Here is a 72,089-nt window from a genome sequence, read left to right on the forward strand (position 1 = left end):
TTCGTTGACGCTAGTCAGGGGGTCGAGGAGCAGGCCCATACATCAAAGGATTGCATGGAAGATGATTTACAACACACGAAAACATAGGAACAGGCAGGCAATAAAATGCATCACACGACCCTCGACGATTCACGCTTTAGATGACCCACAAGGAGAGAGAAGGCAGGCAATATATGCATCACACAAAATAGTAACAAAACTTAAGTTCATAGATAGACCAAAAATGTAACAACATGTAGATTTTCCATCACACCTGCTACAAGTGGCTCTCTTCCTGCAGGAGCAGTTGAACCAGTACGGGATGCTTGTTCCATCATTTGATGTGCCAAAGCCCCTCGAATATTGACGCGTTAATTGTTCAGTGGAACCCAGAAGTGGAAATGTTGTTGTCGTTGTGGTTTAAAGGGCATGTGGCTGGCCCCTCACATTGCAGCTCTTAAAAGTTGAATACAGCAGTGCATTATGTGTTTAACTTTATACTATGCATTATTGTTCAGAAAACGTCTTACCTCAAGCTCTTTTCCAATTAATGAGCTAAATTGTTTTTATACAAATCAATAAAATATTGTTTTTGTGGGGAAATAGAATTTTTGCCCCACTGCCCACATTAGATTTTGTTTTAATATTGGCTGTGACAGTGTCACATAATTAATGTATTCAAATTTAAAATACTATGTTCATAGTAAAGGCAAACCCTGTCAGTTGTTAAATTATTTAAAAAAAAACCTTCACAGTGGTATAATGAGCACATACCACTGACTGAAGTGATCTATTGCTTTTATACAACGGTTACTATTATGGCAAAACGAAAGTCATAGACACACTACATTTAAAAAAAAAAAAAAGAAAGTCAAAGTAGCTGTTTTATTAAAGAATACAAAAAAAGTAGTCACTCCTGGCTGCCTTCAAAATGCACGAAGGTCGCTATGCAACACACTTTAGCGTACCTCCGAGAGAAGGCTCAGCTAGAGCGGTTCGCCAGCAATTTATGGAGCAGTTCACTCGCCGTGTGCCTAAGCTTTCGTTAGTCTCTCCCAGAGTGGTAGATATAAGGTCTCTCCATCGCCTTGCTCACTCCCGGAGTAACATCATTTACAACCTCTACATCAGGGGTTTTCAAAGTGTGAGAGAGTGAGCCCCCCCCCCCCCCAAAAAAAGTTCTAAATACCTGTGTTTTGAAAGCTATCTTAATTATTATACACATTTCTGATCATAATTAAACATCACACATTAAACATCTCTGATCATAATTGTAAAAAATTTGAAACATAATTTTGAAACATTTGAAACATATTTTTTAAACATATTTTTTTAAACATTTTATACATATTTCTGAAACATTACAACACATTTCTTAACACAATTTAACAACTTTATCTAAGCATGTTTTAGCTTAACCTTTTTTAAATAAATTTGAACATCTTAATCTATTCGGCGGGGTTTGTTTACCGGCGTTGCTATGGTGACCTCAATTATTATAAGCAACTGAAAACGATGCCGGTTTGAAACTAAAACTGTGATTCTGAAGAAAATATAAATGCTATAAAAATTCAGTTTCGATAGTATTGAAGATACAAGTGTGTAGATTTGTTTAATGGTTTGAACGATGGTAAACGGTTGAAAAATGAATGAGTTACGATGTCTAGAAGTAGGTGTATCAGAATGGGCTGACGTCTTCAATGAAAACAGCTGAAAACGAAGCGGTATGAAACTAAAACTGTGATTCTGAAGAAATTTTAGATGATATCGAAATTCTGTTTAGATATTATTGAAGATACAAGTGTGTAGATTTGTTAAATGGTTTGCACGAAGATAAACGGTTGAAAATTTATTTAGTTATGTTACTTCTACAGTTGAAGTACGATTGATGATTTGAATCATCGACTTCCAAGGGTTTTTTCGGGTTTATTTTTCACGTCGCGCCCCCCCCTGAAGAACTCTGGCGCCCCCCAGGGGGGGCGCGCCCCACAGTTTGAAAACCACTGCTCTACATCATTCAACATATGTTTTACTTTGTAACTGTTTCTACTTCCAGGCACGGAGTGATATGCAAACTTTCACAAAATGGTTGGGCTTCATAGCAGTTATGTATACGCTCATTATACAACAGTTATGAACCAATCAGATCGCTGGATTTAAGCCACCCATTGTATAATATCATATAAAGAGCTCCGGGAGTCGCAAACGGCGACAATCACTTTCTCCTCCATGCTGCAGTTCACCCCGGACTGCACTGCACTAAGTTGGCCGGTTGAACGCTGATTGGCTGTCACGTTACACATGTCACTCAGTGGCCAGGCTGTTGAACGCCGATTGGCTGTCATCACTCGAATGTCGCGTCAAAGTTTAAATATCTTTAAAGATTGATAGATTGCGGGGAACATAGGACCCTTTTCCCAGAAAAGGGTCCTATGTTCCCCGTTTTTCCCAAAAAGGGTCCTATGCTCCCCGGTATGTATGGCTACAGGGGATCATAGGACCCTTTTTGGGAAAAACGGGGAACATAGATCCCGGGGAACATAGAACCCGGGGAACATAGGACCTGGGGAACATAAGGATGACCCCCGGTAATGTAGCATCTCTCAGAAAACTGGTTCCACTTCATCAAGGAAGTAGCCAGAAATAACACGGGGATTGCTACTTGTGGTGTAAGCATGTAGCCATATGACCATGCGGGAAAATCCATCGACAGCACCATTAATACATATGCCATAGGGTTTAAATTTGTCGTATGAATCGACGTGCCACAAAAAGTTTGGACCTGGGTTTATGTAAAGAAGACGTCTTAGACGATTACGTTTCCTCAGTTGTACTCCTCGAGGGTCTAGGAGTAAGAGCAGGTGCCGCATAGTTGTTTGAGTCACTACCAAGCCTGCTTGGATGCATTTCAGATTCATCAATTTGTATCCGTGAAGCATCCCGTACTGGTTCAACTGCTCCTGCAGGAAGAGAGCCACTTGTAGCAGGTCCGACTGGGCTTTTCTCCTGAACAGTCCCAATGACTTCAGATGTCTGCGCAATGTTGACATACTTATATTAATGCCCTCCTCACTTTTAAGGAACATCCATATTTCCCAATGCCTCAACCCGAGCAGGAAATAAAATACGATAGAGTCGGATAGCGTCATCTTTGCCGGCCAATGACTTCAGATGTCTGCGCAATGTTGACATACTTATATTAATGCCCTCCTCACTTTTAAGGAACATCAATATTTCCCAATGCCTCAACCATAAGGAGTATGAAAATATCTTCCCGGAGGCGTAACGGGGCAAACAAGGTGTCCTTTGACATCTACGTTTCGAGACGATTGCAACAGTGCCACACATGTTGTTTCGGGGTAGTAATTAGCTGTCGATTTTGGAGGCCTTTATCAATAATGACCAGCTATAGATTTGCTTCCCGATGGAGATTTTTGACAAATTACATGTTATTTAGCATCTACACGTTAAGCTGAGTCCAATGAGATCAAGCTCGCCCTAGAGATCATGTCCTAGACCATATGTACCATGTAAAATACATGTTACCATTTGCTAGAGTGTCATGCTTGGTGTCATTGGACTCAGCTCAACGTGTAGATGCTAAATAACATGTCATTTGTCACAAATTTCTATCGGGAAGTAAATCAATAGCTGCTCATTATTGATTAAGGCCTCCAATTTCGACAGCTAATTACTACCATTAAACATGTTTGAATAGGCTCATGTGTGTCACCGTTGCAATCGCCTGGAAGCGTAGATGTTGAAGGACACCTTTTTCGCCCTCTTAGGCCACCGGGAAGATATTTACATACTTCTGATTGACTAATAAATTGATTCAGCTATTCCCTCAGAAGTCTGGGGTCAAAAGGTCAAAAGGAGCCGGCACCACGCCGCTCATGAGACAACAAAAGTTATGTGTATTTCTCTCATAACTTTTTGTCATTATTAAAGAGAGGCCTGATTCTCAGATATGCAGGTTGGATGGCTACGGTGTCGGTCTGGGAAGAACTTCAGGCCAAAATCTTGCAAGCGAGCCGCTGGGTGAGGTGCAACGAGATGGAGCACTTGCTGAGTCATTTCCTGTAAGCCACAGGTTGAAGCGTATATGCGTCCTTTGAGACCCCCTTTGATATATAAGAGACCTCAAGGCTTACTTAAATGTTGTCGACTCAGTCACCTATTGCATCACTTCCTTTAGGGCTTCGGCCTCCTAATTGATCATTGTAGTATAATTGAATGCCCTCTTTCATGTATATGATACCTCCACCACTGGGACGTGGCAGCAATTCTCCAAATCCATATGGGGAGGGGGGGGGGGGGGGTGATGCTTGTGGACAGTAGGGTTGTACACTAGACATAAATAGGAAGCAAACTCAGGAGAAGGAATGACCTCTCATAAATATTTATTGAATAAATTGTTTCAAATAACCCTGCCTCGTTAAATCAATGAGCTTGGTGTTTTGCTTTCAAAAATAGGTTATAGCAGAAGTCTAAACTGCACAAAATAAAAACATCCAAGCTGCCTTTTAAGGATACCTTGGAATATCTGTCTATTTTTTAACCATCGGACCCTAGTTTACGACAAAAACAACACAATGGACGGCAGCTCCTTTGCCGCGTGGTTTTTACCATGTAAGGATTAGAGGGGGCGGTCGATAGCAACCACCATAGCAACCATGACGGTCAAGTGACTGGATGCAGCCCCGTTGAAAAAAATAGAACATTTCGTTCCTTGGAGCACAGATATTTTTATTTATTTTCATTTTTTGAGGAGGTGCTTCAAAGATGCACATTTTTCTGCAAAAATCCAATGGAAAAACCCGTTGGCTTTTTGTCAAGGGAAACCAGGGCGACGCTCACTTCCGGGTTGGCCAACATACGTCACCCCTCCACCACGCTATACTGTAAAAACACATGTTCAAGTTGAATGATAATGCATGAATTTATTCTTTATTCTGCCATAGAATTTATTTAAGGGGGGGGGGGGCATACAAGTCTTTTGGCCATAGTGGATCCAGATCGGTTCCGGAGCATTTCAGCAGCTCGGGCAACAGCGCAGGGTTGCCAGGTCCTGCAAAAAACGTCCTACCCACATACCGTTCAAAATCCACCCAAAATGTCCTAGAAGCAGCCCAAATAAAAAGGATATTCCACCTTGGCCAACGTTTTGAAAGTAATAATAATTTAGGGAATATCTGTTGTTGTTGTTTTAGCAGCGAAATGCATTGTGTGTGTGTGTGTGTGTGTGTGTGTGTGTGTGTGTGTGTGTGTGTGTGTGTGTGTGTGTGTATAACACGCTATTTTATGTTGAAATGCGACGTAATCCAGTGTTCATGAAAACTTACACTGTCAACACTGCTAGTTTAGCGAAAGCAGCGTCCCTAGCAACCTGACGTCGTTGAAACATGCGAGCGAGCCGATAAAATCTTCCTAATAACTATAAAACTAAAGATCAGACGTAATCACTGACTAAAGATTATGCAAGTAAAAAGTATATTTCTCGCTAGAAATGTTATTAGAAACAAGTTTAACTGATTCGGTCCTAAAATAGGCCTATTGCATTTCCCATTCGATTAATAAAGAAAACCAAGCCCGAGCCCGTGCACGTTCTGTCCGAGCCCGGCCCGCCCCGACAGATTAACTGTAATTATGAGCCCGAGCCCGATTTCAACCCAACATTTTTTTTAATACATAGCCTATGTAACTTTGTTCACATTTAGTCTACTCTGCTAAATATATATGTAAGGGATAATGCATAGAACGCTGGTCATTATCGGGAAAATAAGCCCCACCAGGGCGAACAGTACACCGACGCGCAGCGAAGGTGTCTTGCTTCGCCCTGAAGGGTCTTATTTTCGATATTGACCGGCGACGTTCTATACATTAGCCCGCTTATTACACGGCTACTGCCAAAACGAAAAAATAACTTCACATGCTGTGTCTTTTTTTTACAATTTATTCGTTACCAGCATTCGTATTGTTGATCAGCAGAGGGGTTGACAAGTCACCGGACCCATGCAAGTGAACGGAGCGTTCCACGGCATTGAGAAGACCCGTGTAATAAAGACCTAGGCTATAATATTTCTGTTTATGGCATAGATTTCTCCTCAGATTAGGCTAATAAACCAATGATAAAATAAAAATAAAAACGCTCGATCAAAGGCCCGGCCCGAGGATAGTGGTGGGAAATACCGGCCCGCGGGTCGGGTCGGGCTCGGGCTCGGGCAGAGAATCTAAACACTGACTGGAACTACTTAGCAGGTGTCTGTAGGCCTATATCAGGAGATAATACACACCCTGCAGCCAATCAGAATACGAGTATTCCCCCAGACTGTGGTATAAACAATATTATTCACGAGTTATAATCAACCCCTACACATCAATATTAATGATAACCCATTATTATACATTATGATTTCTAGATGTCACGTCCGCTCGCGACACTGGACTTGCGAGGCATCGACGCAGACTTCCATTCACATAGCCAAAAACAAGACAATAGATCTATGGCTAGATCAAAACATCAAGACATACAATTCTAAAAACAACAGATGAAGCAGCTACCCTTTTTTCCTTCGCGGTTTGCCTGAGCAGCGCACCTGTATTTAATATATCCGTGAATTGTCACAATTTCTCAGAATCAAAGGTGAAAGTAGAAACGGGTGGCCTAAAGCTGTCATATTGTTCACAGGCAAGTTTAAGTAGAAACGGGTGGCCAAAAGCTGTCATATTGTTAGTTATCACAGACAATTTTTTAACAATAAATGTTCTGTACGGAGCTCCTTAAGGGACATTAGGGAGAACGCTCCCGGACAGAACCTTAGTTTGGAGGTCGTGTTTAGTGACATGACAAATACTCCCAATTGAAATACATGGGTTTGAAATTTGTGCTTTTTGACACGAAAATTTTGAAAATACGTGTCCCTGATCACGTTTCAATAGATTAAATAACGTGACAGTGTCACGTATTTTCGTGAGACCGGGTTGTAGGGAACCAGGATTACTCCATAATCAGACCTATAATGGGCTTTGAAGATCTAGCTAGAGATGATGAGCATCTCTCCGACATGGGTGAACACATAAGCTGTAAAACCTACACCATTGATCAAATAGTAGATAAGAATAAGAAACTCAATTCTTATTTCACACAAATATTAGAAGCCTGATTAAACACCACACGGAACTTGACTCCCTTCTATCTACTACTAACCATAGTTTTGACATTGTGGGTTGCAGTGAGACCTGGCTTAACGAAAACTCTCACCTTGATAGCTTAAATATCGGTGGATATAACCTAATGGTCAAAAATATAACTTATTCTGTCGGAGGCGGAGTATGCTTGTATGTAAAATCCAAATACTGCGTAAATGTTTGTGAAAACTTAACTGTGAATGATGGTTATTCTGACTCGCTCTTTATTGAGATGAACACTATATACGCTAAAAAACGTATCGTTGGTATCATTTACAGACTGCCCGGTTTCAACCCGGACATATTTAGGCTAAAACTAGAAGGAACACTATATCACATAAATAGTAAAAATCGAGATTGTATCATACTATGTGACTTTAATATTGATATCTCCAAAGATGTTTTTATAAATACACTTCATTCTTTCTCCTTTTTTCCCACTATTAATATTTTCACAAGAGTAACGAATCGAAGCAGAACCATCATTGACAACTTCATCACAAACATTGAAAACGCGAGCATTGACTCTGGTGTAATACTTTCGGAGATTTCTGACCATCTACCTATTGTTCTATTCATGCATCTCTCGAATAAATTTAACCTTTTTCTACATAAAGAAAAAGCCAAGGTTCTAAATTTAAAAACACCGACAAACTTACGTGAAAACATGCTAAACAAAACATGGGATCATATTTACAGCTGCCGTGACCCTGACACCGCTTATAACTTATCGGTAAATGAAATAACGGACTCTATGCAGAGCACCATCCCCGAGAAAGTTGTTGTGAATGGCACCACAAATAAAAACGCAATATCTGCAGTACTATCCTAAAAGCCATTGTTAATGAAATTGCAGATCCTTTGGCCCACTGTATTAATCTGTCATTATCACTGGGGTCTGTCCCAAAAATGGCCAAGATAGCAAAAATTGCTATCTTAAGTCTGGCGATAAAAATTATTTAAATAATTACAGACCCATTTCAATCTTATCTTCCCTTTCTAAAATATTTGAAAAAATTGTATACACCAGACTAATTAAGTTCCTAGACAAATTTAATATTCTTGACTCTTCTCAATGTGGCTTCAGGAAAAAAAGAACTACATGTATGGCGGTTCTTGATTTAACTGAAAATATATATGATGCTATTGAAAAAGGTGATCTCTCTGTTGGCATCTTCTTGGACTTGTCAAAAGCCTTTGACACTATTGATTATGAGATTCTGTTTCATAAACTTTATTTTTATGGTATCAGAGGTGTTGCATTCGATTGGTTTAGAAACTATCTTTATGAGAGAAAACAATATGTACGTATAAATGGCAAAGAATCTAGTAAAGAAATCATAAACCATCCCCCAGGGGTCAATTTTGGGGCCACTACTCTATATTATCTATATGAATGATTTTGTCAACTCATCTAATATCTTCAAAAAAGTACTTTACGAATTATATTGTATTCCGACATAATAAAAATAGACAACATATAGAGAACATGTGCCTTAACGTTGACGGACATGAAATAAAAAGAGTAAAAAATACAAAATTCCTGGGGGTCCACATTGATGAATACTTAAATTTTAAATATAATATTGAGCAACTCACCAAGAAATTATCCATGTATTCCGGTCTATTTTTTAAGTTAAAGGCCCACTATGCAACTTTTTTAGCCAAAATTACTTTAAGTATGCAGGTTGAGAGTTATGTTGATGGTTCTGCATCCATTTCTGGGTCGATTGGTGGGTGTGTCATTTACCCATGTCGCCTCTCCAGTGAAAAAGCGCACATGCAACTTGCTCTGTTCGGACCGACACAATCAGGATGTGACGCAGCGGAAGTATCCTCGAAAATGTAGTCAGATTGTAGTTTCAAAAATGCTTTACGGCACAGACACCGGCTGTATATAAACAGCCAGTTGCGTGGTACTTGTTGCATTCATTATGGATCCATCGACCGATACGAGACCCAAGAGGCGATTGTCGGTGGAACAGAAGGAGAATAAGAAGAAGTTGGATCGGAGAAGAGATCATACACGAGTAAACATAGGGCAAGCTTTTGCGGAATGGCGTCAAATAAGGGAATCCGAAGACTGCAAAACGGACGCCGACTTGGCTTTGTTGCTGTTGAAATTGTAAGTAGCCTACCCTTGGGTGAACTTCGTCTTTGTAATGTGGTTTGATAGTCTGTTGAACAATGTGTTTGCGCGACTGTTTTATTGTGAGCCCTGTATGTGTTTAGCTTAGTTTCATGATGGCTAGCTCGCTAGCTAGTGGGGGTTTAGCGTAGCAATCACTTGCTACCAAACAACATGTTTTGTTTGCGTTCTGAATCCAGGTTATCGTTGTGTTTTCAGATATCGCGATCGGCCTTCGAATGTCGCCTGTATCATGCGATATGTCCGGCTGCACATAATAGCACATATTCGTCGGGAACAGAACTGTAACCGGAAACTTCCAGCCTTCTATCTTTACCCATGTTATGTCTTTTGTTTGTAAAAAATACTTATTTTCTTTTGTCTCAGTTTTAAGTGATGGCAAACTGGATCTACCCCTAGCAAGAAGCGCCCAAGACCACAACAACCACCGGTGTCAAGTGTCACGGAGGACTCTGACCTGTAAGTTCCTGTTATTTCTATACGTTTTTGTACATCTGGCCTTCCTTCGAATGGATTGTAATGAATAAATTCACATTCATGGACGACCGTGTTTTACACACAGCAAAACACAGTTAGCCAAGCGAGATCTTGGTGTGCAGCCACTGGAGGAAGAGGGAACAATTGGGGTTTTGGATACAAGGTAAGTGCATGCCAGGGTAGCCTGCCTGTCTTTATATATAATATATTTGTATCCCCATTTAGATATTCATTCTTTGCAAGGATGTAAATTCGAAATGGTAGATTTCAATCAATGGATTATAAATGGTTTACTATTGGATGGCTGGTAGATTAAATCCAAGTGGCTAGTAAATGTTCATGTATTAACAATTTAATTTCCAAACATGATTCATTGTAGCATGAAGTCCCTGGGCAGTGGTGGGGACGAGTGCGACTCTCCAGATGAGGGGCAGGCCAATAACTTGCAGGACTCCATGGAAGTAGCTCTCTGCAGTCCATCACTATTTATTTAATTTACTCACACTGAACCTTTCCTTGTATATGACATGTGTGTTTTTCTCACACCCAGCATTGAGATAGATGATTTCATGCAAGACCCTGTTAATTTGGACCTGGATGATGGGGACAGCTCCGATGATGGATTTGTCCCTTCTCTTTATCTAAGGTATGTCCCTTCTCTTTATCTAAGGTGTATGTTCCCTTTCACCACTAGGACTGCCTCGAATTCAATTATGCAAGTACCCTGATGCTAAAACAACACTTTTTTGTTTTAGCAAGAAACAATGTTGTATTTATTATGAAGTACTTTATCAAAATGTGTTCCTATTTATACAGGAACGTCTGTGACAACACACTACCTGAACTTTGTTTGGATGAAGCAGTGCTGGACTTTGAAATGCCAGAACCTGTTGATGAGGAACCAGATAATATTCCTGGGCAGCGTAGAGTTGTGTCTGAGGAGGACCTGGTTGGTAAAAGAGCCAATATCGCCTTCAATGACAACCTCCTTACACTTGCCAACCACTTGAGTTTGCCCATGAAAAAGTGCAGCCACAGGGACAAACAGTCTGGAGCATGCCCTGGTGCTCGGCCATTTCGGATCAATCTCAAACCAAGAGGGACTGGCGTCATTTTGGAATGGGTAAGATTGTTGTGTTTGTCAACGTGATTTTCTATGTCGGTAACTCAACCCCCAAAACAATTTCACAACTGCACATTGGAGTTGGGGGCTCTTGCCTGTAGAGGTGGTACAATTTGTATTTAAATAGCCTAACTTTTTTTACAAACAGGTGTGGCCATTTGCTTACTGATTGTCTAGCTGTTGATTTTAAATGCAACTGTGACGATATGCATAGATGTGTCAAAGCTGTGAACATTTGTTTGTGATTGCATAAATATCTTGTGTGAATAACTTTAATTTCTTTAGCTGTGTCCCTTTGGACACGTAGTGTGGCAGTGGAATTCACAGCCGACACTAAAGTTCGGCATGCAGGGTGGTGATTTTCTGCTGTCCATGAACATTCTGCTGTCAGGCAACAACTACAGAAAAGTGGCCCTCCTGTTCAAATTCATGAACATGGGTATGGTTGCAGAGGGCACACACTTCAGGCTGCAGGATGCCTACTGCATAGAGCCTGTGCAGGAATACTGGGAGAAAACCAGGGCGGAAGTCCTAGAGCGCTTGCATGAAAAGGACCATGTTGTTGTCTTGGGTCAGTTTTCTCTTGATTGCATTTATATATTCGTGAAAAACCAACTGTCAAATTCAAGTGGGAACTTCGGCTCTAATATTCTTTATTTCTGTTTGCTCTATTCACTAGGTGATGGCAGAATGGATTCTCCTGGTAAGTTCTGTAATGTAAAGTGTGTTGCTTTTGGTTATGAGTATTTCCACTGTTTGAAGGGTGACAAGCTGTACTTACTTTGCAGGTCATTGTGCCCAGTTTTGCACCTACACCACTCTAGAGCAAGACTCCAGCGATATAGTTTACATTGTTTCGGTTGACAAACGTGAGACTAGCCGAAATTCTGTGATCATGGAGAGGGAGTGCTTTACAAGGACCATGGATGTGCTGCTCCAGGAACTTCCCATTAAAGAAGTGGTCACTGATGCCCACCCCCAGATCTCTGCCTTGCTAAGTAAGGACTTCCTCATCCTCATTTTGCTAATGTCCATGTGATGTCTTGGCTTCAAAAGTCCTTAGAAAATGTGTAGGATTCTGCCTGTCGTTAGCAACCGCCTGATTTAGGACGGAAACGGATATCAGAGATTTATCAATAGGACCGGTCAGTGTAAACATATCATTTCTATGTCTGTGCAGAGAGACCGTCTTGTCTGAACCGGTTGTCTTTTAGTAAAAGACACCAGCTTGAACACAATTCGAGATGGATACCCCCAGTTGGTTCACCAGGTCAATTGTAGCATTGGTGTTAATCTTTTATTTTTATTTTTATTTTTACAGATCCAGAGCGTGGCAAGTACAAAGATTGGGGTATCCAGCATTGTTGGGAAAAACGGTCTGTCTAGCTACTGGACCAGATAAAATGAGACGGAGAGGTAACAAAGTCTATCGGCACGAGGACCTTGGATTTATTAAGTAAAGTGGCAACGGTTATACAGAGTCATAAAGCGTGAGAAATCGAATATGTCTAAGTCCCTAATCAGCGCTGATGGTTCGTCTGGAGCTTCGCCTCCGTGGAAGGTCTGCTTCAGAAGAAGGTGAAGAGTCCCTGTGTGATACAGTCTTATGCTGTATCCTCCTCTCGATGAGGTGTGTGCGTTTGAGGTGTGTGCGGTTCGGTGTGTTTTGGCTCCCAGGCCCTGAGAGAGCTTCGTAACGGGGAGAGTTCCTCGTGTCTCTGGTGTGATAAATTAAAACGGGGGAGTGCCCCCCTGAAATGTCTTGTGTGTGATAATTTAATGTGGCTCTGAGGCCCTGGTATGGGCAGGTGTATCTCTTGGTTCCTCCTAACGGGGCAGAGCTCTCAAAATGTCTCCTGTGTGATAAATTAAATGTGGCTCTCAGGCCCCTAGTATCTGCATGTGTTCCTTCTAGTGAGGGAGAGCTTCGAGGTGTCTCCTGTGTGATAAATTAAATGTGGCTCTCAGGCCCCTAGTATCTGCATGTGTTCCTTCTAGTGAGGGAGAGCTTCGAGGTGTCTCCTGTGGGATAAATTAATGTGGCTCTCCCGTTCTGGAGATGATACTGGTGCATTGTCTGAGTGTCCACCATCTGCCTGCCTGGGAGATGGGGCCTTCAGCTCCGGCCTTGACCTGACTATATATTATCATGTTTGTGTTATGTGTTCGTTGGGTTTAGAGCAAGAGTCGACTATATATTAATGTGCCTGTCATATGATGTGCTCATCAGGTTATTTTTCCCAACAGCATTCACTTGATATCTGGCATGCTGCAAAAAGTCTGAGCAAGAGACTTTTCCGGGTAAGCTTTTACCACATTGTTCCATACTGTACTCTCAGCCATGAGTCATCTAAAGCCATTCAAAAGTTAGGTCAAGTTGGAGGTGCTCTTTGGATGGGGAAACTTCATGCCCATAGTACAAGTGTCTTGGAATTATTGAGGGTTTATTTACATGAAGCATGTTGGTTTGTTCTAATATCCTGGCATAACTGTGATGTGACAAGACATGGTTGAAAAGTAAATAAACATTTCTAGTGTTTCAATTATGTTCTGTCCTTCAGGCTGGGTCCAAAAAGGAGCACAGTGGCATTCTGGTGTGGACAAGGGACATAGTCAACCATTTTTGGTTTTGCAGCAAGGAGGCAGAAAGTGAGGAGCAGTTCAAGGTTTGTTGACTAAAGCCCTATTCACATTTAACATTCTGCTATTTACAGCAACTTTGCAGAATATTTATATCTTCTATTTGCATAGAAGGGGGCTGAAACACAACCTAAAGCTAGTATATTTTCAATATGTAAATGTCAGGATATGTCTTTCACATCTACAGTCCTTTGGAACAACGCCGGCTAAGAGCAGGCAGTTTCCATAGATGTGAAAATGGAATAAACTTGCTTAGTGTTTATTTCCAATAACTTGTCATGCTGTCCAATATAATTTGAACCTCTGGTTCATGTTCTTTTATTTTTGTGTAGCTGACGTGGGTTGGTGTGCTACACCACGTTCGTAATGAACATGTTTGGGCCACCGGCTGTTGTGAACATGAGCCCCTGGACGGAGACAGTAGAGATAAGCCCTGGATCGTACAAGGTAATTAAAGAACAATAATACAAGAGCAGAATTGATTCCCCTGTATGGATGCAGCCATTTCATTCTCCATGTGTGATGTGTTGTGATAACAGATTCTGCTCCTGTATGGATGCAGCCATTTGACTTACTATGTGTTGTGTGTTGTGATTACAGGTTCTGCATGTCACAAGGCACTGACTGCAATCGTGCTGGAAAATAGGTTTTTGAACCTGGTGAAGAAGTTTCTTAACTTCAGGAGAGCATTTTCGTTAGTATTACTTTTAGATGCACCACATGATTTTGATGTCACCACCTGATTTCACTAAGCAAAGAATTAGGAGTTTGATGCAGTTGGTCAGGTCTTGGTTCATCAACATGTACTCCAAGAATTAGGTGAGAACCTGAATGTACTGATTGAGGTTGTTCCAGCTATTGAAATTTTATTCAATAATGAACATGCATATTCCGAGATACCTGTTTTGGGCATAAAACAAAATTTCCAGACCTGGCCAACTGCAAACCCCACCCCCCACTATTTTACTTTACTATGTGACTGTTGGTGTATGTATTGGAAAGCATAGCTGTTTTTTCTGCTAACGCTGTTATTCTTATCTATTTCCCACCAAACCCCATAGGACCACATCAGACCTGGAGAGTTTCCAGAACCACGTCCTGATGTACGCAGCAAAGCGCATGGGATACACACCCTTTGTGTACAAGACACGAACCCTTCTAGCGGCTATTGATTATAACAAACATAACCAACGTCAGGCAGCACGCAATAGGGAAGGGCACAAGATGTAAGTTGTTAGAATTGTACTTACTAATGTCAAGAGAACTTTATTATGGTTCATAAGCGTTGGGCTAAATAATGAATCTATCTCATCCTTTGACACCAGGTACAAACGGTCGTACAACAAGAAGACAAAGAACTGGACAGTCAGCACAATTAAGGAAATAAAAGAGTACAGCTATATATGGGAGATACAGACAGCCATCCTGTCCTGTAGGATAGCAAGTGGAACTGGCCTGCCCCGAACCGTGACGATGAGGGCTGGTGACCCAAGACGGCTCGGCCTGCTTGCCCCTGTTCAGCCACCGCCCACATCCGAGCTAGTGAGGGTGCAACTAGCACGAGGAAACTTGTTTCCTGAAAACCCACAAGAGGATGCCATATAGTCTTGCTCTTTTTTTCCAAAAACAAAATAAATATTTTTCTAAACAAGTGTCTTTCATTGAACAAATATAACAAACTAAAGATACATATAACAAATGTAATGAAATTTAGATAAAAACTAGGTGTTGCGTACATCCGAAGGTAATCTCCAGGTGGTAGACAATTGTATTGGGTTCTTTTTTTTGGCTACAAATGTAAATTGATTTACTTTATAAAGTAACATTCAGGTGTATAAACTGCAGTCGTATAAAAAAAGGGAGAAACATTTTAAAGCTATGTACAAAGATTTTTATTTAAATATTTACAATAGCTAAACATCAATTCGTCTCACTCTGAAGCCCGTGTACTGGCCCCTGGAGTCAGGAAAAGTGTCCCTCACTTTCCACACGCAGCAGCTGGGTATGACCACCCTTCTGCCCACTCCGAGGCGGCCATGCTGCCACAGGACAAACTGTCTGTATGCCGCATGGCGAAACTGTCTCTGCTCCACTCCTGGCTCTTGGCTGTCCTCAAGAGCAAAAACGTCATTCCACGCAGCCCTCGCCAGCCGCAACACCCCCTCATCCAAGACATAAAATGCCATGTATGCCATGTTGCTAATGCAATTGAGTGGCAATTGGCGACAGCATACTTTTTCCAGGTCAGTGTCCATCTTCCAGGTCAGTGTCCATCTCCCTGCCTACCCCATCACTGGGGTAGGCCTAAAATCAAATGTATGTGATATCTTGTTGGGTTGTGAACATTGTAATTGTAAACATTGCGGTTGTATACAAGAAGTGGGAGAAGTGGGTGGGGGCGTGCGTTGTCAATGAGTTTTTACGACAGTGTTGTATTCCGAAGCTGCAGGGGGAGCTGTGTACTGAATAATGCGCAGACAAATACGGCGAAAACCCAGAAACAGCGAAGAAAAAACCAAAGTTGCATAATGGGCCTTTAAGAGATTACCTTCCACTTTCAGCACTCCTCACCCTGTACAGATCTTTATTCGAACCTAATTTATTTTACTGTAATATCATTTGGTGTAACACCTTTCCAAGCTATCTTCATAAATTACAATCACTTCAAAATAAAGTCATTCGCACCATCTTCTGGGCACATTTCAGAGAAAACACTGGTCCTCTCTTTGAAGGCCTGCCGACCCTCTTTTAAGCTTGGCGACCTGAATGTTTTCTTAAACTTATGTATTGTGTATCAGGTTGTAAACCAGTCCAATGCCTGTCTGTGTAAACTTGTTCCTATCTGCAATCCCCTGCATAGACACAACACTAGAAATAAACTCCTGATCGCGGGGAAAAAACGAAAGTTCAAAATCACAAGCTTTAGTGTCGGTTGCCGGGGATTCCAGTTATGGAATAAGCTGGAAAAAGATGTAAAGATGTCTAAATCATTCAAGCTCTTTAAGACAAAGCTTAAAAAACAATTCCTGTCTAAATATGTCTAAAGACCACGTATCACACCTTCTAATATATCTAAATAACTATCATATGCCCATCTGATCTGTTTGCTGTCGATCGCAATTTCTAGTATTTTCCCTACTGTGGTTTGGGGGGTGGGGGGTGGGGGGGAGGTGACGTGGCACTATCCATTTGGATACTGCGGCGATACCTTGGGTTTGTGTACTGTATTTTTTATTTACTTTTTTTCGTCCATGTTTCCCATCTACCCTATGTCTTGTTCTGTTTCAAGTATTCCCGCCGACAAGCAGCTCCTTGCAGCTTTTTTGGGTTTTCTCCTGTTTCATATCCTAATTTCAAATGAAATGTTAAATTGTACAAGTAGATTGTAAGATATGAATAAAAACACATCGTATCGTATCGTACTCCTCACGCTTTGGTCAGGCAAAGCGTGACCCTGAACATGCCTTGCGATGTGGACCAATGTATCTATTTCAGGCCTTGGCGTGATACCGGGTTGGTGTGTTTGTGTGTCCACTGCCCAACCCCGCCCATCCTCTGGTTTTTAATAGTTCTGACTGAGTTTTCAAGAAGATTATACAATACATATTACACCCCAACTGTTCCTGCGCTGGGTTTTGAAATACCCAAGAAAACCGCGAGGTTTACACCCGCGACTCCGTTTTTGAAACAACCCGTGAAGATTGCAACCCTGCATCACCGTCACCTTCGCGGCACTGGCAGTGATGGGAAGTTTCCAAATAATTATAATTCATGTATTGTATATAACCAGGAATTTATGTATTTTGTAACTTTGTTGGTTGTTCAATAAAACGTATTCACGGCCAAGATACGTGTTTCAGACAAAATACGTTAAATGAAACGTTCCCCGAAAGGGAAATATGCCTTAATGACAATAATGTGCTATACGTTGACATTTAACATATCTGGGATATGTTTCAACCAAACATAATCCTAGAAGTAAATACAGTAAATGGCAAAAAAATAGGCTGAGAACGAACGTATTTGCGATACGTTGAATAAAACGTAATCACGGACAAAATACGTTTTTTGACAAACGTAATTGAGAATGCCGAATAGTTCTCTGGGAACGTAATTTTGATGAGACAGGGTTGCTCTCTGCCTCTCTTGCCACTGCCTCTCTCTCTCTCTGCTCGTCTCTTTCTCCCTGCTCCCTCAAAAGGTCTCTGGGTCTCTTTCTGCTGGTGCTGCTGCCCCTGACCTCCTCAGCAGAAATTGCTAGAAGCTTACTACCCCACCTGTAGTGGCAGACATGTTTGCTGCAACAACCAGGGGCGGACTGATGGAGTGCTGCCCCTGGAGTGCAGCATCCATGGCACCATACCACTGCCAGGTGGCGGCAGTAGCTGTACCGGCCTCTAGCCCTCTGCCTGTGGGTGGGTCCCCAATCTCCTGAAAACAGGATATTAATTACTGCACTTTCAAACTAATTATTCTCATGTAATACACTTAATTACACTAACTCTATTTAAAGGGCCACTGAAATAGTATTGTGTGTAGGTTCATTTCATATGAAGGTATCCCTGGAAAGCTCTATCAGTATATAATACAAAGCAGATAAACAGGCAACGTATACTTACTTTGTACTTTGTACTTGTACTTGTCCTTTAAATTGTTCCACTTCTTTTTGGCCTGTTTGGTGTTAATAACCAGGCCAGAAGTGGATATAAAGTCCCTGGGTGAAGCACATTCACACTGCCACTTTCATAACATATAACATATTAATCATAATTAATGAAGACTACTGAAACAAGACTTGACTATCCCCAGATGCGGAGGCCAGTGAATAGCGCCTCATTTGCTGCCCGCCACTCGATTAGGGCCCTCGTTTCTTCATTTGCCCCCTTGATAAAATATAACGTGTATATAGGCCTATATTAATTTTATGCATAATAAAGGCCATATCAAGTTTAACAATTGAAAAATTGACAAATGTCATGTCGAGTTATGGCTATCTGCCTGAGGTTTTTATAATAGGTCCATGAACTGAGGACTGATTGCTGAAGCTGGTGGGGCAAGCTAGCTGTCCCGCTCCGAAAAAATGAAAACGTCAGGGAAAATGTCAAGTAGGATTTGACAGGTTGTTGAAATCAATGACAGCCTAATAACAATTTTGAAAATACATACCGGTATTCGTGAAACAAAAGTAGTAATAGTAATATTAAAATAGTGATTATGCTTACAGTTGTGGGTCTTCTCGATATTGTGTACAATCCTAATGCTGCGAAATCTATCCTGGGAAATTGCAAGCTTCCAAGTCCACACAAGACATCTCCGATGCATTCTCGATGAATTGGCCAGTTTAAGAGTGCATCAAGACCACTTCCGGGTTTTTCGTCTGCACTTGACTTGATGCGTACTTTGAATTGGAACAGTACTTGGGGCTACGACTGATGACGTTTCACAAGAACACAAGCACAGAAAAGAACGCAAATTGAGAAACGTGTGTGTGTGTGTGTCTCTCTCAGTGTGTGTGTGTGTGTGTGTGTTTCTGCCTTTCTCACTCACTGTGTATTAGTGTTTGTGTGTACATTTGTGTGACTCTCTATGTGTGTGTGTGTGTGTGTGTGTATGTGTGTCTCTCTGTCAGTTTGTCTGTGTTTGTGTGTCTGTCTCTGTCTGTGTGTGTGTCTTCGTCTGTGTGTGTTTGTGTAAGTCTCCATCTGTATTTGTCTCTCTCTCATCTCACTGTGTGTTTGTGTGTCTCTGCCTGTGTGTGTGTGTGTGTGTGTGTGTGTGTGTGTGTGTGTGTGTGTGTGTGTGTGTGTGTGTGTGTGTGTGCCTCTCCGTCTCTGTGTGTGTGTGTCTCTCTCTCTCACTGTGTGTGTGTGTCTCTCTCTCACTGTGTGTGTGTCTCTCTCTTACTCACTCACTGTGTGTGTGTGTGTGTTTCTCTCTCTCACTCACTCTTTGTGTGTCTGTGTGTGTGTCTTTATGTGTGTGTGTGTCTCTCTCGCTCTCACTCTGTGTCTCTCTCACACATTCTCTGTGTGTCTATGTATACATATATATATGTGTGTGTGTGTGTGTGTGTGTGTGTGTGTGTGTGTCTCTCTCACTCACTCTCTGTGTGTATATGTGTGTGTGTGTGTGTGTGTGTGTGTGTGTCTCTCACTCACTCTCTTTGTATATGTGTGTGTTTGTGTGTCTCTCCCTCTCTCCCAACGCACAATTTGACCCATTACAGACACCACAACACCACGACGAAAACATGCACAAAAACCGATAAAACTGCGACATCATCACTCATTTGATTTGTAAATCCGAAGCCCAACGCTTTGAACCAATCACAGGGTTCTGCTCCCCCCCCCCCCACCCCCCGCCTGCTCGTCTGTGGGTGAGCGATGGCCGCCACCGCCGCCGCAGAGGCTAATGGACCCGTCTGTTAGCCCTGCAGCGCAACGTAGCGCCGGAAAGAGAAACAACATGGCCGGGCTAATCGTCGGCTGTCCGTCACGGGGGGGGGAAGAGAGAGAGAGAGGGAGAGAGAGGGAGAGAAACAGCCTGATGAGCCCCCCCCCCCCCCCCACACACACACACACACACACACACTCACTAAAACACACATGCAAACATACACACACACATATTGTATTTGCAGTGCATTAGCCCACCTGTTGTTGGTCGTCCTGACAGCCCGGTGAGTGTAATTGGTTCTCATGAATATCCGGTCAGGTAGAGGGGGGGGGGGGGGGGGGAGCGCTGTCATCAACCCCACACTGGCCTGGGGGGGGGTGGGGATTGTGTGTGTGTCTGTGTGTGGAGGCGGAGCATGTTAACAGGAAAAACTACTGTCAGAGACAAACACACACACACACACACACACACACACACACACACACACACACACACACACACAAAGACACACATACACACACCAAAGTGTGCATTGCCACCCTAACACCCTAAAAAAAAAAAATATTGGCCGGGGAACGAAAGAAAATTAATAATATGATAGATCGGATCAGGCTCTCTGGGAAGAAATTTGCATATGACCTCCCCGAACTCCCCCCTCTCTTGAACCAGCGATTATGTACTCCCTAATACACACACACACACACACACACACAGTATATATGGACATACACATACATATGTATACACACACATATAAAGACACATACACACTTCAAACCTCTCCATGACGCAAACCAAGCCAAATATCGACTCAAACCATAGATTTGAATTATGATTACAATTTAATTAATCTCCCAACTCTACTGGTGCTGAACTTTAGGACCAGTGTGAATCAGAGCTAGTGAGCAGAGCCGAGCGGTAAGAATATCCCGCTCCTCGCTTAGTCGGCTGTTCACTCGGCAGCTCCTCCACTCAAATTCGTGTCAGGTCGCTCCGCTCGATTTCGCTCCGCACTCCACTTACAGATCCTCCAGCTCCAGTGAAATCGCTCAAAGCTGTTTCTAATCTACTACGAATTGTCACCTTAAGCGCTTTCAGTGCGAGAAAAGTCCTTTACAAATACCATTTATTATTAGGGGTCCGAGCAGCGAAGCTGCTTGGTCCCCTATTGTTTCTGTAATTTTTTTTTTTTTTTCTCAAATTCTGTAAAAGTCATAGCCTATAAATCGAAAACTCTTCAAATTTTCAGTTATGGTTACCAATAACCCCCACTACCCATAAACCCAAATTTGTGGTACTGCATTTAAAGGGGGCGCTATTGTAAAAAATCATGAAATAGGCTTATTTTTTCCTCACCGGATTGTCCTGGACTCAAAATGATTTCATAATATTAAACTCGAGAATCAGATGCATCTATAAAACCCTGGTCATCTGCTCTAAAAGTGTTTACTTTTCCCACAATTTCCTAGAAAAGCCAAACGTCCACAGTCTCAACCCATTTTGACTACATGACCATTTTGTTATTGTTTAACTACACTGTAAAAGTTCAGAATACTCAAAACTTTTGTTGTAACCGATTACCTAAGAAAATTTAAGTACGTGTAAAATATTTTTTCATTTCACTTTAAAACTATCTCAACTGTACTCAAAATGTATGAAAGAATGACATAATAAATAAGTTGTCTTTACTTTAAGACAACTTAAAACTACTCAAAAGATTTAAGATGAATGATTTGATATAATTAATAGATTTAAACTCAATCCTCAATATATACAACCTCAAATGATACAAAATAGGTTATTTATTAAGTTTTAAACAATGACATGAAGACAAAGGGTCGTGTTTTTTAACAACATTAAACTGAACAGGTTGGTAAAAAAATTTAAGGGTTAGGGGTTTAAGGGGTCCGCGCCAATTGTGAGGAGGACAACAGAAGTATCGCTGAGATCAGGATCCTCTTCTTGCTGCAAAACATAATAAATACAATTATCAGGTAATCTAGAAGCAAGTTATTAACTATATACTCATTGTTGCTCCCATACATTTTTCTGCATCACTCACATGGCACATGTGACCGTATATAGAAGGTTAACTGTGGTAGTAATCTATTTTCCTATCATTACTTGTTGTGGCCTTAATCTTTTGTAATGTGACAATCACGCACAGTACCATAAGGCTGCAACAGCCTATGGATGACTTCCATGTCAGAAATATTGAAAGTGCTGTGATCTTTACTTATAAAGGGACACTGTGTAGCGTTTAAAGTAATTTATTACCTAAAATCAACATCTTCATTCATAAATAAGTCCTCATTGGTGTAAAATTACCTCTGCCTACAATCTGACTCATCCTCCTGAGCGAAGAATCACTTATCTGTATTTACATAGCACGGGTTAGCTCTACGGAGGCTTCCATGTCCTTCCGGTCTATAAGAAACTATGAACGGCCGAGAGGGAGATAAAGCACTATGTGGTACCGGTAAGGCTAAATGCGTTGTCATAGCTTCTTGGCATATCCCTCCTACCGTAGTTTCAAACGGGTTGCAACAAACCTTTGACAACGCGAGCGAGGCGCTAGAGAGCAATCGTTTGAATGTAATATGAAATTGAATCACAAGATGGGAGAAAAAAATTACACAGTGCCCGTTTAAGGTTATTTCCTTTCATCAAATGGAACAAATGATAACATCCACTAATGACCCTTTAATTTGCACATATTCAAGCTGGTTTCTATGTTAGTATTATTTGATATTAATAGTGCTTCCATTGTAGGTCTTGAAGAACTCTGAATCTTCCTCACGTAGGTAGACAGGAAGTGCACGAAGCGCCAAAGTGCGTTTCACGTTGACACCATGTTCCTCCTTGATAAACAAATCAAAGGTAATAATAATTTTAGAAATATTTCCCCACATGTTCACTGCAGTCTAGGCCCTACCGACAACATTCCATAGAATTACAGGAAACTAATCAAACTGTTCATAAACATATCACTTGACTAATAATAATTATAGATTTTATTGGTTAATATAAAACATGTTTTTTACTGTAATTTTGAGTCGCCTCTCTGATTTAGTTTAGTGCAACTCTGAAATGAAATGAATGAAATGTTTGCACAAAAAGTGATTACTGTTTTGATAATGGCTATGCTAGACATACCTGGAGATCATAAGTTCCAAGGATCTTCCATATCGCCACTGCTGTCTTGTGTTACGCCCCAGTCTAGGGGTGCCTAGGGCCTAACATGAATGAGCCCCCGTCTTCCCCAACTCCCATATAGCCACAACCCAAATCACAATTTGGGTATAAGGAAAGATTTATTTATACAAATTATTAAATAAACCTATAGATATATAATATAAACTTCAGGGCAGACCAATGCCAAAATAACATAAAACAATCCTATCTAGAAAGTAAGAAAATAGCCCTAAGAAAACAAACTACAAATCTTACCTCCCTATCTAAGTAATACAAGAGAAAACACCGTAAACAGAACTGGTGTGGTAGAAATTAATGAGTATATTCTATGGTAAACCATGATTAGTATAAAGTCTTTTATCTTTAATGGTGGAACACAGGAATGTGCAAGAAGCTGCGGGGTCAAGCCATGTTGACCTTGGGTCATCTTGGGTCATCTTGGCTACGGGGTTAATCCATGCAGACCTCAGACTGGGGCTTTGTTGATAACATGCTGAGACGAAGATTGATGTGGGCGGAAACATCCATTGGGACAGAGGAATTCTTGTATGTATGTGTGTATAAAGAGGACCTGGAATTGATGTTCGAGCAGTGACTCTATAGACCTACTCAGGCTGTTATCGTTTTTTTTTCAATTCTTGCTCCGGACCCCTCGATTTCTTTTACACTCTCTCTCTTAAATTAGTCTTAAGTGTTTTAAATCTCGATTAATCTTCGACACTGGCAGTCCACCCCTACTATCACACAAATTAAACTATCAACTATTATGTAACATCCAACAAGACAGAATGACAGTGTGGCCGGTTGGGAGAGGAAGAGGACGGGGAAAATGCCTGCTGCCCCCAGACGGCCGCCATCTTGGCTCCTTTTGTAGTGGTTGGTTCCCTGATGCAGCCCACCACAGGCCAGGGCTCGAACCTCGTCCACCAATCATGTCCACGTCCTGGTACACTCATCTATGCATGTCAAAATCAAAAAGAAAAAGGCACAGGGCACACAAGCACACAGCAGACCGAACAAAAGAATGACCACAGTCATAACCCCCCCCACACCCAAGAATCAAACATACCCCTAAATGTTTGCTTCCTGATCTGAGGAACACCTAGACATAGCGTCTGCTATTACATTTTCTGTACCCTTCTTGGGAAAAATTTGCAGATTAAAATCCTGCAGGAGAAGAGACCAGCGCATAAGCCGCTGGTTAGAATTGCGCATATGTGCTAGGAATACTAATGGGTTGTGATCTGTGTACACTTGGACAGGCTGCGAAGTAGATCCGAGATAAACCTAAAAATACTGCAAGGCAGCAGGAGGGCGAGAGCTTCCTTCTCGATAGTGCTATAATTAAGCTGATGTTTATTAAACTTTCTTGAGAAGTAACAGACCGAGTGGTCAATAGCCTGATCGTCCTCCTGCAAGAGCACAGCACCTGCGCCACACGCACTGACGTCAACCTCTAATTTGAACGATTGCGTAAAGCAGGGGGCGGCGAGGACAGGTGCGCTACTCAGTAACGCCTTGGCAGACTCGAAGGCAGCCTGGCAAGCGGGGGACCAAACAAAGGTTTTCAAAGGACTTAAGAGACCTGTGAGAGGAGCCACCACATCAGAAAAGTTTCAACAGAAACCACGATAATACCCACACATTCCAAGAAAACGGCGCAGCGCTTTCTTGGACTGTGGGACTGGAAAATCAATAATCGCCTGCACTTTTTCAGCCAACGGACGCACTTCCCCCTGACCTACCTGTTTACCCAAATAGGTAACAGTGGCCTTGCCAAATTCACATTTTGCGAGGTTTAATGTGAGGGAAGCCTCACGGAGACGGCTGAAAATGAGGAACAGTGTGTGGAGATGGTCGGACCAGGTGGAGGAGTAGGCAACTATATCATCTAAATAAGCTTTGCAATTCTTGACGCCAGATAACACGATATGCATTAAACGTTGGAAAGTAGCGGGAGCATTTCGCAGCCCGAATGGCATAACGGTATACTGTAGGAAAGTGTCGGGTGTGACGAAAGCTGATATTTCTGAGGCCCGTGGTGTTAAAGGAACTTGCCAGTAACCTTTTAACAGGTCCAGCTTTGTCACATATTTGGCGGAGCCTACGCAATCTATGCAATCCTCCATCCTGGGGAGCGGAAAAGAGTCGGGTTTAGTAACTGAATTTACTTTTCTATAATCGTTACAGAAACGAGGGGTGTTGTCGGGTTTCGGAACCAAAACACAGGGTGAGCTCCACGCACTAGTACTGGGAACAGCTAATCCATGCTCAACCAGATAACTCACCTCCTGCTGCATCATAGCCCTTTTAGTCGGGTTTACTCTATATGCGTGTTGCTTAATTGGTTTGTGGCCCTCCACGTCAATGTCATGATATAGGACAGACGTTTGACTGGGATGATCAGAGAAAAGCAACAGGTTATCCTCAATAAAATGAATAATATCCGCACGGGCTGAGGCAGACAGATGGGACGAAAACCCCTCCAAGCAACTCAGTATTTCTGAATTTCTCAAACGAGCGGCCGGCATCAAACCACTTTTCTCTGCCATCCCATCATCAGCAAGATTGTACTGAGGAGGAGCAGCGGACACGGACATCACGGGCGCAGCAGGAGATGGCGGGGAATCACTCACTCTGGAAAAGCAAAGTTTAAGCATATTAATATGGCAGACTCTGGATTTTCTTTTCCGATCTGGAGTTTGAACAACAGTCTGTCTCACTAATTTTTCTCTCCACCGTGTATGGACCTGAAAACCGAGACTACAAGCTGGATCCAGGTAACGGAAGCAGCACCAAAACTTTTTCACCTGGTTGGAAAACACGGAGAACAGACTTTTCGTCATAACGATGTTTCATTTTAGTCTGACTTTTTGCCAAGTTATCGCGGGCTAACTGACACACATAGTTGAGCCGCTCACGAAAAGAACTGACATAATCCAGCACGTTGTGCTCAGTTTTTGGTGACTCTGATAGCCATTTTTCTTTGAGGAGCCGAAGGGGACCGCGCACAGTATGGCCGAAGACTAAATCACAAGGACTGAAACCCAAAGACTCCTGCAGAGTTTCACGCACGGCAAACAACAGAAGAGGGAGGCCCTCATCCCACTCTCTGTTAGACTCGAGGCAGTATTTGCTCATCATGGACTTTAATGTTTGGTGGAACCTCTCAAGTGCGCCTTGGGACTCGGGCTGGGATGGTACGGGCTGGATGTAACATGTTTAACTTGTAGCTCTCTCATTACCTGTGAAAACAGTTTGGACATAAAATTTGTGCCCTGATCACTCTGTATAGTTTTTGGCAAACCAAAAGTTGTAAAGAATTTAGTGAGAGCTTTCACAACTGGTTTGGCTCTGATAGTGTGCAGTGGGATGGCCTCAGGGTACCGCGTTGCAGTGCACATCACCGTCAAGATGTATTGATGTCCGGATTTAGTTTTTGGTAACGGACCCACACAATCCACCAACACTCGTTCAAACGGCTCCCCAAACACCGGGATTGGGTTGCAGGGGGGCCGGAGGAACCGGTTGATTGGGCTTTCCCACAACTTGACATGTGTGACAGGTGCGGCAATACTTCACTATGTCTGTTTTCAACCCGGGCCAAAAGAAATTGCGCAACACACGATGGTACGTCTTCTTAACACCAAGGTGGCCAGCTAAGCTGGAGTGATGTGCGAGACTCAAAATTTGCGCTCGATAGTCTGTTGGCACAACCACCTGATTAACAACGCGTATCTCACTGGAGCCGGGACTCCACGGTCTCATCAAGACACCGTTGTCCAGAAAAAACACACAGGGTTTGCTGTCTTCCTCGGCGGCTACAACAGAGGACAGACACGAAGTTAGGGACGGATCATTTCTCTGAGCATCAATCAATATATCTTGGGTCACATGTAAACTCAGGTCCTTGTCAGCAGGAAAGAGATCAGACTCATCGACACACGTTACCTTTTCACACTCAGTAGCGGGAAACACTGAAGAGGGCTCACCCTCATCTAATGTAGCCATAAATTATTCACATAAATCCACAATTTCACCCAATTTACGAGCCTGTGCGCACGTATCTGGCACACAGGAAACAAGTTTGGCACAGACACAGCAGAAGATACAGAAGCGGGGCAGCAAACAGACGCAACCGAAATGGGACCATTAATTACTTCGGGGCAGAGGAAACACCTTTCCTCCGGCCAAATCGTTACCCAAAATAAACGAGATGCCATCAATCGGAAACCGTGGAAGCACGGCAACTTTCACATGTCCCGACACGAGCGGTGAATGTAAATGGATCATGTGAAGTGGGGCATTAACTGCACTCATTTTAATTCCCCACACTAGCAGATCAGAAAAACACGAAGTGTCGTTTGAGAGTGGCAGGACACTAGCCAGCAGGAATGAATGATAGGTGGCTGTATCTCGGAGAATGGTTACCGGCACTTTATCAGATTCCTCGCCGGTTACCGAAACAAACCCGTGAGAAACGAACGGCTTGAAACGAGGGTCAACCTCCACGTCTACCTCTGGTTCAGGTAACAACTCTGTGGGTTTTAGAGGCGGGGACGCGGTGTTTATGAAACCCACACCTGCGGGAGGTTTAGGATTTCTGTATTGTCCTTTTTTTCTAAGAGCCGGACAAACAGCGATCAAATGGCCTAGCTCATGGCAATAAAAACACTCACTGCTGTGACCCGCAGCTGGTGAGGTGCTTTTACGCATCAGCTTTGGCGATCTATTTCTACGCTCAGGCATATGTGAAACACAAGGTGCCGGCATAGAAAAAACGCTTTTGTGAGTTAGAATGAATTCAGCCAGCACAGCTGCTTTTGTCACCGATGACTCTTTTTGTTCATTCAAATAGACAACAATTCGTTCCGGCAAACACTTTTTAAATTCCTCGAGCAGAATGAGCTCTCTCATTTCCGCCAAAGTTTTAACATTACACGCCTGGCACCATTTGTCAAACAAAACGCTCTTGTCACGCACAAACTCAACATATGTCTGGTTAGCAGTTTTCTCACTATTTCAATTTTTGTCTATATGCTACGGGGACCATAGCATATAGTCTTTTTAAAGACTTTATAATCCAGACTATCCTCAATAGACAGACTGGCACAGACTTCTTGAGCTTTCCCCACTAGTTTACACTGGAGAAGAAGGGACCAGAAATCTTTGGGCCAACTCAGGGCGGCAGCTATCCGCTCGAAAGCGCTGAAATACGAGTCAACCTCAGACTCACGAAATGGAGGAACTAAAGCAATGTGCAAGTAAGTAAGTAAGTAAGACTAATATCAAAAACAGGAACAGAAACATAGCTGCGGCCAACAGGAGACAACGGGGTGGAGGCCACATGGGCTCCTTTTTCAAGCTCGAGAGCCCTGATACGCAGATGCATGGCTTAAACCTCTAGCTGCTTATTTCTGGCCACTACCTCCTTTACTTGGAGGGCTATGCGTGTTCATGGTACCCATGAGAGGATCCGTGACCGGCCCAAGCTCCACACCAGAAGCAAACATGCCCGCAGCTTCCGCCACTTTCACCTCTGCCATCGGCGCGTCACTCGCCGTGTCACCCGCAGCAGCATCAGCCGCAGCTGATTTGGGTAGGACGCCCTGCTCCACCAACTCTGCAAATAGCAACTGTTTGAGCTCTGCTTTCTTGGCACTGTATTGCACCTGCACATTATAACAATTTGACACAATCAAAAGATCTGCTTTTCTGCATTTCTCAAGTTTAGCAAAAGACGGACTGACCCGAACTTTCCCGGAAACGAGGCGCGACAAGATCCCGGACGAGCCCCCAATTCATGTTACGCCCCAGTCTAGGGGTGCCTAGGGCCTAGCGTGAATGAGCCCCCGTCTTCCCCAACTCCCAAATAGCCACAAACCAAATTGGGTATAAGGAAAGATTTATTTATACAAATTATTAAATAAACCTATAGATATATAATATAAACTTCAGGGCGGACCAAGGCCAAAATAACAAATAAAACAATCCTATCTAGAAAGTAAGAAAATAGCCCTAAGAAAACAAACTACAAATCGTACCTCCCTATCTAAGTAAAACAAGAGAAAACACCGTAAACAGAACTGGCAGTCCACCCCTACTATCACACAAATTAAACTATCAACTATTATGTAACATCCAACAAGACAGAACGACAGTGTGGCCGGTTGGGAGAGGAAGAGGGCGGGGAAAATGCCTGCTGCCCCCAGACTGCCGCCATCTTGGCTACTTTTGTAGTGGTTGGTTCCCGGATGCAGCCAACCACAGGCCAGGGCTCAAACCTCGTCAACCAATCATGTCCACGTCCTGGCACACTCATCTATGCATGTCAAAATCAAAAAGAAAAAGGCACAGGGCACACAAGCACACAGCAGACCGAACAAAAGAATGACCACAGTCATAACACTTGCCTGTCCGTAACGCCTTCTGTCTGTAGAAGTTGATCAGTTGTGAAGTATGTCGGACCAGCTCAGAGTAGAATGTGTTCCGTAGGTTCACATTAGTTATGCGGTGGAACTCTGCACACACCTGCAGACACACAAAAACATAGAAATGTTTACAGAATTACTATCTACTTATATCCAGCATCTGTGATCGTTGTGCAGCTCCTGGCCTACACTGAAATAAATCACACATTAAAACACACACATTCAAGCATGTAGGGCCCTATCTTGCATCCGGCGCAATTGACTTAATCACTGGCGCATGTGTCATTGCTAGTTTGCAACTGGCGCAGAGCGTTTTTTTCCCTTTTGCGCCACGCGTCGGTAAATTAGGGAATGATCTTGCTCCCCAAAGGGCGGCTCGCGAAAGGAGGAGGCGTGTTCTGCCGCACACGTTCCCTGGTGCTATCTTGCAGTTTCAGAAACCACTTGCGCCACAAACCAGGAAATAGCTGGTTTAAAGTCAGTGGCGCGTTGTTCAGATGCTATTTTAAGGGCACATGCATAATGTTGCTTGTGCACCTCGCGCATACACTTTGCTTCTCTCATCTATAGTGTTGGGCAAAATAACCTGCTGAGCACATCACATGTACATTATAAATATAGCTAACTCCCACCCTAGCTTGAGGAGCACAACACATGGCAGTCACGTTACAATATAGTCAATTTTTAACACATAACACACACATGAGAACATGGTCAGGTGAAGGCCAGAACCAAGGCCCCATCTCTCCTCCCGGCAAATGGTAAACACTCAGACAATGCACCGTTTCATCCTCAGAACGGGAGGGCCACAAGCAGGAGACTCTGTGAGACTCTCCCCCGTCAGGAAGAACACAAGAAGATACATGCATACACTAGGGCCTGGGAGGCAAGGTCAACCAAAGACACACAGAACCATACACATCTCAAACGCACACACCTCATCGAGAGGAAGATACAGCATAAGAGTGTATCACACAGGAACTCATCCCCTTCTTCTGCAGCAGACCTTCCACGGAGGCGAAGCTCTGGACGAACCATCAGCGCTGATTAGGGACTTAGACATATTCGATCTCTCACGCTTTATGACTCTGTATAACCGTTGCCACTTTACTTAATAAATCCAAGGTCCTCGTGCCGATAGACTTTATTACCTCTCCGTCTCATTTCATCTGGTCCAGTAACTAGACAGACCGTTTTTCCCAACAATAGCCACACATTCTTGGTAAATTATTTGGGAAAGAACAGCTGATACAGCGGTAATAAGTTGTACATATACTTTTAAATCAATGCATCTGCAAACACCTTACAGCAAACACATATTTTCTTGACACAGACATCGTGTACATGCCCATAACTTTTAGGATTGATGAGTATTTGATCGTGAGAAAACATTGTTTTACCGCGAGTAAGTGTTAAAACAAATGAATGAATGCGGGCACGTGTGTGTGTGTACGTGTAACACGCACACACGCGCGGGCACGTGTGTGTGCGTCCATCTGTTTAAACACACGCAAACTAAACACGTAACGCATAATACAGTCCATGGCAATGTATATTAACGGGGAGACACATGCACATTAGGAACACAAGTCGATAACGATAATGCATACAATACTGATGAGAAACAATGTTTATAATGTATTGCGTATATCATTAAATAGAACCACAGTTACCGCATATCATTTGCCGAAATTTATTTGAGGAAATATTTGAGTATTTCTGAAGTTCTGGAAGAAAACCTTATTCCATATGTATTAGGCCATATTATTTGGCCATAAACTGAGCCATTTGTAGTTGGAAATTCATGTGCATCTGTCTCATCAGAGTCTGCATACGCGCTGTCACAATATCAACTCGTCAGATTCAAATGCGCTCATGGCTCTTAAAGGGGATGGGAGCTGGCACTCTCATTGGTTTATTGCACGTTACGCCAAAACCACATCTACGGGTAATTAGGCTACTTCAGACCAACCCCTTTTAGATATGCGCCGGGCGGAAGTCATTTTTCGCGCCGGTAAACTAGCGACATCGCCGTAGAACCGCCCACAAAGCTACTTGCGCTTGGCGCTTCTCACTTGCGTTTCAGACCGTTAAAATAGGGCCCGTAGGGTGTCAATGGCTGCTGGGATTTTATAACAAAAGTATGAGGATGTTACCTGAGACTCAATCTTTAAGGCTGGCCAGCTATCCAGTAAGTTCTTAACCAGCAGATCTCCCTTGACAATATCTTGTCGACGCAAAGCAAAGGTTGTCTGCGAGTTTTTCGATTAGTAAGTGATTTTTCTCTGTCTTTTCAACTTCTTATTCGATCTGTATTTTCATCTGTTGAAGAGTAGACCAGTTCTCTCCTTTGGGAAAGTTAGGAAGGAAGTTTACTTCAGAATGGCGGGCACGTTTTATGTTGGAATGCGGGTGCTCATGTTGCCCCCTTGACCTAGCGGTAGCCAAGAGGGTATGTTGGCACAAATCCTGTGGTCTATTGTTGAACAAACAAGAGACACGAAACAAAGCTTCAGTTAGTCTTGCTCGCAGGATTTGCCTCTGCCATTGTGTTGTCTCAAAATTCACTGCAACAATGGTGTTTCATACTCCATTTCAGGTTTTCATGAGCACAATTGGACCAACAGCCTGTGCTTCCACTTAGTCTAATGAGGCTTGAACCAAGTGTTCTCATTAAGCTTACTCCAGGACTCCATAGTCTCAGACTAACTAAGCCAAATTTATGCCATGTTCATGCAAGCCACTTAAATAGCCAGGATTAACTAGTCTGACCTAGGCCTACTCCAGTCTTGATTTAAGCCTTGTCTCCGAAACCGGGCCATTATCTCGTAGTAGCCTAAATTTGAATGCATGTTCTTGTATAATAAGCCAAGCTCAGTCAATCTGTTGCGATATCGAAATATTGTTGAAAACTTAAACAATTCAACAGAATTATGAAATAGTCGGCCTCATGTTATACGAGCAGATCTAAACCACGAGGGAAATATTCGATTCCTGACCACTTTTACAGTCTATCTATAGGTATTATGTCTATAAAGTGACGCGCTAAAGCATGATGCGTAATTGAGATTCCAAAAGCGCTCTTCTTTGTTCAGAGCCAAGGAGAGCGATCGCGGATGGGTCCGTCCTATATGCAACAAAACTTTTTACAATGCAACAAAATATTAAAGAGCATCAAGTTATTAAAATCTCTACTATGCACAGATAATATAACAGTATATTAGTCATTTTTATTAGGTAAACAGGGATTTGATAACATTTTTAATTTAAGGACCACCCACAATATGTCTGGCCCACCCACAACTGGAATCCTGACGCCGTGCCTGGTGAACGTGTCCCTGTGGTGTTAATGATCCCCTCGGCGCCGTGCGCCATCTAGTGGCTCGGTGAGTCATAGTAGCGAAAGCCGACATTATAAAATTGGATTATTCGATTATTATAGTCAAATACCACAAAAATAAAGGGGTGCCTACTTTTATATTTTTACTAATGCCCAAAAAAGGCAGATAAATACCCATTTTAAATTGTAAGCTCACCTTCCATCCATACCAACCGCTATAACTCCCTAGCTCTCTGAGACAAGGGTGTAGAGCAGACGTTCTCAATCTGTGGTACGCGTACCACTGGTGGTACGCGAGCGCCCTCTAGTGGTACGGAGTATGAACGATTTTTTGAAGCAATTTTTTGAAGTTGAAGCAACCGTTAAAAAAAAAAAGTACATGTACCCATCATATGCAATGATCTTAAACGTGCATTGACTAACTGCTGTGACGACGAGTAGGGGAAGCAAAAATTTAGCAAAATCGTCCTGTGACGAGACGTTGAAGTCTGCCTTCAGAGGCCGGACATTTCTGGACTTTTGGATGCAGCGACGCAGCGAATATCCGGCGCTTTCAGACAAGGCTGTGCGCTTTCTCATTCCACTCGCGACCAGGCTTCTCTTGGTCGCAAATAAGAGCGATGACTACTGTCATGTCATCGCTCTTAATTTATCCCAAAAAACGCAGCTGATCGGACGCATCACACGATTCGGAGGCATGCATCACATTTAAGGATTTTAAAAACTGATTCTGATACTTTTTTTTTCAGAAATGCATTCGGAAGAGAGGGGAGACTAGCGTTGCTCACGGGTTGGAATGAAAGGGAGAAAAGGGGACAGAGTTGCCTGCGGAAGCGATGTCTGAGATGCAGAGACTGCTTCACGCTACCAGTGTCAGTTTCGTACGGTGTGGAATGAGAGCTTGTGAAGGCACTATTGCGCAAGTACGCCTGCGTGCTTGCACAATAGCATACTGCCCGAGAAGGCAGTATCGCTGTCAAATCTGTCCCTGGGAAAAGTAACGTTGCTTGCGCCGAATTGAAAAAGGAAACCGCTATAATGAAATAGCGGTAATATTTCCACATTAATTGATAAAATAACAGGGGATGGGAAGGGGGGATGGCTGTTTCAGAAGGGGGATGATTTTGATCATTTTAATTCCAAAGGGGGATGCCATCCCCCCTCATCACCCCTCAACTCGAGTGCTGAGCAGGTTGGATACTGAACCAAGTCTGAGGCTAAAGCTTACCTCAATCGACCCAGACATCACACCCCTCTCACTAAGCATGATAGGCCTAATTTTCAATGTGTGCCTGAGTACATTCTCCTTCAAACCTAAACATAGTTTATATTCTGACCTTATGGCACTTACTGCAGTATTTTTTAATACTGAATACGTTTTTTTTCTATGATACAATTTACCTCACATGATTGGTTGACTGCAGTTGTTAAAATTAATATTCAGTGCTGTGAATGCTTTAATGCAGTATACTTGTTAATAACCTCACTAGATTGACTGGTATGTTATATGCCAGATGATATCCCCATTTGCTGGGTAGCATTATTGAAGCAGTTGTTCAATTGTTAGTATTATCCCGTTGCAAGTGTTTAAATACAATACATGAGTTATAGAAAGTTGGTTGCTTCAGTCAAGTAAAGTTATGTGAATAATAAATCATATTATTAATATTAATGCCTTCTGTGTAAACTATGTAGTTATAGGTCTACGCACTTTATTTTAATTCCGGTGGTACTTGGAGAGCCAAATCATTTCTAAGGTGGTACTCATGGTAAAAAGTTTGAGAACCACTGGTGTAGAGTAACCGGGGCTTCAGCTGCCTTGCCAACTTCCCTTTCATTGTGGTATGGCTTGAATCTGTGCATGGTTTCAGCCATATTTTCCAAGATGTTGTGCTTCTGTGATCTAGTCAATTTCAATGTCCTTCCAGAAGTCTCAAACACAGAATTGCCTTCTTCAAGAACATGCTCTACCTCATAAGAAAAAGTTGGCACAGGGAAATAATCGGGCCAGTTCTTTTGACGTTGAGTCAAAGGAACATGTGGGAGTATGTCTGTATCAGAACCTGCAGTTGAGGAATTATCACTTTCTGGTCTCATTACTTCCAGCGTGCCCTTCTCTGGCAATTCCTCTATGTCCACGAGTACACTAACGCCGGGATTCCACCTGACGCGTTACGGCCGCGTTAGGGCCGCATTACGGCCGTGGAACGGCTGCGACTTCTGCCCTGCGTGCATTTCCACCGGGCGCGTTACGGCATCGCAGCCTTGCGAGCCAGCCGTATTCACGCGAGATCACGCGATAGTCCTAAACCTAATGTACTCATCTTCCACTCCCAAAACTACTGCAATTAAATGCCAGGCTTTGTCCTGGCAAAATAATTTATGAAATATATCATCCTTTTTATAAGGACAATTCCTTATAAAAAGGATGATTTATTTCATAAATTATTTTATGTCGCTCCACTTTGACAATCAGTCTCTCGTCGTCCATGTTGCCGACCCTCTGAGACCCTTTGATTGATTGACTGCTGACCTGGTTCCACCGGTATGGTTGATGTGAGGTTGTGATAGGCTACATGAGCTGAGTATTGTGTTTTATTTTGAAAATTGACCGGATGCTCTATGGCTTTTTTTTTTCGCGATCTGCTCTGTTGAAAAACAGAAGTGCTACGGAATGATAGCGCTGCGAGCGGCGAGCCGCTCCTGGGCCGCTGCTGAGACGTTCCGCAGCATGCCCGGTGGAAATGGTTTCATTGATTAGAGTGGCAGCGATCAGCAGCGGTGACCGCGGCGCAGCCGTTCCGCACCCGTAACGCGGCCGTAACGCGTCCGGTGGAATCGGGCAGTTAGCTGGCCTTCGAAATCTGGGTCCACATACTGTAGGCTGAAGTCATTGTCCATTCTTGGCTTAAACTTCTCTTGCATTATGATCTTCAGCTCTTCTACTGAATTTGGTCGTGCATTTAGAGTGAGTTTCATGGCCACGTCTGTGTCCACATAGGGGAGCCATCTCCTTTTCTGTTTTAAATACATTGAAAAGGTCAATGAAATATGAGTACAGACCTACACAAAGAATTTGCGCCATAGTAGTTGGTATCCTAATAATGTATGCTATCAATGGGAATTGTAAGAAACAATTGTAATCTTGTTAGAAACTTTCAGTGTGGCAATATATATCGTTTCGCTGTTATGAGTAGTTTTCCTTGTGCATGGTAAGCTGAGAGAGGTAATGTGTCATTGAGCTCTGATTTGGTGTGAACTGCCAAATTCCCTGATGTAAGTTCATAGGATCGCAGGTGTTCAATGTACAGTGATGCATGTTCTCGGCAAAGGAAAACAATTTCATTGTTAACAAGGAGAATCTGTTCAATTCTGCAAAACTGAGGCAGTCCTCCCTCGTGTCCCACAGACACAAACATTCCTACATCATAATCTGTCCCATCAATATTGACCCTTAATGTTCTGTAAATCATGTTGTTGCCTATTTTTTGTGCTACGTATTCCTTTGCAATATCAGGAAGCATGGAAAACATCACAGAGGAAACATTACACGTCTGCTGGTGAGGTTTAAAGAATGAAGGGGAACTCAGATAGTACTCCATCATAAACTGGTGTCTGTCTGCTAATGTTTCAGCACATTCTAAAAGGTCCCATGACATGCTATTTTATGTATTCTTTAATATAGGTTTTAGTGGGCAACTAACACAGTATTCAAAGACGTTCCCGAAATTCAGCCGTGGTGCAGTTACAGCCACTCCGAGCCAGTCGCACATTGAGCTTCCCCCAAATGTGCTGTTTCGGTGGGCGTGTCAAGGCAGGTCAAGGAGGAGGGTGGGGGTGTGGCCCTAAGCAACTTGCAGCCACGTGCGCTCTGTTTACGGTAGTTGTATCGCAATGGCTCGTAGAAACCCAGTCGTTCAAGCTTTTCAGTTTGACCCAGAATCGGATCCGGATAGCGAAGCACCTGAAGAAGTTGATACTCGGCGGCTACTGCAGGACGTCTCTGAATGGTTAGTTTAATACAGGGGTTCCCAACCCATTTTGGCTTGTGACCCCATTTTGACCTCACAATTTTTTGGCAACCCCATTGACATTATAATTTATATATATTTTTTTTTTTATTAATGTTTGATGTTTTTATATGGTATACTGTGTTGGAAATACAGCGAAACCAGTTTAGTGCACAATTTTATTTTATTTAGTTCACATTTTATTTTCAATCAAATAGCCTACTAGGCAACATTTCAACAACAACAAAAATTACTTGACAAAGTGTCTCTCCACTCACCACATCTAATGAGATATCTGAGCCCTCACACTTCTCTGCAGCCTTTCAAAGTCCGGTTCTGTGTTAGAGAGAGCGCATCTCATCTCTGACGTAACATCCAAGCGTGAACGGTACTTCGATTTCATACAAACAAGAGCACTAAATCCAGCTTCACAGAGGTAAGTGCTCCCGAAGGGAACCAGTAGTTTCAAAGCACACAGTGCGATCTCGGGGTACTCTTCTCTGGCTCCAAACCAGAATTCCTCCACTGTCATGCGTGAATGTGCTTGCTGCTGCATTTTGTCACGAGACATGTCAATCAGCTGTTCAATCGCGGTGGCAGGAATATCCACTGCGCGCACATCACAGTGAAAAGGATTCCTCACCCAGTCGAACATTGACATAGCCACATCTGGGAAGTATGTGGCGAAGTGCTCCTCAAGACGTTCCAGGTGGCTGCACATGTCCTTTGTGGAACACTTGTCGATGTTGTTGTCTTCTTGAAACTGACTTAACTGGGGAAAATGGGTGAAGTTTCCCTTTCCAAGACTTTCTCTCCATGTGCTATTTTGGCCCTGAATCCATCAATCCGATCACTCATATGCATGACGTTCGTATTTTTCCCCTGCATGCTTATATTCAGTTCATTGAGTTTTCTGAAAGTGTCCGTGGCATATGCAAGGAGGCACATTTTCTGCTGGTCACACAGAAAGTCCACGAAATCAGTTTTTTTCGCGTCTATTGAAAATGCCAGCAGTTCGTTTCTCAGCTTGAAAAAACGCTCCAAAGTATTGCCTCTCGACAACCAACGAGCATCTGTGTGAAAAACTAAATCTTCATATTCAGTGCCCATGTCAGCACATAACTGTGCGAACAAACGTGCTCGAAGGGGATGTGGCTTAATGTAGTTCACCATAGCTACAACTTTCTGCAGTATGTCTGCGATGGGCGCGCTCAGTTCTTTCGATGCCAGTTGTTCACGATGAATCATGCAATGATTCCATAGAGCAGATGGTGCTCGCTGAATGACGTATTCCACAAGAACATTGTACATTGCCTGAGCAGTCTCATGCTCAGGAAGAGGCAGGCAGTATAAAATGTCCTCCTGAATGGCAGTCTCTGCTAAGAAGCGAACAAATGTCAAAGCATGGGCATTCTTGCCTTCAGTGCTAACATCCATTTGAAGAGCATAGGCTGGGGAATTGCGAAGTTTCTCTCCTGATCCTGGCGTGCTCTCCTGATCAGCGGCAATAGCATCGATTCTTCTCTTAACTGTATTGTCAGACAGAGGTATCACTTTTAATTTTTTTGCCTCTTCTTCCCCATACATCGCTTTTGCCATTTTCATAGCAGCGGGCATAATTAGCTTCTCTCCAATTGTATGCGGGGTCTTGGTTTTAGCTATGAGGTAACTGACTTCAAAAGAAGCATTCAGTGCCGCATCACTCACTGTCGCAGCCTTTCTGAAGTACACTCGCTGCTTATTCAGCTCAGCACATTTCTTTTCAAAAAAACTTTTGGGTTTACCGACATGCTCTTTATGTACTGTCTCAAAGTGTCTTTTCAGCTTGTTCGGTTTGAGACTCTCGGCAGACAGCACGTTCCCACACAGCAGACACTTCGGCTTTTCCTCGTTTCTCTCCATGACGCTTGTAAATCCATACTGAAGGAAACTTTCGTCGTATCTCCGTTGTCTTTTAGGTGTCTGTTCGTCGGGTATGGCTTGTCTGATCTTTGAGGTGTCAGGCGGGCGAAGAAATCTTTCCATTTTGTGTCGTTTTCAGTTGTTACTGCACTCGCAAGGTAATAGATGTGACGTCGCTTGCTACTTGTGTAGGCAGGGAACGGACGTTATCGGACGTTATCCTTGTGGCATCATCGGTTTTGTAAAACGAATTTATAAAAATCCTATCGATAATATATGTTACTTTAGGGGTGTATGTGGTGCTTTAGTCATAACAACATTTTTGATAGAATTATAATTAAAAAAAAATTTCAACAGTATTTTTTTCCTTCAACTTGGATATTTCAGGCGACCCCATTCAAATTTCAGGCGACCCCACATGGGGTCGCGACCCCAGTGTTAAACTCCTGGTTTAATATATTGTGTCTGGATACGGTACTTTAGTTGGTTTGTTTATGTATGCGGTTAGTTATTATCATGTGCTAACCCTAGCCTACGTTGTTGGCTTTTAAAGTTGCTGATTTGCTATCGTTATAACGCTATATTAGCATCTATATCAGTCATCTTTGTAGTTTAGAGAAGTCACTGGCTCATTTTTTAATGGGTTAATTTCAACCTATATTGAAGTCATTTTACACGTAAGCCATGATTTACTCGTGAAGATTTACGTCTAACATCAGCTTGTCCACTGTCATATGTATAGCTATAGACACTAACCAGAGCCACTATAGTCAGACCTCTGCCATTATTACATCTACCTTTATTGTATGGATAGGTGCCGTTGTGGAAAATGTGCGACCATGCCCACGGAAGTGGAGAATATTTGCTGCATGGAGATACCGCAGGTAGCACTCTCCACTAAATTGGAAACTACTTTGTCTCTTCATTTGTCAAATAATTATGCTTAAAAATAAAACGTACCCTTTCAAATTCTAATTAGGTTACTATAAGACTACGGGAGGTCGAACAACAGCTTACGTGTATGGTTAACCATCCTGGATTGGAGCCTGTCTGTCTAAATGTTTCCTCTATTCAGAATGCCAGCCAAATATATAGAGCTGACTATGGTCCTCTAAATTTGAGAAGAATACACAAGTAAGTTGTGCATTGTTACAGAATTTAATAAAATAAATGAAGTTGTTATAAATCTTGTGCCTAATTTAGTCAAGATGTATTTATATCAGAGCTAAAATCTTGTGATCTGGTGCTGGGGCCTCCTGGGACGCAGTATCCGGGTTGTCATTCCAGCTTGTATGGTCCTGCGTATCCGCTCTGAGTTTCCTGCTGAGGAAGGCCACTATGTCGGTTTTAAACGTCCCCGTTTGAACCTTGACACAAAGCTGCTGATGACCGCCTCCTTGTCAGGCTTCTCATACTGTGCTGTTAGGGGCTCTGGAACAGGGATCTCCAACAGGGCCTCAGTGTATGGCGTAGGGTTGGGAAAGACTTCCTAAAAAATGACATCCATGATGTCATCAACGTAACCTGTATCATAACACGTTTTATTATCAAATTGGTTGGGTTTTGTGTTATTGTTTTTGTATTTGATTTTTCATCAAGAGAAATACATTTTAGAAATCCAAAATATGTGTTGTTTGAATTGATTTGAACTAGTGCTGTCAAGCGATTAAAATATTTAATCGCGAGCAATCGCGATTAATCACAAATGTTTTTTCTATGCTAAATATCCCTCGATTTCTTTGTCCCATTAATTGTTCTCATTTTAATGCTCTTATCAACATGGAGAAGTGCATCGGCTTGCCTTGTGCAAATGTTTTTTTATTGATAACAACATTGGATATACTGATCAAACAGGACGATACAAAAAAACCTATAGTGCAATTAAACGATGAACATACAAACATACTGCCTTGAACATAGCAGTCAGGCTACTGCTTCTTTGTTTTGAGCCAAAAAAATAAAAGTAAACGTTTTTTTTGTTTTTTGTGCAAGAATTGCGTTAATCGCGCGATAAAAAAATTAACGCCGTTATAATTGGTTTGCGTTAACGCCGTTAATAATGCGTTTAACTGACACCAAATAATTTGAACCCTTACCAAAGGTCTGCTGTGTTTTTTGAGGTTTAGCTCTGCACTCTCCCTTCCTAGCCTTTGGAAAGGAGATTTTGTAAATCGGTACTCCTTCCTTTGTTTCGGCCTGTGGTCGGTCCACATTGTGATTTGAATGCATAGCAGCCAGGTAGAGTCTGGAAGTACAAGACAAAAGATGTTAATATTGACAGATATTTTAGGCTACAATTCCAAAAAGTATTTAGTAAACAAACTTTCTTTAACCTGCAGAGCATTCCAATAAAGGGAAAGACAATTTTTTTTGGGGGCAAAACGAAGAATAACAGCATGGAAAGCCTCCAAAGATGAAGTTTGGTGGTGGGGGCTCAGTTTTGCAACATCCTTCAGCACCCTTTTGTTGGTCAGCAACTTCTCCAACTTGGAGAAAGTTGGAGTTGCTGCAGACAATAAGAAAATATGATATTAGAAAACCATTACCCATACAGTAAAGAATACTACAACCATGTCCTCTGGTAAATTTCTGAAAGCCACTAAATAACTGTAGTTGTCTGTTCACTGTTTTGACATTTAGCCTGTATATTGGTGAAATACCTGCTTGAAGCCATTTACTCCGGTCACTTGTCTGGCGGATCGCATGCTTGCACTTGGGGTAAAGAGGATCTTCATGTAGGCCTACATGGACATCTCGAACATGGTTCAGGATCGAGGTCCACTTTGCAATTCTCTCTGGCCCGGAGGTTGAGCCAGCTGCAGTCCAGTATATGTGGTTGTTGATGCTCTTCATCCACTTCTTGAGTTTCTCACAGTCTTTCTGCATACTGATTGCTAACAGCTTCTTTGAAATACCTACAATGACAGCAAAGTACTTTCCACTTAGTTAAGATACTCATAAACTGAGTGATTAATCGATTGTAGCATTTGATAATTTCAAAGCATTTGTTACCATTTACTCATTGTCACAATTTTAAAATGAAGGACCACCAAATGTGAGCTTTACGCAAGCTTCAAAACATCAGGTCCTTCTCACCAAAAGGATATCACTAACAAATCAAAGAAAGGAAAAGGCTGGAGAAACGCATAGCTCCATATTGGCACTGAAAATATCTCATCTCTCATCTCATCTTCATCCGCTTATCCGGGGTCGGGTCGCGGGGGGAGCAGTTCAAGCAGGGGGCCCCAGACTTCTCTTTCCCGGGCCACATTGACCAGCTCTGACGGGGGGATCCCGAGGCGTTCCCAGGCCAGTGTTGAGATATAATCTCTCCACCTAGTCCTGGGTCTTCCCCGAGGTCTCCTCGGTCGAAGATCGACCATTAGATCGAGAGCTTTGCCTTGCGGCTCAGCTCTCTTTTCGTAACAACGGTGTGGTAAAGCGAACGCAATACCGCCCCCGCTGCTCCGATTCACCGACCAATCTCACGCTCCATCGTACCCTCACTCGCGAACAAGACCCCGAGGTACTTGATCTCCTTCACTTGGGCTAAGGACTCATTTCCTACCCGGAGTAAGCAATCCACCAGTTTCCTGCTAAGAGTCATGGCCTCAGATTTAGCGGTGCTGATCCTCATCCCAGTCTCTTCACACTCGATCCAGTGAGTGCTGAAGGTCACAGGCCGATGATTCAATGAGGACCACATCATCTGCAAAAAGCAGTGACGAGATCCTCAGACCACCAAACTGCAGCCCCTCCCCACCACGACTACGCCTTGATATCCTGTCCATGTATATCACAAACCAGATTGGGGACAAGGTGCAGCCCTGGCGGAGACCACCACCCACTGAGAACGAAACTGACTGGCTGCCGAGGACGCGAACACAGCTCTCGCTTTGGGAGTACAGAGATTGGATGGCCCTGAGGAGAGACCCCCTTACCCCATACTCCCGCAGCACCTCCAACAGTTTCTCCCGGGGGACCCGGTTATACGCCTTCTCCAGATCCACTAAACACATGTAGACCGGATTGGCATACTCCCAGGTCCCCTCCAGGATCCTTGCGAGATTGAAGAGCTGGTCCGTAGTTCCACGTCCGGGGCGAAAACCGCATTGTTCCTCTTCAAACTGAGGTTTGACGATCGGCCGAAACCTCCTTTCCAGCACCTTGGAGTAGACTTTACCAGGGAGGCTGAGAAGTGTGATATCCCGGTAATTGGCACACACTCTCTGGTCCCCCTTTTTGAACAGGGGAACCACCACCCCGGTTTGCCACTCCTTTGACACTGTACCCGACTCCCGACTGAATAGGCGTGTCAACCATGACAGCCCCTCAACACCCAGAGCCTTTAGCATTTCTGGCTGGATCTCATCAATCCCTGGGGCTTTGCCACTGCGGAGATGTTTGACTACCTCAGTGACCTCCACCAGGGAAATTGACGACGAAACACCATCAACCTCGAGCTCTGCCTCCAACATAGAGGACGTGTTATTCGGATTCAGGAGTTCCTCAAAGTGTTCCTTCCAACGTCTGACGACCTCGAGTTCCATCCTTACTGTACACAGCTTGGATGGTTCCCTGTTTCCCCCTCCTGAGGTGCCGGATAGTCTTCCAGAAACACTTTGGTGCCGACCGAAAGTCCTTCTCCATGGCCTCCCCAAACTTCTCCCACACCCGCTGCTTAGCCTCCGACACGGCAGCAGCTGCAGCCCTTCGAGCCTGTCGGTACCCTGCAACCGAGTAAGGAGTCCTCCAGGATATCATATCCCGGAAGGCCTCCATCTTCAATGGGACGGCTTCCCTGACCACCGGTGTCCACCACGGTGTCCGAGGGTTACCGCCCCTTGAGGAGCCTAAAGGTGCGAACACACCAAGCGCGTACCTCGCGTACCATGTACGTGCGTAACGCAGCGAAAATGTTGCTTGACCATTTTGTGTCAAAAATGGTCAGATACGCGCGTACGCATACGCGCGTAGATGAGACCGCCCAAAACTCCCCCCCCCCCCCAGCCTGTGGCTGCGCTGGATTTAGGAGTCCGAGGAAGGAAACCCAAACGCCGCCGTGTTTGGATGGATGATAGAGCTTGGATCGGGTTAGATTAAATAATCTCGGATATAAATAACAATAATCGGGTTAAATAACTTCACATGGTGTGTCTGGTGTGTTTCCAGCATTCGTAGTGTTGATCAGCAGAGAAATAGTCCGCCAAGACGTTGAGGTTGCTTAGCAATCAGAGACTCTGTCCATGCAAGTGAACGGAGCGTTCACTCTTCGTCATAACTATCAAACCAAACATCCTTCACATTCACCGAGCAAACATTATGAGAGTAAAATGCACATTTCTCGCTAGAAATGTTTCCATAAACGCATTTAATGGCGTAACTATGTTACTATTTCCACTCAGAATAAAGAAAGTTGCCGGCCGTGGCTGCCATGGACATGGCTGCTCTGGAGTCCGAGGTAGGAAACCCAAACGCCGCCGTGTTTGGGTGATAGAGTTTAGATCGGGTTAGATTAAATAATCTCGGATATAAATAACAATAATCGGGTTAAATAACTTCACATGGTGTGTCTGGTGTGTTTCCAGCATTCGTAGTGTTGATCAGCAGATATATAGTCCGCCAAGACGTTGAGGTTGCTTAGTAACCAGAGACTCTGTCCATGCAAGTGAACGGAGCGTTCCCTCTTCGTCATAACTATCAAACCAAACATCCTTCACATTCACCGAGCGAACATTATGAAAGTAAAATGCACATTTCTCGCTAAAAATGTTTCCATAAAAGCATTTAATGGCGTAACTGTGTTACTATTTCCACACAGAATAAAGAAAGATGTCGGCCGTATGCTTCTGTCCAAGCTCACTACTCTCTGCCAGTGACGTCGGGTCAAGCTCAACGCTGATTGGCTATTGCGGCGCGTATGAGCGTAAAAAGTTCAATTTTTTGAACTCCTCGCGTACATGTACGCGCGTATATGTACGCGCCTCATACGCCCCTACAGCGAGTAAAATGTTGCTTGGTACGCATGATACGCGTGTACGCACCTCATACGCGCGTAGACCAATGCTTCCCTATGGAAAAATTGCCGATTTTATACGCGTGGTACGCAGGTAACGCGTTTGGTGTGGCCGTACCTTAAGACCCTGAGGCCACAGCTAGCCGCTGCAGCTTCAGCAATGGAGGCTTTGAACACCGCCCACTCCGGTTCAAGGCCCCCAACCTCCAGAGGAATGCCGGAAAAACTCAGCCGGAGGTGTGAGTTGAAGATACCTAGGACGGGGGCCTCCTCAAGACGTTCCCAATTTACCCGCACTACTCGTTTGGGCTTACCAGGTCTATCCGGAAATTTCCCCCATTCCCTGATCCAACTCACCACCAGATGGTGGTCGGTTGACAGTTCCGCCCCTCTCTTAACCCAAGTGTCCAAAACATGCGGCCTCAGATCAGATGACACGATCACAAAATCGATCATCGATCTTCGGCCTAGGGTACTCTGGTACCAGGTACACTTATGTTCGAACATGGTGTTCGTTATGGATAATCCATGACTAGCACAGAAGTCCAATAACAAACGGCCGCTCAGGTTTAGATCAGGGAGGCCGTTCCTCCCCACCACGCCTCTCCAGGTGTCTCCATCGTTGCCCATGTGGGCGTTGAAGTCTCCCAGCAGAACTACGGAGTCCCCTACTGGAGCCCCATACAGGACTCCATTCAGGGTCTCCAAGAAGGCCGAGTACTCTGAACTGCTGTATGGTGCATACGCACAAACAACAGTCAGAGTTTTCCCCCCTACAACCCTTAGGCGCAGGGAGGCGACCCCCTCGTCTACCGGGGTAAACCCGGGGATTTATGAGTATCCCCACACCCGCCCGGCGCCTCATGCCCTCGGCAACTCCGGAGAAGAATAGAGTCCAACCCCTATCCAGGAGTACGGTACCAGAGCTGAGACTGCGTGGAGGTAAGCCCCACCAGATCTAACTGATAGTGCTCCACCTCCCTCACAAGCTCCGGTTCCATTCCCCACAGCGAGGTGACGTTCCACGTCCCCAGAGCCAGCTTCTGCCGCCCGGGTCTGGTCCGTCGAGACCCCTGACCTTCGCTGCCACCCATGTGGCTGCGCACCCAACCCCAACGAATCTTCCCACAGGTGGTGGGCCCATTGGATGAAGAGAGGGGGTTTGCCACGGAGCCCGGTCGGCACAGCCCGAACAAACTACGTGGCACCCCCCCTCTCTTCATCCAATGCCATCAGGCGCTCGCCATCGAGCCCTCCGTCTGGGCCTGGCTCCAGACGGGGGCCCCAGGCTTCCACTGAAAATATACCTTTTGCAAAGTGCCAGACATCGTAGTAATGGGTTATGTTTCTCTCCCTGAGGTACTTCTGTACTTGAGGATGACGATCAGTGACAATGCAGTCAAGGTTGCCGCCACGCGACTCCAGTAAGGCTAGACTCCTCTTCAGTCCCTCCTACTCCATATGGGTGATACCACCAACTTTGTTGCTCTGTTAACACAGAAAAAAAATATATCAATAGAATATGCATGTTAGACTTTGAAATTACAACCAATAACTCCTTTACAATATCCATTTTGACAACTCACCTGGACCAACTGAATGTCCACAATGGTGTTAGTATGGAGATCCATCATTGTGTAACTCCCATACTTTGCAGAGTGACCTATTTTTGTTCAAATAGGGAAATTAGTGTAGTAATCACCCTCCAATACTTTGGTATTATGTCACTTTTAACTTTTAACAATATTGAACACCTGTATAAAATGCGCTATTTCAGTTAAGTATCAATACCTGGAGAGTCAGCTCTCATGTCACCACCAAGTATCACTATTTCCTCCTGACTGCAGATTTAAATCATTTAGGGCTTTCCACTGGTGAATAACTGCTGGTTCAATGAAACTTTTGGCATGGCGGCGAAATGTTTCATACCGAAACAACTGTAGCTTCATTGCCTTGAAGACCTTTTGGTGTGGGGGGATAAATAATACATGTAATTAGATCTATATTGAAGCAATTCACAGTCACACATTTACAGTTGCACATCATTTACCTTTTCGTTTTTTAGGAAAGATGCACCACTCAGGTACATAGCGGCAGAAAGGTGCAGATTTCCAGCTGGCGTGCTCCCAAGGATAGGCTGGCTATTCCAGCGTCCTCCGAATGTGCAATGGGGGCACTGCTGCTTCACAGACAGGATTGTCCCCAGCCTTTGGGTGGTCACTTCACATGCCCTCGTGCAGACTGGACATGCATTAAACAACTCCATGATGCAGCTCTCGTACACCATGTATTTCTTGCCGTTGTGTTGCAGTGGATGAATCTTCTCTATATCAAACCACAAAGAAAGGGAAACACATTTTGTGTTAAACTGATTGAGCTTTCATCTGGACTGTAACTTAAACCATCACCCTGTTTTCAGCTTTTCCGTTTTCAGAGTGGCCCTATGTATTTAGGAAAATACCAACCTTGCATTGCATTGCTAATACCTAGGTTACCAGCTCCATTACGAGAAAATAGTCCCTCAAAATGCGATGATTCATGCGATGGAAGGTTACATTTATTTCTAACATTATTCAACACAGACATTTACATCTATAGTCTGGCGTTATAATTGATTTACATCGGGTGTACTGTGGAGTGGGAAAGACTGTTTTATTAGCAGGCTAGCATTGCCTGTTGCCGTGCGCTAGCCTAGCACGAGCAAACTCTGCAACTAGAAGGACTGAATGAAATGTGTTAAACTGTCCCCTTACCGATTAACCCTAACCCTAACCCTATGATAAAGAACACCAAGGCTAACTTGGGAATCAGGCCCTGTGTCTCACGCTAGAACTACTGCGTCACATAGCTGTTAAAAGACAGCTGTATTAGTTTGTAGTACGGTGAGCATTAGCTAAAGCTACAGCCACATTTTAAGGGGAACAAGCAAGGTAATCATACACAGTAAAGCAAAAACATGATACAGCGTTACGTTAGTATACTTACTTGTCCGCGGTTTGTAGCTGAGGCAAGGAGAGTTGGTACTGATCCAGGCTTAATTTTCAGACGTTCAGCAAGTTCTCGGTATTGTCCCAAGTTGAAGAAGCAGTCGTCGGTGAAATGTTTGGCGCACACAAACACACATTTCGGAAGTCGTGTCGGCGCATTTCCAGCGAAACAAAATGAACCCACTGGTTCCTCAGAGACTCGGATGAAGGAGCTACAAATGTACTTAGTTTTTTACTTTCACATCCGAACACTGAGCACCTGCCATAAATTTGTTTGGAAGCCATGATGTCTCTCCACTCCAGGCAAAGACAGTGTGGCGATCGTACAGTCTCTAGCTCATTGTCTTATGGGCGTGCCAAACTATCTGGGCGGGCCAGGCAGAGTAAGGGGAGGAGCTTAGATGCTTTGTGACGACCAACACATTCTCACTCCAAGCGAGTCGACTTTTGACGAACGGTCATTGGCTTTGGCTTCAGTTTCTGACGCAAAAGGGTACCCTTGTGCTTCTTCTTTCGACACATGGGGTTTTCAACTCGTTACAATGTAACCCCTTCACGGGGGACCCGATGGCTGCACATAGAGACGCTATGAGCATTCATCCCATTGGCTAACGGAGGACCTAGCGCTTCTTTTTTCGACGCAGGGGGATTTCCACTCATTACAATGTAATCCCTCCACGGCAGTATATGAAGCTATGAGCATTCATCCCATTGGCTACAACCCCACCCCACTGTCAACAACTTTAAGAGACCCACACAGAGATGGAATCATAACTCGAACCCTGCCTATAGCCAACTTCATCCTGCCCAACAATATGGGCAGGATCCAAGCTCTCCTAATCGGGTCAGCAATAGCCGCGTTTGAATGATAATGTATGAATGGAACGTTGCATTTTTAATGTCTACAAATATTCTATACTAGAGAGCCAATCAATGCAACCTTATGCGGAATCAGATAAAGTCGGCTCTCTTGCTGCGCAAAATATATGTTTAAAAAATCAGCACATTAAGAAAAATGTAGTTGTCACACAAGCTATTTTGGATTTTTGTAATATGAGGGGGAAATGCCGTGAATAAATGTATGCACAGTGCGTTCAGGATTTGGTGATATATAAGTTGGCCTATGCTTAATCAATTGTGTTTTAATATCTTTAGCATTCATATTATTGCAATCTATTCTTTTCGTAGGCTACTCTGCGGTTGGCCTTGATGGGGAGATATTTTAACCCTTTTTAACCCCATTTTCCTGCGACATTCCTGCGTCTCCCCCTGCGTCATAGCCCGTTTCAGCACCATGTCAGTGGACAGGTACAATCCTACGATCGTCGTGAGTCCAGCGAATGCACGTTCACGTTAAGAGGAGTTTCGGGAAACGCTCCAAAGAAATTAACGATGGTTCGAAAGATCCATCGGGAGAATGATCGTACGAGCGAAGATCCATCGTTATAGGGAAACGGGGCCCTGGTGTTTCCAACGCCGTTTTGCAAAACAAGCCAAAACACAAACTGTGTTTTCAACTTATTGTTCGAATAGGATTTTCAACACCTTACTATACACTGTAGAGCATATTTTAATGCAGCGTTGAATGGATGAATAGCTTACATAAGGGTACCCAGCACTTTTCAAACCACACTATGGTTATTGTCCCCACCACTTCTAAAAACAAACTGACTTCCTTGGTTGTGACGACGTACCTAAAGACATTCCAAATCATCGCGCTTGAGCCTCCATTTTTTCAAAGGTAAGCAGAACAGCTAGTGCTCGTTTTACACCAAACGCAAGTTTTAGCCACTGGGGGACCATAGGCAGACTAGGGGAACTTTCGTTACAAGTTGAATGTAAATGAGCACTGTTAGCATTCCAAAAGCTCTTACTTGACTGTTTTCAGTCTGTATTTTTAGTTTAGTATTAGGGCCACACGTGAATAAAAAAAATATTTTTGCCGTGACGAGATTAAAGTCGACACGTCAACTTTAAAGTCAACATGTCGTCTTTAAACTCGAAATGTCGAGAATAAAGTGGAAACATCATATCGACTTTAATCTCGACGTGTCCATTTTCCGTTCCTCTGTCAGCACGCAGACGATCCGGGCATCCTCGTGCAGCGGATGACACAAAGTAGTCGGCAATAACCCTGGGGTCATTGTTTGTGGTGTAGGCCTCCATCCAAACAATATAGCATCTAAAACCTTCAATGCAACCACTGATGGCAATGCCGTATGGTTTTAGTTTATCGTACCCATCCATATGCCAGAGTGCATTTCGGACCTTTGCTGTAATATTGCCTGCGCCTCAGACGCCGGGCACGCCTTTGCTCGACACCCTCAGGATCAAGCAACTTGATCAATTGTCTTACTGTATTTTGCGACACAACATAACCTTTATGTATTGCACGGAGGTGCAACCATCTGTATCTTTGCATCTGCCCATTTCCCATGTAAACCCGATTCTGAAATACAATTTTGCCAAATTATCTACACAAGCCATTGGATTCAGTGCAGGCCATTGGAGCGGTTGCTATCCCTCCCAACTAATTTCAACTGTACTCTCGAAATTTCGAGTTTAATGTCGACTTTAAAGTCGACAAATCGAGATTAAAGTCGACATATTTCAACTTTATTCTCAACATTTCGAGTTTAATCTCGACACGTCGAGTTTAATGTCGACATGTTGACTTTAAAATCGACGCATCGACTTTAATCTCGTCACGGAAAAAAATAAAAATTTCTTCATGTGTGGCCCTAATACGCCATCGTACATTTGGGCTTGAAAAGCCAAACATATATATTTTTGTCTAGACCAATTGATGTGAAAATATAGAATTTCCTAATACTAGACGCACTTCTGATCAGATATTAAAGAGATTTAATACAAACAAACACATTTGTACTTATTTTCTCACCCAATGAGAATCGATAAGAGGATCGATAAGGAATCGGATTGATAAGCAGAATCGGAATCGGAATCATGAAATTCTTATCAATTCCCATCCCTAGTAGCGTCAGCTCCTCTGAGGGCAGCAGTTCATTACTTTTGAAATATGATCCATCTTGATGGCTCATGTAATGACCTTGTTGTTTTTGTTTCACAAATTTTCTCAAGAATGTCAGTATGTCTGAACATTTCCTGGATCATCTCAAGAATGGAAATATGCACTGTTGTGTGTCCTGGCTCTAGCTCATACTGTACAGGCCTTACCACAGGGAAATTCTTTTCAACAAAAGTTTTCCGTCTCTTAGTCGTTGATAATGCCTCACCTTTAGCCGTTGCACTAGCAAAAGTATTGTCGTCCATAACAGCACTAATTATCTCATCTACAGATGTTTCAGTAACAACAATGGCATGGCTCTGTAAGACCTCTCTTATGGTTTTCTTAATGAGTGGCTGGGACAAGGAAAATATTTGATTGAAATGCTCTACAATTTCCTGAATTGCCATTTTGGATACGTGAAGAACAGTTTGCATCTTTAGAAATAATGATGCTAAATTATGGTGCAACTGGGCTCTCAGATCCTCTGCACAGTTACTCTCAACCTCAGCATGGTCATCCAACCCGGTATCACGCGATTTCCTGCTCATGCGCACAAACGTTAATCTGTGCGCATCGTGTCCCAGATCACGATTGTCCTACTTTTTTAGTGCTGCACAGAACAAAATGTAAACCAATGCATTCTGAATGGGAGCGTTCTCCGACAATTAACGTCGTTTTTGAGGAGGTCTGCTTACAAATCAGAAATGTTGACATATATAACTAGATAATAATATATACAGATATATAACTAGAGGGTGCACTGTACTATCTGCGCTCACCCCTTCTGAAGCTTCTCTCTCCCTCGCTCTCTCTCTCTGTCCCTCCCTTTCTCTCTCTCGTTTCGTTTTGTGGAGCACGTCAATTGTCGGAGAACGCTCCCATTCAGAAGGCATTTGTTTACATATCGTTCTGTGTAGCACTAAAAATGTCGGCAATCGTAATCCGGGACACGATTCAATAGATTAATAACGTTTGTGTGCATGAGCACGAAATCGCGTGATACCGGGTTGGGTCATCTATATTCTCACATTGAGCAGGCCCTTCATCCACAGAGTCAGCAGAGGATGTTACTAGAGTACTATCATTATTTACTGACACCACATTGTCATAAAAATCTGAACTACCTCCATGGACTCTGCTTTTGTGTGCGTTAAAGGATGAATATACATTTCTGCGGTAGTGACAGTTTTTGAACGGGCATGCTACTATCTCATGCTTTCTTAAATATCTCATCTCATCTAGATCCACTTATCCGGGATCGGGTCGCGGGGGGAGCAGCTCAAGCAGGGGGCCCCAGACTTCCCTTTCCCGGGCCACATTGACCAGCTCTGACGGGGGGATCCCGAGGCGTTCCCAGGCCAGTGTTGAGATATAATCTCTCCACCTAGTCCTGGGTCTTCCCCGAGGTCTCCTCCCCACTGGACGTGCCTGAAACACCTCCCAAGGGAGGCGCCCAGTGGGCATCCTTACCAGATGCCCGAACCACCTCAGCTGACTCCTTTCTAAGTAAAGGAGCAGCGGCTCTAATCCGAGTTCCTCACGGATGGCTGAGCTTCTCACCCTATCCCTAAGGGAGACGCCAGCCACCCTTCTCAGAAAACTCATCTCGGCCGCTTGTACCCGCGATCTCGTCCTTTCGGTCATCACCCAACCCTCATGACCATAGGTGAGGATAGGAACGAAGATCGACCGGTAGATCGAGAGCTTTGCCTTGCGGCTCAGCTCTCTTTTCGTAACAACGGTGCGGTAAAGCGAATGCAATACCGCCCCCGCTGCTCCGATTCTCCGGCCAATCTCACGCTCCATCGTACCCTCACTCGCGAACAAGACCCCGAGGTACTTATTTTTTTTGTGATCAATTTTTTATTTTATGATTTATACAACAAACAGATAGACATAGAAAACAATTAGACATATGCACAAATAAGACAACACACTACATTTGACCTAAACACAAATAAGACAACATGCACCAATAAGGCATAAACGCAAATAAGACAACATTTGACATTAAACAGTTACACATACACAAATGAGAAGACACAACATTCATCAACACGCACTCCCCCCACACCCCACACACACACACGCACACACAGGTCTTGCCCCCTCACCTAGAAAAAATCAGTCATCTGAACAGCTCAGTAGAGTTGTTAAGTCTGAGTCAGAAATTTTGGATAACAGATGTAAAAGAAGTAGAAGAAGGAAAATAAATCATGGCTACTCCCCCAACATACTAACGATTAAGGATGACCACAAGTTGATGTTTTTAGCTTGCGCGCCATGCATGCTGGCCACAGATTTCTCTAACTTAGCCAGATCTATAACTGTGTTCACCCAGTGTTGACAAGATAAAGCATGAGGTGCTTTCCATCTCTGTGCTATAAGCTTTTTGGCAGCAGTAAGGCCTACCAGAAACCAGCAGACCAGTGAAATCATTCAACAATAGGACAGTTGGGGAGCAGGGGATGGTACGCTCAAGCACTTTAGACATTCTGTTGGACACCATACTCCAAAAGTCTCTCACACCAGGGCAATCCCAGACCATGTGAACAAAGGTTCCTGTGGTTTCTAAAGAGCATAGCTGACAGTTGGGAGATGGATTTAATTTCATCAAAAATAATTCATGCGGAGTGCAGTAGAGTCTGTGTGCAAAGTTATAATGAATCATCTGATGGTTTGGATTACGAGATGCTAGGTCAATCTTTGACCAGACTATGGACTAATTGATTGTGGAAGGTGCCATTGCGAGATCATGGCTCCAGCGACTATCCAACTGCAGAGTTTTTTCTGCGCGTTTAGAAAGGAACGTGTAAAGGGCGGACACCAAGCCTTGGCTAGAAAGATTTCCAAATATTTTATGGATTGGATGAGGTTCCAAGATTCCCCCCCAGGGAACTCCGTGTGCCCGTAAGGCACTGCAGAGTTGTAGGTAAAAGAAAAAAGAAGTGCCCGGTAGGTTGAAATGAGATTTCAGGTCTTGAAAGGATCTGAGAGTATTTTCTGATGTGATGTCCGAAAGGGTATTGATCACCTTATCACTCCATTGAGGGAACGAAATCGGGTGACCTCCAAAGCAAAGGGAAAAATTATTAAATAAAGGAAGGTGAGGATTGAATTTTAAGTGAGTGCTGGAGTGTGATTCCACTGTTCTCCATGTGGCGACCAAATGCGATATTAAAGAGCCAAATTTGGATTTGCAGGTTTTGATAGGGATGTTAGAGTAAATTAAGTCCTAAAGCCTATGTGGTTTAACTAGATTTTCTTCTAAGGAATGCCAGGCTACCTGTGCCGACGGATTTAACCAGGTATGTACAGGTCGGAGTGTTGAGGACCAAAAATAAAATTGGAAATTTGGAAACCCAAGACCACCAGAAAGTTTATGCCGCTGCAAGATGGACATTTTGACCTGTGGGTGTTTTCCTTTCCAGACATATCTAGAGACAAATTTATGCAGTTTCTCCCAGTGTGTAACAGGGGGTGCTAAGGGCAGCATTGTACTACAGAAGTTAACCCGCGGTAGGATGTTCATTTTGATAATAGAAGCTCTCGCTTGAAATGAATTGGGGATGGATGACCCCGAGGTACTTGAACTCCTTCACTTGGGCTAATGGGCTAAAGGACTAATTTCCTACCCGGAGTAAGCAATCCACCGGTTTCCTGCTAAGAGTCACTACCTCAGATTTAGCGGTGCTGATCCTCATCCCAGCCGCTTCACACTGGCCGCCAGCCGATTCAGTGAGTGCTGAAGGTCACAGGTCGATGATCCAATGAGGACCACATCATCTGCAAAAAGCAGTGACGAGATTCTCAGACCACCGAACTGCAACCCCTCCCCAACACGACTACGCCTCGATATCCTGTCCATGTATATCACAAACAGGATTGGTGACAAGGCGCAGCCCTGGCATAGACCAGCACCCACTGAGAACGAAACTGACTGGTTGCCGAGGACGCGAACACCGCTCTCGCTTTGGGAGTACAGAGATTGGATGGCCCTGAGGAGAGACCCCCTTACCCCATACTCCCGCAGCACCTCCCACAGTTTCTCCCGGGGGACCCAGTCATACGCCTTCTCCAGATCCACAAAACACATGTAGACCGGATGGGCATACTCCCAGGCCCCCTCCAGGATCCTTGCGAGAGTGAAGAGCTGGTCCGTAGTTCCACGTCCGGGGCGAAAACCGCATTGTTCCTCTTAAATCTGAGGTTCGACGATCGGCCGAACCCTCCTTTCCAGCACCTTGGAGTACACTTTACCAGGGAGGCTGAGAAGTGTGATACCCCGGTAATTGGCACACACTCTCTGGTCCCCCTTTTTGAACGTGGGAAACCACCACCCCGGTTTGCCACTCCTTTGGTACTGTACCAGACTCCCACGCTTTCTTAAATGGTTTCTCAAATGTCCTAACAGTGTTTCCTCAGAAAAGGGGTGCTTGAAGTTGCACATGTGGCATGAAAAATATGCCTGTGCATCTAGTGCTCTATCTGATCTGGTTGCATCTCTGTGAGATTGTGATACATGAGCTTGAAACTGAAAAGTACAAATACAATTTTCATACATAATCATTCATGCTCAGGTACCTAGTGTATGCTGTACATCTGTGGCTATGCCTAAATCAACCTTATCAATCAACACACATTATCAATACTGATAAATGCTGATTCATGAGTGTATGGTAAATAAAACTTGAAACTTGAAACAATGGAGTCGGACACATGAAAAATGACCGGGAAATTAGCTGCGCGCCAAAATGACTCCCTCCAAAAACTTGAAGGAAAAAAGCTCTATCTCATTCACATTCATCGCTATTTTTCGGCTACTCAGACCTCACTTTTCATGCTCCACACTCTCTTCATGCTCCAGTTTGCCACACGCACTCAAGTTATTCCAGTAGGCTACGGCTAGACCTAGTGTAAACCAACCGGCAGCATTAATTTCAGATAATGTTGTGGCCCGGACATATTACTTCATTACACAGTTGTCATGCTCAATACGTTTACTTTAACACATACACCTGCTCCTCTATAGTCACCCAAGATGGAAACAATACAAACTAAACGTTATTTTTAATGAAACTCTTTCATGAATACGTCGCTAGCATAAACAGGGTGCGTGTCTATGTTCCCCGGGTCCTATGTTCCCCTCTTTGTATGAGACTGGGGAACATAGGACCCTTTTGTTAAAAAAGGGTCCTATGTTCCCCGCTTTTCCCAAAAAGGGTCCTATGTTCCCCGATATGTATGTGACCGGGGAACGGGGTCCGATGTTCCCCGGTCTGTTACGTTTTCCACCATTACTGCCAAATAGATGTCCACCGAGATAACCACCATTGCATGTCTTCACCTTTTGTGGATGAGGGAGAGACGTCTGAGAACCTGACGCAGTCTATTCATAATATTATAATGACCATGGCAGAGGCAACGCCGGTAAACAAACCCTGAGAAGCCCAATCCCTACGAGAGCTCCCCGCGCTACGGCCATCCGGAGGCGCACAGAGCTTTTGGCCGTGATATTATATATACAATTACATTATATTATATACTATATAGAGCTCCGGGAGTCGCAAACGGCAACAATCACTTTCTCCTCCATGCTGCAGTTCACCCCGGACTGCACTGCACTGAGTTGGCCGGTTGAACGCTGATTGGCTGTTACATTACACATGTCACTCAGTGGCCACGCTGTCAAACGCTGATTGGCTGTCCTCACGCGAATGTGGCGTCAAAGTTTAAATATTTTTAAAGATTGCGGGGAACATATCTACATAAAAAAGAAAACGATTTACTTGCCAACTGAGAACGCTTATAACAATAAGTAGGACCAAACTTGTGACCATTATTGGTTCACACGAAGGCAAGGTTTGCAGGGGCATGGAAAAATACCGAAGTATTCCTATGCTCGAAAATCTCTCAAGCCCGTTCGAGGGTAGCCATCTTGATGTTTCTGAAAGCCTGGAAAGACGTTGATGACGTCAGACGCTACGTATGACTGGATACTCATTAATTATAAGGTAGCGGGCTATTTTTACTCAAACAATTATATTCCAATAAAATTAAAACGTCATTACTCTTTGACAGAACACAAAACGTTATAGTTTGGTTAACTAAATATCAGGTTTTAAGTACTACATGTATTATATGTATAAGTTAGTAGAACTGTAGGGGTTTACAGTGTATCATACGGCTATCATTAGGTGGATACCATTAACAGTGCAAAATTTCAGATCTGTACTCTTAAGAAAGCCCTTAATTCTCTTGTGAAATGTGTGCTTGGAGGTTTCTTGATGTTGTGTGCTTATCAATAGACATTTTCAGCATGTGAATGAGGCTTCATGCAGTTCAGGAATGTCAGTGGCTCAAAGGGGTAATGCCTTCTACTGGTGATTTATAGGTTGAGAGTTTGAATCCTGATTAGGGCACTATAAACAAGCTGAACATGACATTCTGTCATTGCCTCTCATTTACATGAACAGCACCTGAAATTCATCAGGCAATCAACATTCCAGCTCATTAGTATCCAAGAATCGGTCTGCCAAGACACAGTATGGCATTAAGGGGAACTTCTTCATTAACCATTTTTCCTTCATAATTAACTCATCTCGTCATATTTATATTTCTTAGTGTTCTTGACTACAAATGTTTATTTTGCCAGAATTTCAACGATTTTTCAGGTATATGCTTTGAAGAAAGCTCTTAATTCACTTGAGAAATGTGTCCTTGGAGTTTTCTGGATGTTGTGTGCTTATCAATAGACATTTTCACCATGTAAATTAGGCTGCTGTGCAGGTTTATAAGTGGCTCAATGGGATAAGACAGAAAACTGTACTGGTGATACTTAGGTTGAGAGTTCGAATCTCGATTAGAGCTTCATGAACAAGCTGAACATGACATTCGGCCATTGCTCTGCAGCTCACCTGAAAGCCGAGGCACAGAATTGCTTTAAGTGGAACATCTTCATAATTGTATGTCATCTTTATATATCTTCCATTATTGTGTTCTTGACTTTTAATTTGGCTCGGACCCCGTTAATCACCGCTTGCGGTTATATTTATTATTATTATTAGACGGAAAACTTAAATACTAAAGAACTAAGAGCAACGTCAATGTATTTCATTCATAGAATATTTATTTTTAAAGATAGACAAGTGCAACAACGAACAAGCTTGGCAACGTCAATAGTGGTTGCATTAGGAAGAAATTATTTGTGGGCGGATTTGGGCATGCCTCAGACTTGTGGTGTGAGTGGTATCGGAGCCAAATTGGAGCGGAAAAGAGAGGCCGCTGCGGCCTCTAAATTAAAATCATCCGCTCCGCTCCTCGCTCGCTCGCGCTCTGCTCGCTAGCTCTTGTGTGAATACAAACCGGTCCGAGAACCAGCCGGAGCGGTGGTCTCAGCTCGCTTCTAAAAGAACCTTGGTGCGGTTCGCTTGAGATTTGAATGTGAACGCAGATGAAAATGAGTCGTGGCTCAACATGGAGCAAAGAGTAGACGGTACGTCTGGTGGATATTTGGGCAATGCCCGCAGATCAGTGTATATCACACAGGAAATCCATGATTGTGCTTTCCCTCCCTTTTTTTCTTTAACGCTTTACCCCGCCTCAGACCTTTTTGTCCAATGATTTAACAATCTTTGCACACATGTGAAAAAAATAAACATTGTATTTTGGTCCAGACCAAAGAGAGCAAACTAAAAGACTTTCCTGGTGTGAATATACCCTTAGAGAGGAGGGGGTACACTAGAAGAAAAGGTGTGAAAACCACTGTCGGCGTGATAGCATTGGTTCAAAGCCCGCGGTTTGGGCTATGTATCGTTAATTAGCCGAACAGGAAACCGATCGCCTTAACCTATTTTCCCGCTCAAAAGGTCCAGACACGTTTGAAATGACAATGTAAAGAACTAATCAGGTAATTAACAGTGGAACACTCTGCCCTGGAGGTATGTAGGGTCTGGTCCCACTGACGTGCTAATTGACCAGGTGGCGAGAGAGAGAGAGAGAGAGAGAGAGAGAGAGAGAGAGAGAGAGAGAGAGAGAGAGAGAGAGAGAGAGAGAGAGAGAGAGAGAGAGAGAGAGAGAGAGAGAGAGAGAGAGAGAGAGAGAGAGAGAGAGAGATTATATATACTATATTTATACAGTACATTAGGCAAACCAACTTTATACCATGTGACCATACTGATTACACACACACCACACACATGGCCAACGGTCAAATGAAAATAATCAAAACCATGCTCAATCCTCGAAAAGAAACTCTTGCCCAAGGGCAGCGGTGGCACAAATTGAAACACGCAGAACCCTGGCCTCACAAACAGAAACACAAACACAAACCTGCTTGTGTTTTGTCCTTTATCATCATGCACTTGGTTTTCTAGAACACATGCCTTGAGGGGGTGGGGGGGGTTGCATGTGTGTATGTTTACCTTTACAACGGGTCAGAAATTCCATTTGACCTGACTGTACCCCCCCTCTCGTCTTTTTCCATCTCCCTCCCTCTCCTCCACCTCCTTCCCTCTTCCTTCCTCTCCTTCCTCTTTCTCCTCCACCTCCCTCTTCTCCTTCTCCCCCTTCCAGCTCCTCCCTCTCCATCCATTCTCTCATCCAACTCCATCTCCCTCTCTCTCTCCTCCTCCTCCCTCTCCATCCTCCTCCCCCCTGCCGCCAGGCATTTATTGAATTACCTCCCCCCCCTCGCAGACGGCGAGTGGGGGTTGATTGAGGCTGTGTTGTCACAGCGACTGACATGTTGTTGCTATCGATCCGGGCTGGCGGCTCCTCCCCGCCCCCCCCCCCCCCCCCCACCCATCATCATTTGTGTCCACTTTCAACTCCCCTCCCTCCCCCCACCTCCCTGTCACCTCCTTCCTTCTCACCTCCGTCCCTCCCTCCCCCTGTCACCTCCTCCCCCTCCCACCCACCTCCCTCCCTCCCTCCCCCCCTCACTCACACTTCAAGCCGGTGCATCTCTCGGCCTCTCTCTCCCTCCATCCTCTCCCCCCTCTCTTTCTCCCCAGTAGTAAATAACCATACCCAGTTAGAGGTCCCAGCGACAGTGCTTATTTCCAGTCTGGGGCGGCGGGGGCCGGAAGTAGTATTACGGCCCAATGTGTCAGATGTGTGTTTGTTTGTGTGTGTACTGGGTCTCCAGGTGTGTGTATTTGTGTGGGTGTGTGTATTGGGTCTCCAGGTGTGTGTGTGTGTGTGTGTGTGTGTGTGTGTGTGTGTGTGTGTGTATGTGGGTGTGTGTGGGGGGTTGCAATCAACAGTTATTTCACGGAATATATATCACATAAACACCCCCCCCCCCCCCCCGATGTTTATGTGATATGTCTGTTTGATACGGTATCTCTTGGGAATAAGCAAAGAGATACCGGGGGCTGGATGTATGGGTCGTCAACAGAGTCTACAGTGGTCGGTATCGGGAGGGGTATGCTAACTGTAGGAGGGGGGAGCCCAGATAGCAAAACGTGATTGAATCAACATTGAGATACTGTCAGGCTGAAGATTGTGATCAACATTGATTGCAGACATTGAAATATACATTGAAGGTGCTCGCTATGATCAACATTGAAATAACGTTGAATTTCCAACCAATTCTGACAATGAATCAACCTTGATTCAATTATGATATGATCAACATTGAAAGAATGTAGAATTGAATCAACATTGATTTAACTATATACAGTATATACATTGCATCATACATTGAAACAAGGTTATTATTTAAGGGACATTTCAACACTTTTCAACCTTGCTTTTTATGTTTTTAATATGCGTCATTAAAAAACCCCATTAGATTGGCTATTTCCATTATTTTTAAGAAACCAAGGTTGAGAACAGCTGCTTTACTGAATACTCTATCAACAAAAAAAACAACAACAAAACAAACCATTATTCAAAACGTTTTTTAATTAATATTCAAAATCAATTACAAACAAACATCTTAAGTAATTATGAACAATAACCATAATTAACCCTATATTAAAGAACATTACAATAACATTTGTCCTTATAACTCTTTGCCTTTTCTTGGCACCCCGCCGCTCCTCTCAGGTGCGTAACGCAGCCACTTCTGCAGTTTACCCCTGTACTGCAATTCAGTCTACTTGCGGTCAAATTGACGAGCAGCCGCTGTAACAAAAATAAAAAAAATCTTCATATATTAAAACAATGGCACAGTTTATGTCTACTCCGTGTCTTAGGGGAGGGCACTGGTCATTTTCAATGTCCATTAGCTTGAAATTATGTCACTGCCCGCCTCTGAGACGCAGAACGAGTAGACAGAAGTGGTGCCATCCTAATGTGAGCATTAGAGCAGTCGTTCTCAACCTGTGGGTCGGGACCCGCACATGAATCTGGGGGCTGTCCCCAGATGACAGGGAAGTGACAATTTAAGGACTTTTAAGACATTTCTAATACCTCAGAAAAAGAAGAAGAAATAATACCATTAATGCATCAAAAGTAATCAACAAATTATACTACAAATGGTCAAAGATTGGCCAAATTGTCATATATAGACAAATTCACTGAACACAATCATTTCTGCGGTGTCAATCAGGCCTATGTTCCACTAGGAAAGAGATTTCCGGCGTACGATGTGCTCAGAATAAGGGTACCTCTATAGATAGACATCTATAGAGGTGGAAGAGACAGTCCACCGTAAGTCTTATATTTGCAAGATGTACGATGACAATAGTCGATTGATCTATTCTATATTTGCTAGCGGAACACAGGCCTGATTGACACCACAGGAATGCTTGCGCTGAGCGCTGTGCACCGTGGATTCCTGGTGCACAGCAGCTGGTTGCACCAGCAGAACGTAAGGTCCCACTTAGGCTACGTTGAACATAAATCACCCAAACGTTCGACTTTACACTCTACTAAAAAAATAGCAGTTGCACCAAGCAGATAGTTTCAACGTAGCACTAAGTTATAACTTATCTTTTACACCTCCCCTCTAGCTGGTGTAAGTTCCATACTAACGATAAAGAACCGTTAAAAGAAAAAAACGTAAAAAGATTTCAACACTAAGGCAGGGTAAAGATGGCTATTCGTTTTGAGCAAAGGGAAGAGGAGTTTCAACGCGGTTTGCGCCGTATCGATCCATTTCTTTATGATGATGATGTTGAATTATATGCGCGATTTCGATTTTGCCGGGCGAAATATTATTAGCTGTAATTTTGTTAGCTGTCAATGATTGGCTTGAAATTATCTAAACGTCATTAAAAGCGACACTGGTACAATTTATGCACTACTAGTAACGTTACAACTTAAGTTATGGTGGTGCAACCAAAATTTAGAACACCTTTAGTTTGACACTGGCTACGTCGAGCGTAGGGTTAAGGCGGACTTTACACCCGAACTTATGATCGGCTTTACGTTCTGCTGGTGCAACCGACTGCAGGAGTCCACTGTCATTTTGTCATTTTTTCCGATCTACAAGTTCCCAGCGCCGTCACATTGCGAGCGATCGGCTATTTTCACAATATTTATCTGTGTAACCGAGTCAAACTAAATGCAGTGCCTCAACACCCACAATTCTAAGTGCTTGCCAGGGTGTGTGGGGGTCACGGCCTGGAATAGTTGAGAAAAACTGCATCAGAGGACCACTTATATGAAGATAAACATTGGAAATGCTTCTTCAAGAGTGGATGCATTTTTTTTCCAATGAAATGAGCCATTTATCTATGGATGACCAAGTCTGCCATAATTAAAAATAAATAAATAAAATGTATGTATTTATGGCATATATTTAGGTATTGAGTGATTCATTTATTCATTTTTAATTATGGCAGAGTTGGTCCTCCATATGTATCAGGCTCCCTCCATGGTGAGGAAAATGCATCCATTCTTATTTACTTCAGAAGAAGTTTTAAATTCTAATTTGCAGACTCACCAAACATGCAGTCCTGCATTAACATGTCCTTGAAGGCCCTCTTCTGTCCCTTTCCCGCCCAGTTAAAAATGCATGCTACACGGTTTGCCATGGTAGCGGATGGCATTCGCCGGATCATATTTTCGGCATTGGTCCCTCCGACTAATGCCAAGCGGGTAGTTTTAACAGATTAGAGAGAAAATGGTTAGTTTGCTAGTGTACAATGTGCCATGTCAAATGGACAGCATATTGCATTTAAAGGGATAGTTCTGATTTTTTGATATGAGGTTGTATTACATCCTCACCATCAGTGTTGGGCATCAGCAGTGACTTTTCCCCCACTGCGTTCCGTGAGTTCTGGCCCGGTTTCGGTGTTGCAGAAATTAGTTCCTGCTAGTTAGTGGGGTCACGGGATGCAGTGGGGGAAAAGTCACTGCTGAGCCTCGACACTGATGGTGAGGATGTAATACAACCGCTTGTCAAAAAATCGGAACTATCCCTTTAATGCCTCAACACTTACAATTCCTGACAATAAATGTAAGAAAATAATTGGTCAAAAAATGGTTCACCATCATTCGACGGACTGTTTCCTCCTTCAGTGCAGCTTCATCCTCATCAAACTGCTCCTCATTGGCGAGTGGCAGAACCATGTTCAACTTTATACTGAATCACATGCTCTTCTCTATGTGATTCAGGACCCGCTCCAGGAATATTCATGGAGGATTTAGCGATTACAGTCTTTGTAAACTAAATGTCCAGTGACATTTGCTTCACCTCCATGAGTAGCTCCGTAAGCATCTTGGATTTTTTGTTGGCAGCAATCTCTTAGAAGAAAAGCAATTCGTTTAACATTACATTTCAAGTATAGATCGACCATTTTCAATTATTTAGAATGACACTAAGCAACTCACTGATGTTTGCACCCCTAACTTATAGTAACCATTAAGCATTTAAATGTTAAGTCTAACAAAGACAGTCATATCACAAGGGACATGTTTCTCAATTCAGATGGCATCAGTAAGGTTAAGAAGTTGATCAGAAAATGATGCTTGCCTTGCAACATTTGGCTGGGCTCCCTTCCATGGAATCTTCCCAGTGGTGTTTCTGGAGCTTAACCTTTAAGACACCGACAACATGCCATCACCCATGGCCTTGCACATTAGGTCATTGTGTATTGGGGGGTAAATGGGCATTATAGCACAAACAACATTTTGAAATACATACCATTCCTTGCTTGCTCTGATGGCACATTGTGGTAGGGGCTCGAGTTATACATTGGCATTCCTAGAGACATACAGACAGAAATAACAAAATAAGGTAAATAAGCACTATCAAAGTGGTTGTGAATGAGCACCATATAGCAACAAAGGATGCCGATTGATTGGTCGTTGAATGGCATAATTTGAGATTGGTTGGCATGTCCGGTGAGAATTTGTTAGTTAACATGTCCGGTATCCACGCGTGAGCGGCACGCGTGGATACCGGTGGCGCAGCACTGCAGCGACCCGGGCTTGTGCTTGTTGCTTTTATGTATTTTTATGTGTTTTTTAAGGGTTTGTACCATAGTGTTTCGTTTTGTTCGTTTTTTTTTCTTTAAGAACGTGTTTTGGTGCTTGTGGCTTTACGTGAAGCTCATCACGGCATGAATTGACAATCAACATACAAAGAACATACAAAGAACTCGGCCGTCCGAACCACAATTGTTTGTAGCCTGAGCCTCAACAATGGAAGCAAGTTTTTATATTGCACTGCTGATCCTGATTTTTATCAGCGAACGCGTAATTCTTTGTTCTTTCTTTCGTAATTCTTTGTTCCCACTGCACGAACGTGCAGTGGGAACATGGATGTCGCGTCTATTCTAGAGATGCCTTATGCCCCATTTCCACTGCAGGGTGCGGAACGGATCGGATCGCAAAGGTGCGGTAGGGAGGGGGCGGTATAGCCCAGCTCAGTTCCGAGGTCGCGTTTCCACTGCCGACAGTACCCTTGGTGGTAGCCCGGATGTCGATCGCCGCGGCAGCTACGTAAACATCGTAAACAACGTCTTCCTCCCCAAGAATGCAGACGAGCGTCCCCACCTCCTTGTTCGCCCAAGCAAGCTTTTTACGCGACATGTTAATTGTAAAGAATAATACCTCGAGGCTACTGTTTGTTTGTTTTTATCCCCGCGTCACCCGGAAGTGACGATTCTGTCGACCAATCAACGGAGGGGGGGGGTGTAGCTAGAATTTCACGGGACCCTTTCAGGCGTCTGGTCTCGTTTTGGGTACCGCAATGGAGGAGTCCCGAGAATGGGGCCGGAACGGGTACGGCAAAGTCCGGGTCACGCCCACTTTTGGCGGTGGAAACGCGACCCGACCCGCACCTTTGCGATCCGATCCGTTCCGCACCCTGCAGTGGAAATGGGGCATTACTGTCCCTCCGACCCACACCACGCCAATCCACACCACCGGAACATCTTCCGGCAGCCATCCGAGCGACACATACCAGCACACGGCCACAACGCAAGCGAGGCAGACGGGGAGGTGTCCGAGAACGCCTCCGCCGGCGAATCAACAGACCACCGCTGCCGTCAATAATACTCAGCAACGTGCGATCGCTGACACCAAAGTTGGATGAGCTTCGTGTCAACCTAAAGAGCTGCTTTGAATACCGGGAATCCAACATCATGGTGTTCACCGAGACGTGGCTTCACCAAGGCGTCCCGGATTCTCTGCTCAACCTGGATGGCTTCTCACTCGTGCGCGCAGACCGCTCTGACGCATCCGGAAAGAGAAAAGGGGGTGGAGTCGGCGTGTACGTGAGTGACAAGTGGTGTAAACAGATCACTGTGAAAGAAACCATATGCAGCCCCGATGTAGAACTGCTGTGTTTATCCATGAGACCTCACTACCTGCCTAGGGAGTTTGGCAACATCATCATAGCCGCTGTTTATGTCCCACCCAGCGGTAATGCAGGCAGAGCTGCTGCGTGCATAGCAGAGTGCGCACACGAACAGCTGCAGCGCACACCCGGAGCTCCTGTTTTCTTTTTGGGTGACTTTAACCACTGTAAACTTGAGACAGCTTTGCCGGGCTTTGAACAATTTGTAAAATGTGACACAAGAAATAACGCGATTCTAGATAAATGTTATGGCAATATAAAGGGAGGATACTCAGCAAAACCAAAGCCCCCCCTTTCCAACTCAGATCACAACACCATACATCTAATACCCGCATATAAATCTGTTTTCAAATCAAGCAAACCTGAACATAAGACGGTTAATGTGTGGTCAGACGACGCAATTGAGACCTTAAAGGGGTGTTTCATGTGCACAAATTGGTCCCTGTTCCATGCATTAGAACTGGATGAGGCCACTGTAACGGACTACATAGAGTTTTGTGTTGGCATTGTGGTACCCAAGAAAAACATCGTAGTCTACCCCAATAACAAACCCTATGTAACAAAAGAAATAAAAGACTGTATAAATAGGAAAAAGCAGGCCTTTAGAAGTAAAGACAGAGCAGGGCTGTCAGTTGTCCAAAAAGAACTCAAACAACTTCTCACTAATGCAAGAGAACAACATAGGCAAACAATGGAACATAACCTCCAAATGTCAAATACAAAAAAACTTTGGGACACAATGAAATCAGTCACTAATATGAACCCTGTAAAGAAACAAATAATCACCCTGGACGAGCACCAAAAATCAAACGAGTTGAATGACTTTTACCTGAGATTCAACAGTCAAAACTTCTCTCAGGAGTGTGACAGGGTTTTGCAGTCCCTGCCAGACACTGATGACACCTGCTGCCTGGAAGTCGACCCGACCAGCATCCGCCGTCTCTTTAGTAGAGTACGTACGGGCAAGGCCGCAGGCCCTGATGGCCTGCCAGCTTTTTTACTCAAAAGCTGTGCAGAGGAACTAACAACAGCATGGTGTCCAATATTCCAAAAGTCACTTAACATTCACACAGTTCCAGCTCTGTGGAAGAAGTCAATTATAACTCCAGTGCCTAAAAAGCCCTGTGCCAGAGAAAAGAATGATTTCCGTCCCGTAGCCCTTACTTCTATTGTTATGAAATGTTTTGAAAAATTTGTTGTGTCACTGCTCATGAAGGATGTTGAGCCAAAGTTAGACGTGTACCAGTTTGCGTATAAGCAGGAATGCAGTACTGATGATGCAATCCTTTGCACCTTGCACTTTATTTCCAAGCACCTTGAGAATACAAAAGCTTATGCTAGAATTTTATTTGTAGATTTCAGCTCAGCTTTTAATACAGTGCAAATTCACATACTATTAGAGAAGCTCAAAGACATGAGTGTAAACCCCACCTTGATCAAATGGTTTTACTCTTTTTTAACGAACAGAACACAGCAAGTGAAGGTCAACAGAACACTGTCAGACACCAAACACTGTAACACAGGAGTCCCACAGGGTTGCGTTGTATCACCAACACTGTTTACATTGTATACCAATGACTGTAGGACTGTGCACCCTAACAATTATATGGTGAAATTTGCGGACGATACCGTGCTCCTGAGCCTTCTACACAAGGATATGGACCCCTCTGTGTACCAGGATGAGATAGACCTATTTATTAAGTGGTGTGACACCAACCATCTCATTCTAAATGTGACCAAAACACAGGAAATGGTTCTGGATCCGAGGCAAGTGACTGACCATGAGCCAGTGGTCATCAAAAATCAGAAAATCACCCGGGTATCCTCATCCAAGTATTTAGGGGTTCATATTGATAATCTTCTCTGCGGGAAGACACATATTGAAAACCTGTGCAATAGACTGCAACAGAGGCTATATTTTTTACGAAGATTAAGATTGTACGGCGTAAGCAGCCACATCATGATGATTTTCTACCGTGCCATTGTAGAGAGCATCCTTAGATATGGGATCTCCTCATGGTTTGGCAACCTAACCGTTAAGCTGAAAAGCAAACTGGCCGGCATGCACAAAACAGCAATGAAAATCATAGGGAGGAAAGAATATGAGCCTATACAAAGCATATATGAGCAGGCAGTTAGGAAAAAAGCAAAGACAATTATTTCCAACTCCCAACACCCACTCTTCCCTGAATATGAAACCCTGCCATCAGGGAGAAGACTCAAATCAAACCGCCTTATATTATCATTTGTTCCAGCCTCCATTAAGCTGATGAACAATGTGCAATAGAATGATGTGCAATAAATAGGTTAGCACTTTAGCACATAGCACTTTAGCACATAGCACTTTAGAACTAAGCACTCTAGCACATAGCACTTTATCCATAAGTTCTAGTGCAATAAACACTTGCACTTGATCCCCATACTGTCGATTTCTATGTAATACAGCAAGGTGCAGTTTAAGTCTATCAAGCCCCATGTTCTCGATGTTAAAATGTTGGTTTGTCTGATTGTGTTTGTGTCTGTGGTTGTGTTTTTGTTCTGTTGTACTCTTGTGTATGTTAAGAAAGCAATGATGCACTGTAGAGCCCGACCGATATATCGGCAGGCCGATATTATCGGCCGATATTAGGCATTTTTCAAACTATTCGGTATCGGCATTATAATGGCCGATAAATGAATATAAAAAAAAATATATATAAAAAAGTTTGTCCACCAGAGGGCGCTCTAACGCCCCAAACCCGCTGATTCAGGCAGAGTGAATGACGGAGATCGACGGAGATCATCGGTGTTGTTCATAGCTGTGTTCGAAATCATTCCCTGTCACGGATATAGTGCACTATATAGGGTGCTCGCCATTTTGCAGTGGTGTTCGAATTCTCAGTGGTTAATTTCATGCACTAAAATTTGAGTGTACATACGATGTTCCCTACTTGTTACTCCGTATACCACAATGCAATGCGGTAGTGTTCTTCCGGAGGAGAAGAAGAAGCTGAATAACCGCGAAAACTAATACATTTAATGATGGAGTCTCCGGCTTTCGTTTAGAGATGTCAACAATTTAATTGGGAGTTAACATAGAAAATGTAACATTCAAAAAATATCAAAAAAACTTGATCAAGGAAATGTTGCATTCAACATCAATACAAGCTCCAGCTTTCCTCGGGATTGCCCGGTTTGTTAACATGATGTGGGAGCATCTGTCTGCGTCACACAAATACCCGGCGCATTTACTGACGCAAATGACGCTTAGAAATGTTCAGCGTAGTGTCCGAATTCTCGTTTGTTTGTTCCCTATATAGTGCACTATATCATAAACACTATATAGGGAATAGTGAGGGAGTGAATAGGGAATGATTTCCAATACAGCTCATGTGTGCAAGTGTGTTCATGGAAGTTGGCAACTGTCACAAGACATACATTGCTTGAATAACAATTAAAAGAACATCCCCATCAATTCTCTAAAGTCGATAAGCATGACTTAATTCATGACTACCATGTCCAGTTTTGCTGTTGTTACGTGTTAGTTGAGAGTGAAAAGGATTTAAAGGATAACTACAAATAACCAATTTTAGGGAAATCTGTTTGTTTTGTTGCGCGTTTCTGGATTTTTTTTTTTTATATATATCGGCCGATATATCGGCATATCGGATTTTTTAATCACAAAATATTCGTATCGGTATCGGCCTTAAAAATCCTATATCGGTCGGGCTCTAATGCACTGTGCCCAAGACAAATTTCCCCACGGGGACAATAAAGTTGAACCTTGAACCTTGAACTCACCTGTTTAGCCCTGGGGGTGGTGAGGGTGATTGCCAGCAAAGTCTAAAAAGAAGACAATCCAAATTATATCCTTGCAAGATAGGGAGACACTGAATGAACAGACTTTAGACACAATAAGAGTGGCTGAGGGCATCACATAGCTACATCCAGCCTTTTTGTCTACTTACTATCATTGAATAGGTCTGTTGAATCTAGCTCTGCCTAGAAGTTTCCACAAAAGCCTAAAATGAGAGAACACAAAACATAAACTATGTGTAAATAAACTAGTTTAAAACAAATTTTAAACTATGACAAAGCACATTTAAAATTTGTCCACCCTGAGGTCAAATGACTGAACATCCTCCGAATAATTTTCTCCAGAGGCTAAAAGAAGGGAACACAAGACAGGAATAGAGCTGTAACTGTTCAATGGGTAACACTTTATAATAACTATCCGTTATAACTAGTTAATAGATCATAAGTAAACTGTTAATTAATGAGTTATTAATGACTTGTTAAGTGTTGGTTAACATTTTCTTAAGGATTTATAATGATGCCTTGTAGATAGTTAATAGATCATTAACAAACTGTTAGTTAATGAGTTATAAATGTGTTTATATATGGTCGATAGGGTTTACATGTGGTCGATAGGGTTTACATGTGGTCCATAGTGTTTAAATGTGGTCCATAGTGTTTAAATGTGGGCGATAGTGTTTAAATGTGGGCGATAGTGTTTATATGTGGTCGATAGGGTTTACGTGTGGTCCACAGTGTTTAAATGTGGGTGATAGTGTTTAAATGTGGGCGATAGTGTTTACATGTGGTCGATAGGGTTTACATGTGGTCCATAGTGTTTAAATATGGTCGATAGTGTTTAAATGTGGTCGATAGTGTTTACATGTGGTCGATATTGTTTAAATGTGATCGACAGTGTTTAAATATGGTCGATAGTGTTTAAATATGTTCTTTTCCCTCACTCTCCACCTCATCCCTAACTCTCCACCTCAAGCTGGTGTGTAGTGAGCGTTCTGGCACCGATTGGCTGCCGTGCATCACCCAAGTGGGTGCTACATATTGGTGGTGGTTAGTGAGGTCCCCCCTTCACTTTAGGCGTCTTTGAGTGTTATTAATTATTATTATTCTTCATGTTTAACCTCTGTTTTCCTTTTATTCCTAGTCTGTTTTACATAGTTTTGAATGATGACTATATGCTCTGTAAGGTGACCTTGGGTGTCTTGAAAGGCGCCTCTAAATTAAATGTATTATTATTATTTATTATTATTAAATGACTTGTTAAGTATCAGTTAATAGTTTATATATGTTATTGGGACGTTATTCTAAAGTTGCAACTATTCCTCATTTATTAACTGTTAGTAAATGAGGAATAGGTTTAACTAGAATAACGTCCCAATAACCTACATAAGCTATTAACTAATATATTAACTCACACTTTACAGATCAGTTGTTAATTGTTTGTTAACCATCTACTAATACCAGTGAAACTTTGTAGAACAGCAAATGGGTGGAACAAGTTCAAGGTACAGAAATTTGATGTGATATTTAAAACATCTTATTTTTGTACCTCAACCTTGTTCCACCCATAGGCTTTTCTGTGTACTGTATTTGACCAAAGAAACACCACAGATGAAATGTTGAACATTGTGTTTCATGTAAACACGCATACTGAGCCATCACATGGCAGAACAGCAGTATACAACAGTATACAAACACATGAGGTTTCTGCACTCTTTGTGCTAAACACTGGATAAACAGAATTTCATGGATCACAGCAATGTCATGGATTATCTGTCCTAACGGCCCTTTGCGATGCTTTCGGGCAAGCCACTCATGCCATTCAATAAGTCTGAGATGATCTACCAGTAACTCCTCTGTACGATTCCCCCTGAGTCCCCCCACATTTTCCTTAACCGTTCTCCAGGCCCTCTCTATGTGCTGAGTATGTGCACCTGTTTGGGCATCGACATATGACACACTGTGATTGACAGTGAAATGGGTATAACCTAGCTGAGTTAAAGCATTGCGATAAGCCCGCCACTCATCACTTATTATTGTAGATCCCACTTTAACATGGTGAGCTAAAAGTGGCACCAGATCTCTCCTTCTTCTTCTCTCAACTAAGCGAAGAACAGGCTTTGCATGTCTTCTCCCTCTCCTGTTCACACCTAGCATCCCAAACACCCACTTCTTCCTCTTCCAGCCACCAGCCATTCGTCCCCGTCCGTACTGATGAAAACATAAAATATTAGGAATTCTTCTTCTTTAAACAAAATGAAGTCATTCAATGGTAATTTGCATTACTATCTTGATAAGATACTATCCTGCTTGCCTTTCTTTTGTGTCTGAAGTGGCTCTCATCAATGGTGACAAACTGCTGCCGCCCCCCAATGTACTGGCCTCTTGCTTGCTGATATCTATCCATCGCAGTAGTGCACACATCTCGCAGCTTTTGAGCCATCTTGGACAGGGTTGCTGAGCTTCCAGAAATGTCATCATTGATCATGTCCACTTGACGTAGACGCAGGCCTTGTGCAAATCTGATAGAACAAGGCAAATAATTATTATACCACAGTTCTTTTGATCTTTTTGGTTTGATACACAAAGTTTGCATCTACTGTACCCCAGGATATGAAAATTGTCCACTACGGTGTAGACAAAAACAGCAATAATGATGGAAAATATGTTTT

The 72,089-nt window shown here is 43.4% G+C and overlaps 1 protein-coding gene and 3 long non-coding RNA genes across 5 annotated transcripts; 3 read left to right on the forward strand and 1 right to left on the reverse strand.

Moving 5' to 3' along the window:
- Window positions 1–8,821: 8,821 nt before the first annotated feature.
- On the forward strand, window positions 8,822–10,629 carry LOC132461235 (uncharacterized). The gene is made up of 4 exons (XR_009526565.1): window positions 8,822–9,295; window positions 9,686–9,778; window positions 9,882–9,959; window positions 10,176–10,629. It is a non-coding gene; the product is annotated as an uncharacterized LOC132461235 (long non-coding RNA).
- Window positions 10,630–10,637: 8 nt separating this feature from the next.
- LOC132461234 (uncharacterized) lies at window positions 10,638–12,216 on the forward strand. Of its 2 annotated transcripts, XM_060056282.1 has the most exons (4): window positions 10,638–10,919; window positions 11,205–11,490; window positions 11,599–11,622; window positions 11,708–12,216. In XM_060056282.1, exons 1-4 carry the CDS (start codon window positions 10,674–10,676, stop codon window positions 11,956–11,958), a joined length of 807 nt encoding a protein of 268 aa, XP_059912265.1. In that variant the 5' UTR covers window positions 10,638–10,673; the 3' UTR covers window positions 11,959–12,216. The 2 variants fall into 2 exon arrangements, with proteins under 2 accessions (XP_059912265.1, XP_059912264.1); XM_060056281.1 differs by having other exon boundaries at window positions 11,205–11,622.
- A 947-nt stretch (window positions 12,217–13,163) lies between these two features.
- LOC132461236 (uncharacterized) lies at window positions 13,164–14,398 on the forward strand. The gene is made up of 4 exons (XR_009526566.1): window positions 13,164–13,220; window positions 13,481–13,585; window positions 13,892–14,006; window positions 14,160–14,398. It is a non-coding gene; the product is annotated as an uncharacterized LOC132461236 (long non-coding RNA).
- Window positions 14,399–40,921: 26,523 nt separating this feature from the next.
- Window positions 40,922–47,168, reverse strand: LOC132461237 (uncharacterized). Its single transcript, XR_009526567.1, has 4 exons — window positions 46,641–47,168; window positions 46,157–46,512; window positions 41,494–41,748; window positions 40,922–41,339 (listed from the first exon to the last, which is right to left on the reverse strand). It is a non-coding gene; the product is annotated as an uncharacterized LOC132461237 (long non-coding RNA).
- Between the last annotated feature and the right edge of the window lie 24,921 nt (window positions 47,169–72,089).

The sequence above is a fragment of the Gadus macrocephalus genome, chromosome 7, assembly GCF_031168955.1.
Source record: "Gadus macrocephalus chromosome 7, ASM3116895v1".
In the NCBI taxonomy this organism is placed as follows: Eukaryota; Metazoa; Chordata; class Actinopteri; order Gadiformes; family Gadidae; genus Gadus; species Gadus macrocephalus.

What these genes read in the sequence shown, in the direction of transcription:
- LOC132461234 (XM_060056281.1), top strand. Translation starts at nt 10,674, where the DNA reads ATGCCAGAACCTGTTGATGAGGAACCAGATAATATTCCTGGGCAGCGT. An exon ending in CTGGCGTCATTTTGGAATGG is followed by an intron (nt 10,920 to 11,204) that starts GTAAGATTGTTG and finishes TAATTTCTTTAG; the next exon opens with CTGTGTCCCTTTGGACACGT. An exon ending in TGGCAGAATGGATTCTCCTG is followed by an intron (nt 11,623 to 11,707) that starts GTAAGTTCTGTA and finishes CTTACTTTGCAG; the next exon opens with GTCATTGTGCCCAGTTTTGC.